Source organism: Malus domestica, chromosome 15 (genome assembly GCF_042453785.1).
Source record: "Malus domestica chromosome 15, GDT2T_hap1".
Classification (NCBI taxonomy): domain Eukaryota; kingdom Viridiplantae; phylum Streptophyta; class Magnoliopsida; order Rosales; family Rosaceae; genus Malus; species Malus domestica.
In genome coordinates, this window is record NC_091675.1 from 30,741,324 (window position 1) to 30,813,412 (window position 72,089).

The 72,089-nt window shown below is 38.2% G+C and overlaps 4 protein-coding genes and 2 long non-coding RNA genes across 7 annotated transcripts; 3 read left to right on the top strand and 3 right to left on the bottom strand.

Annotated features, from left to right (window-relative positions):
- Positions 1-14,264: 14,264 nt before the first annotated feature.
- LOC103416082 (probable glycosyltransferase At5g03795) lies at positions 14,265-17,407 on the bottom strand. Its single transcript, XM_029094588.2, has 5 exons — positions 16,813-17,407; positions 15,941-16,227; positions 15,468-15,700; positions 14,744-14,901; positions 14,265-14,609 (listed from the first exon to the last, which is right to left on the bottom strand). The coding sequence occupies exons 1-5, from the start codon at positions 17,296-17,298 to the stop codon at positions 14,508-14,510; spliced, it is 1,266 nt and encodes a 421-aa protein (XP_028950421.2). The 5' UTR covers positions 17,299-17,407; the 3' UTR covers positions 14,265-14,507.
- A 2,313-nt stretch (positions 17,408-19,720) lies between these two features.
- LOC139192513 (uncharacterized) lies at positions 19,721-21,120 on the bottom strand. 2 transcript variants are annotated; one of them, XR_011576716.1, is made up of 3 exons: positions 20,872-21,118; positions 20,145-20,373; positions 19,721-19,956 (listed from the first exon to the last, which is right to left on the bottom strand). It is a non-coding gene; the product is annotated as an uncharacterized lncRNA (long non-coding RNA). The 2 variants fall into 2 exon arrangements; XR_011576715.1 differs by lacking the exon at positions 19,721-19,956 and having other exon boundaries at positions 19,999-20,373; positions 20,872-21,120.
- Positions 21,121-29,653: 8,533 nt separating this feature from the next.
- Positions 29,654-30,172, top strand: LOC103431630 (V-type proton ATPase subunit c4-like). The gene has a single exon (XM_008369800.4). The coding sequence runs from the start codon at positions 29,708-29,710 to the stop codon at positions 30,170-30,172; it is 465 nt and encodes a 154-aa protein (XP_008368022.2). The 5' UTR covers positions 29,654-29,707.
- Positions 30,173-39,173: 9,001 nt separating this feature from the next.
- Positions 39,174-40,385, top strand: LOC139192058 (uncharacterized). Its single transcript, XR_011575843.1, has 4 exons — positions 39,174-39,313; positions 39,426-39,509; positions 39,754-39,899; positions 40,072-40,385. It is a non-coding gene; the product is annotated as an uncharacterized lncRNA (long non-coding RNA).
- Positions 40,386-43,662: 3,277 nt separating this feature from the next.
- On the top strand, positions 43,663-45,320 carry LOC103401534 (putative UDP-rhamnose:rhamnosyltransferase 1). Its single transcript, XM_008340247.4, has one exon. It carries the CDS (start codon positions 43,775-43,777, stop codon positions 45,197-45,199), a length of 1,425 nt encoding a protein of 474 aa, XP_008338469.3. The 5' UTR covers positions 43,663-43,774; the 3' UTR covers positions 45,200-45,320.
- Positions 45,321-45,422: 102 nt separating this feature from the next.
- Positions 45,423-49,119, bottom strand: LOC103401535 (uncharacterized). Its single transcript, XM_008340249.4, has 6 exons — positions 48,743-49,119; positions 48,565-48,662; positions 47,197-48,014; positions 46,407-46,536; positions 45,788-46,146; positions 45,423-45,705 (listed from the first exon to the last, which is right to left on the bottom strand). The coding sequence occupies exons 1-6, from the start codon at positions 49,041-49,043 to the stop codon at positions 45,582-45,584; spliced, it is 1,830 nt and encodes a 609-aa protein (XP_008338471.3). The 5' UTR covers positions 49,044-49,119; the 3' UTR covers positions 45,423-45,581.
- Positions 49,120-72,089: the final 22,970 nt, after the last annotated feature.

Here is a 72,089-nt window from a genome sequence, read left to right on the forward strand (position 1 = left end):
ATCGGAGGTTGATCAGTTGGAGCTTCACTACGCGGTGCCGCCCCAGAAGACGAAGGAAGATGCGGTTGGAACAAACCCACAAACCTCCGATGATCAAGTAAAATTTGACCATCAGTGTCTTGCAGCTGGTCAATTTTCCTCTTCATGTTTGTGGCATAATTGTGTGCAAGCTTGTGCAATTGTTTATTTTCATGCTTGAGTCCTCTAATCTCCTCTTTGAGACTCTGTATTTCAGCCACCAACGATTCAACGTGACGGGTTCGAGCAAATAGGCGTTGGGCCATGTTGGACACAGAACCCGCACACTGCACGCTAAGAGCTAGAGACTCCTTAACCGCCAATTCATCAGACCGTCTAGCGAGCAGTCTGTTATCTCTTGGGGTGACAAGGTTCCGGGCCACCACCGCAGCTGTCATATCATTTTTCATCACCGAATCCCCCACGGTAAGGGGCCCAGTAGGGGATATGAAAGATGGGCGCCATATGTTGTCTGGTGAAGGCGGAGCTGCCTCTTCACCAATGTTCAAGTCAAAACGACGATCGGAAGGGCCAGACATTTTCTGAAGGTGTTGAGAAAGAAGAGATCGGACAGATTAAGATTTTGGAAATTGCAAGAAGGGAGTGTTTACAAGAGGGAACTCAAGTGTGTTGTGGAACAAAATTAACACCTCTATAAAAAGAAGAAATCAAAGAGGCACTTCTCAGAAATTGAAGAGGCGTCCTCTCGCAAATCGAAGAGTCGGGGCTCCGTTCTCAAGCGCCTGATTCTTTTCTCAAAAGAGGAGTTTCCTTTCTCAAAAGCCGGATTCTTTTCTCAAAAGAGGCGTTTCATTTCTTAAAGGCTGGGCTTGCTCAGAAACCACGAGCCGAACCCCGGATTTCAAAAGATCAATTTGTCCTGACGTGTCGTCACTTGTCACACGCAAATTGCTTTGCGAAATTCTCGGGCAGTTTGTCGAAGCACCAATTCAGAAATCGAAGAGGGAAATTCAACAGTCAAAGACACGCTAGCTTTCTCAAAAGCTGGGCTTCAACCCACGGGCAAATCTTCTTTTCCAGATTTATCCGCACGTGTCACATGCTACCTCTACAATCGACGATGCTCAGAGCTCGAAGCGCCGATTCCAGATATCAATGAGGAATCTGCTTTGCGGAAATTACGGGCAGCTTTGTCAGAAAGCGCGTAATTTGTACTATTCATCCATCCACCGGCTGCCGACAATGAGTGAGAGAATAGTTCCGGTTGTGAAGAAAAGTCCTATAAGTATTTACCTTCGCCTTCCACAGCAAAGGCACACCCTCTCAGCACTTCTTCATCTCCGAGAATGCATTCCCAAAGAACCCTCTCGAGTCACACTGTATTCCTCATTCCCTGGGATACCCCTGCAAACAACCTATCCAGAGCAAAAGTATTTCATATCATAAAGGTTGAAAGCAAGAGTATCTCATATCATGCATTCTCCATGTCCTTTTCCTTGTCTTTGTTCTAACCTGCAGGACATGGAGAAATTGCTCTCGAGTACTCGTCTTCCACTGCTGATGTACTTCTAAAGAAGCTGCCACATCTACCTGAAGAACAGATAAGGCGAGCGAAAATGATACCAACAGCATGTGGAGACAACGTACAGAAGAAACAAGCAGAGAAGAATGCAGCTTGCACAATCATCCCAGCGGAAGGAGTCCGAGCTGAGGAACTAGAGAAGCTGCCACATCTGCTTGGAGAACAAATAGGGAACTGCAACATTCCCAAAGAGCAAAGCTTCGCCGTACAATATCATCAAATCATCACTTGCAAGTAAAAAGCTAAGTGTCACCCAGTTCAAGAGGAAAGCTGTGGAAAGTCAACAAGCACGACCAATGATCACTTATTAGTTCTATTCATTGTCTTTTATCGTGATTTTCAATTTTTCGTTTGCAATTCTTGCGTTACTTAACTGAATTATTTCTTTTCTTTGCAGGAACTTTTGGTTATTTCCACCCTTGAAGTTGATTACAGAATTTTAGCTTGGGGGGTCATCGCTTGGTTTTACTACAACTAGGGAAGTTTTCAGTCCAATTGCTTTATTTTGTTTCTTATTATTTATTTATTTTATTTTTATTATAGTGTTTTCTGACATTGGGGTATAGATTTCATGGGTCATTTCCCTCCATCTTTTGGTTTCACTTATATCTTGCTAGCTGTTGATTATGTTTCCAAATGGGTGGAAGCCAAAGCCACCCGGACTAACGATTCAAAGGTTGTTGCAGATTTTGTGAAAACTAATATCTTTGCTAGGTTTGGCATGCCTAGAGTTCTCATTAGTGATGGAGGCAACCCATGGAAATAAAGAAGACCTAGGAATTTCCGACTCCAAAACCAGGTGTTTGCGTTCTTTAACCCTCCTTTCTGTTGCTTTTACTTTGCCATGTTTATCATGTTTCCTCGTTGTTTGTTTGTTTGCTTTTGTGTGAGTTTATGTTTGAAACATTGAGGACAATGTTAGATTTAAGTGTGGGGGGGTAAACAAGTTGCTGTTGCATGATTTTCGTGGGATTTTATTCACCTATCACTTACAATGTTGTTTCTTGCTGTTTTAAGTGTTTTTAGTGTGTTTTTAAGCATGTTAGTATGTTTTGACATAAAAATCCGAAAATTTGACAAAAATTTGAAAAAATTGTTTTGAAAAAGCCAAAAAGAGTTGTTTTTGTGTGTTTGTTTGTGTCTTAGGGTACCTTCCAACACAAATAATGAGGATTTGGTTTTTAATTGCATGACTGTTAAAGAAAGTTATAAACATGGATGGAAGTTTGATATGCTCTTGATTTATGCTTGGTTATAGTTATAGTTTACGAATTCACATGTAATCACAAAGAAAAAAATCAGTTTTTGTAACATGCTTGAAGGAAGGAACTCAAACTAACACTACAACCTTGAGAGACTTGAGCCTAATACGTTCTTTGGAGAGTTATTAATCTGTGCATTTTTGTTTTCTAAAGTCGTTGCATGATCTCATCATTCTTTGCTTGGTTGCTACTTAGAAGGCGTTTCATCATTTAGTTCCAAATACTAGAACTTATGCCCGTTCCATTCAAAGCATGACATTGATTTGCATAACACATATTCAAGATGAAGTTGTGTAGTGAACTAGAGCCAAAAAGCTTATCCCGTGCATATTTGTTTAAGTTTAACCCCGTTGAGCCTTGTTTAGCCTGTTTTCTTTGTTAAACCACATTTCCCTTACCTAGCCTAGATTAGGACTATCCATACCCTTGTTTTTAAAGTATAATGAAGCATGACTTAAAATGAATTCCTTTTGATTGTTTTTATGCAGAAAACAAGTATGGGGGAATGAGATTTTTGTGTTTTGTGTGCCAAAAGAAAGTAATAAGGCACGGGTTAGAAAAGAAAAAGAAAAAAAAAAGAAAAAGAGTTTGAAATAAGTGAGGAAAGACTCACAAGTGTTGTTTATAGTTGAAATCGGCCCTAAAAAGTTGAATGAATAACCCCTTTGTGTTTAAAGTTAGTTGCTGCATTCAAAGGGAATTCTAAGCATCAATTTCATTACTTTGCTTATTATGCTTTAAAAACGTTTGTTTCCTTACCTTTCATTGTTAGCCAATCACCCCTAACCCCGTTACAACCCTTAACTTCAATCTTGAGTGTTATGCGTTTCAATATGTGGAGTTTGGGATTGGTACGAGCATATGGTGTCCCTGGTTCTCGCATCTAAGTAGTAGCATTCCAGTCATGAGATCATATCTATACATGCTTAATAACTCCAGAAATTGCTTTCTTTGCTATAAACATATGTGAGTGTTCGTTTTCATGTTTACATCAATCTTCTCACATACACCTAGTGTAGGGTGTGTAGTCAGAAAATCGGAGTGAAAATAAGAGTGTATCTTGTAAGGAATTGAGCAGATTCTCTAAGGCATGTTACTACATTCAAAACATAGTTTTAATTGGTTATATGTGAACTAGTATGTGGTGACTATGATTAAGTATGTGCTCAAGGGTAGGGAAGGCCAAAATATGTGGTTATGATGATCTTTTGCATGTCATGTTGCATTGAAAATCCCTAAGGTAAATATTGGAAGGTTTAGGTTTTGTTTTGTTCTTATGTTTTGTTTCTTTGTTTTGCTCGAGGACTAGCAAAAGCTAAGTGTGGGGGAATTTGATAGGAGCATATTTATGCGACTTAGTATGTTTGTTTTCGTGCATTTATGTTCTTAGTTCTTAGTTATGTTAGTAGTTTAAGCCATTTTTGTGTGTTTGTAGGTTCTATGGGCCAAGGATGCAAGAAGATGCATTTTGGAGCATTGTGGAGCATTTTTGGGCTAAGATTGGATGGTGCAAACATGGAGACATGAGGATGGACGTTTTGGGCTTTTGTGTGTGCAAATGTGTGTGTGTAATTGCAAGGATAAACACATGCAAAGAAGCCCACATGCAAACTCAAGGCAAGAGAGGGAGAAAACACATGCAAAGAAGCCCACATGCAAAGTGAAGACAAAACTCATGGCAAAGGTGAAGGAATTGTGTGTGTTTTGTGATTGAAATGATGAAGCATGTGTGTGTAAATGCAAAGGGGATCTAAACATGGACAGCACATGTCATGTGCAAAGGAGAAACAAAGATGACAACACACACATGCAAAGAAGAAAACAGCAAGAAAGGCATGTGCAAAAGAGAAACATGGACAACCAACAAATTCGTCAAAACTGCCTGTGCAGATTAGCTGACTTTGAAAGCATGTTACAAACAGCTCAGAATGAATTAGAAAATGAGCCTTATATTCATGGAAAGCTACGGATGTCTACTTTCTGGAGCAATTTACGGATTGTTAATATCATTTTTCTAGAAGAAGTTATGGGCATTGTAACACTGAAAGGTTCAGAAACGTGGACAGCACATACACAAAGAGAAAGGCAAGGCATGGATAGTTTGACATGGGCAGAAAATGGGTGGATTGTTGGCTGAAATAATGAAGAACATGTGTGTACAAATGCAAAGGAAAAACACACACACATGGGCAAAGGAAACACACACACATGGGCATAAAATGGGTTGATTTGTGGTTGAAATGATGGAGGTCATGTGTGTGTAAATGTAAAGGGAAAAACATGGCAGAAAATGTGTGTGTTTTGTGGTTGAAATGATGAAGCATGTGTGTGTAAATGTAAAGAGGAAACATGCCAACACACACCCACACAAGCTCACATGCAAAGGAAATGGAGTGGTCCTCTCCCTAGCCTATAAATACATCCACCCTTCACCATAACAAGGAGGAAGAAAACCAAAGAGAACACAATCCACCCATCCACCCTTCACCATAACCCACCTATATCCATCCACCACCATAATTTACCACTCATCCATCAAACCACACCTTGTGCCGCTACAAAGAGAAGAAGAAGGATCTTGGACGTGCTTGCCATTCAAATTGGATTGTTGGAGCGTTTTTAGGTGTTTTCTTTCTTTTGTTTTCAATGTTTAAATTTGTTTATCTTTGCTTTGTAAGTATGAGTGGCTAAACCCCTATTTAGTTAGGGGGAAGTTTGAAGCCATGAACATGCTTGAGATTTAAATTGATTTCTTCCAATTGTGATTTGATAAGTTGTGATTGCAATTCAATTATCTATTTTATTCATAACTAATTATTGTATGTTTATTAAGGATGCATACTTAGTTTTCATGCATGAATTAGATGCTAGAATATAAATGAGTTTCACCTAATCGTTACAAATTTATATTCATAAGTAGTGAAGGTTGTTTATCACAATCGCGTTAATTGAATTCTTGGCATAAGTTTCATGCAATTCATAGTTACAAGTGTTTCGTCAATGCTTATGATTTTTATAGAACTTAATGATTCTTGCTTGTATCTCTATTATGCAATTCATGTAGGGAACTTGTGGGGAATGCTTTGGGTTGTTGTATGCAATCATCCAATTCAATGAAATTAGGAAAATCTGAGGATTAATTTAAGCGTACCTAATTAATCTGGGGTGTTGAGCATCATAGTTTATTGAAAAGCAATTGGAAATCAATTCATATACAAGTGTGTCATGTGTGAAGAACGGACCTCTAACTAATCCATCCATCATCTTATTTCTTAAATTTGTTTTACAATCTTCCTAGTTTTATAACTTGTTTGTTTGTTTCAAATTCATCAAAACTAAAATCCCCCTTTTACTTTCTTGTTTCAAAGTGTTTAAAATTTGTTTGTTTGTGTTTTAGAGTGTTTTGAGTCAAGTCAAAACCCAAATTTCGTCCAAAGTTGTGCTAGAGTCAGAAACTGCCTAGTTTGTGTTTTTAGGCAGTTTTGAGTGTCTTTAAGTTATTTTGAGTCTTGTGAACCTGTTTTGAGTTCTTTAAGTCTATTCAAACGTTTTTAACTTTGTTTTTATGTTTTTGAGTTAGTTTAGAGGTTTTAGCAAGCCCTCCTAATCCCCGGTTTAGAACGATCCCTACTTATACATATACTACAATTGTCAACAAGAGGGTTTAATTTGTGTGTTAACTTATTTTTCACATCAGTGGGCACATACCTCTTCTCCTCTTTGGGCTTGCCAACCAAATAAAAAATTAACAAAGGCACTGGATCCCCTCTTTTCGTGGGCTTGAAAACAAATGAGCAGTTTTGGGCTACACAAAAATTTTGGGCCCTTGCAAAGCTAAAACCAGCTTGAAATATTTTTGGATAAGGCATATATGAAGGTGTGACATCAAAACAAGGCTTCGTTACTTTGACAAATTAGTAGCAAGCAAGACACCTCATTCGGCAACTCTCCTCGCCTGAAGACTTGGGGGACTCCCACCATATGCTACTGCACCTTGATACTCGGAAGTCTCACAACCACTCAGTGACTTGGATTTTTCAAGTCTCCAACCGAGAATTTTTCCTCACTCGGGAAATTAAGGGAACACTACCTCAAACTACATTCTTCACTCACAAAGCTTCAACAATACAAGTTTCAACAAAAGAAAAAATTCAGAGAACTTTCTGAAGAAGGCTTTGGTGTATTTAACACAATACGTTGAAATGAAGCAAAGCTTATTTATTAATATTTCCGATAAGCTACAAATATGTACATATACATGAGTCAAAATAAACAAACAAGAGGGAGCCTTCACAAAGGTTGCTTAGGGGAAGTCTCCGCAGTCGGTAGAGGCCCAGAAGGAGAAAGCACCGGAGGGTGGTTATCTGGAGCCTCAGTACTGGACAGAACCCCAGAAGGAGGAGGCATTGGAGGTTGATCATTTGGAGCTTCATTATGCGGTACAGCCCCAGAAGACAAAGGCAATAAATGCCATTGGAACAAACCCACAAACCTTTGATGATCAAGTAAAGCCTGACCATCAGATTCCTGCATCTGGTCAAGCTTCCTCTTCATGTTTGTAGCATAGTCATGCGCGAGCCTGTGCAACTGTTTATTCTCATGCTTAAGCCCTCTAATCTCCTGTTTGAGACTTATCACTTCAGCCGCCAATGATTCAACTTGGCGGGTTCTAGCAAATAGGCGTTGGGCCATATTAGACACAGAACCTGCACACTGAATACTGAGAGCTAGAGAATCCTTAGCAGCCAACTCATCAGACCGTTGGGAAAGTAGTCTGTTATCTTTGGGAGTGAGAAGGTTCCTTGCCACCACCGCAGCGGTCATATCATTCTTCATCATGGAGTCCCCAACGGTAAGAGAACCAGTAGGGGATAAGAAAGAGGGGCGCCATATGTTGTCTTGAGAAGGCATCCATGCCTCATCACCAAAGTTCAAGTCAAAACGACGGTCGGATGGGCTAGACATTCTCAGAAATGATGAAGGAGAATGAGGTGCAATAAATCTCTAAAGTAAGGGGAAAATTCCTATAAGCAATAACTCTCTGAATGTACTTCTTACACACAATTGGTGCCCTTATAAAACGAAGGGCAACAGGGTAGTTGGTTCAAAAATCGAAGAAGCACTACTCTCCGGATTCCGAAGAGGCACCACTCTCTACACGCAACATCAACTCCTCGGGTACCACATATAACTTTGCTAAATATCTCTGACAAAGTTTAGACACGAGAATTTTGAAGTTCCAGCTACCCTACTATTACCCACACGGGTAAAGGAACAGCACCACTGCTTGACAACTGGAAAGTCCCTATGTGTGTCGACCTCCGTGTTCCGTGGCAAGACAGACTGGCAAGAACGTCCAACCTTTACTCACATTCGAGAAAAGACTCCCAACATAATTACTTTCTCAAAAAGGGAAACGGCGCCGCTCTCCGAATCTCGAGAGCCAGACTCACAACAGGATTACTTTCTTAAAAACTGAAGTGGCACCGCTTTCCGAATCTTGAGAGCCAGATCCCCGACGGGATTGCTTGTTCGAAAACCGAAGAGGCACAGCTCTCAGAGCTTCGAGAGCCAGATTTCCTTAGATAAAGCTTGTCTGTAATCTTCACACGCAACATCAGCTTTCCAGATACCACATACCACTTTTTCAAAGTGCTCTGACAAAGTTAAAACACGTGAAGCTGGCAGCTCCCACTACATTGATGTGACCAAGAAGGGTAAAGGAATAGCATTACTACTTGCTATTGGGAAATCCCTATATATGTCGACCTCCCTCCTCCACGGACAGGCAAACCTACAAAAATGCTCAACCCTTTCTCGCATTCGAGAAGGCACCATCAACATAACCTCTCGAAATACTCAGCTTTATTTCCCCCCAATAATACCTCAGCAAATAAGCCACACCAAGAACAAGAGTATCTCATATCATCAGGGTCGAAAGCAAGAGTATCCCATATCATGCTTTTTCCCTGTCTTTTCCTTTGGCCTTGTTCTTACCTACAAGACAAGGAGAAAGAGAGTAATCAGTCAGCACTTGGATTCAAGTTTCTAGTCAGGAACTGACTGCCTGGAACCCCTTGCCTGATTACTTACCTGGCATTGTTCTCGAGTACTCATCTTCAACATTTTATGCTTCCAGAGAAGATACCACATCTGCCTGAGGAACAAATAGGACAAGTGAGAAGGATACAAGGAAGCATGTGGAGACAAACGTAACAGAACACGTGCCGATACATCCACTACTTTGTCAACAGCAAAAGTATCCCATATCATCAAGGTCGAACGTACACTAGATTTGATGGACTTGTTTTGACCCTCAAATTCTTGAGTCGGCCTTATACTCTGGAGGGAACCAGAAAACCCTCCAACCTAGTTCAAGAATAAGCCTGTGGAAAGTTACTTTTTCAAAAGCAAAAGTATTTCATATCATCTCTTCTCCATTTGCTTCTCCTTATCCTTTGTGCTATTTACGACACAAGAAGAAGGAGAACAATCAACAGGAAGCCGAAGTCGAACCTCTGATCCAAGTTGCTTGCTTGGAAGTCTGATTGCTTACCTTGTCTGTTACCTCCTTCGACAAATCTCCTAGCTCAGCGACTTGGGGGACTCCTACTATAAGGTTTGTATCGCACTTGACCAAGCCCGAAACTACAAGTAAGCTTCAAGTGAAATTGATACATTACCTTGTGCATCTTCATCGGTTAAAGATATCACCCCTGGATGGAGGAAAAGTACTTCCAGAGAAGATGCCACATCTACATATGAGACAGATAAGGCAAGTGAAAATGATACCACACTTCGGTACTTAGAAGTTTCGTGATTACTAAATGGCTTGGATCTTGCAAGTCCCCAACCGAGGAGCTTCCCTCACTCGGAAACTTAGGGGAGCACTGTTTGTACCATACTTGACCAATCCCGAAACTACTGAGCACCGGTCAACGTTATACCGTCAAGGACCCATAAGAGCTTCCCTTCAACCAGGAGGCCAATCACAATGCGACACGTGTCGACATCAGAAGCCAATCACAGCGCGACACGTGTCAACATCAGAAGCCAATCACAACAGGACACGTGTCAATGTCAGAACAAAACTAGAAACTCTCTTCTATAAATAGGGATCATTCTCCCACAATAATCTCTAATGCCATTTTGTACTAAATTATTCACTAGAACTCACAAAAGGAGAGCTTGAACCTATGTATTTGTGTAAACCCTTCACAATTAATGAGAACTCCTCTACTCCGTGGACGTAGCCAATCTGGGTGAACCACGTATATCTTGTGTTTGCTTTTCTGTCTCTATTCATTTACATACTTATCCTCACTAGTGACCGAAGCAACCAAGCGAAGGTCACAAAACCTGACACTTTCTGTTGTACCAAAGTCCTCACTGATTTTGTGCATCAACAACTTGAATTAGAGTCTCCTTACTTAGGAGACAAGTAATATCTTCAATGCGCATTAAGCCTAGCTTGTCGAATGGTGCTTTATGGGTTATGGGCATTATGGTCCTTTTGCCACGTGTCATGAGCCTGAAAATCATGGTCCCACACATGTGAAGTTGGTCTTGGCCCTAGATAGTACTATAGACATCGTACAAACATACATGATAAGCAGATAAAGTATATGTACAATCATGCCATAGTTGGATTCACAAAACTCATAAATCACAACACCAAAAGTATGTACCACATTTTGTATTTTTAATTAAAAGTCATGGCATGATATATGAGTATTCATAAAACAATTATGGAAATCATGCAACATAAATATAGTTTGAAACAAAAACCCAATCATTGACGTCGTAAGGTCGTAGCTGTTTTACCTTGTCTACCTTCTGAAATTCTTGGGATAAGTCTCTTTTATATGAGAAACCACTATATTAATCATTAAAATTGTTAACTAAAAAAACTAAGGAAAAATACTCGAATATTTCTTTTTTTTCATTTCCAGTGTTAAAAGTATTTAAAAAGGGACACATCACGTGTCGCCACACACTGACACGCGCCAGTGGTGGAATATTTCGTCGAAGTTGGCCAAAACCTTCTAGATTTCGTTCACTAAACATAATATTCTATCGACATCAAAGAATATTCAAGGGAAGGATTATACCTTCAGTTAATAAAATATGTTGAGTCTGTTACATAATATTTCGTCACACGTAACATTCCATCATCTTTTTCCTTTCGCTAGACACCGGAGCCATCCGTCGGCAGAGTTTCGTAGGTATCTGGGTCTTTCACCAGATTTTTTCACATAATTAGAGAAATTTTAAACTCAACCATGTTTTGGGTACACTAGGTCAAAATGAAGCTTGGAAAGAGGGGAACTCGATTTTACCTATTGGAAGTTTAAAACGTTGACGGAAATGGCCTGAAAGTCGCGGCTCATAATAGAGGTTTCTGGGTTTCTTCAAATCTGACGCAGATTCGAGCATGCAAAGTAGAATCTTGCTCTAGGGATGATGATGAATAAATAGATTGGTGGTGGTAACCTCACCCAACTTGACGAGATTAGGCCGATAACCTCTCCCAACTGTTAAGGTTTTGTTCGAATTCCACAAATATGAATCAGATATTCACATGCAAAGAGTCTAAGATGTACTTGAGATGACAAGAAGTCAATTAACGACCACCACTAGGTTGGCCGTTGTCAAAATTGTAGGAAAATTTGAATTCGCATCGAAGCTCCTTGGTTTGACTGTTTAAGGTCGAATTCGAGGATTTTGTTGGTGGCTTTAGATTCAAGGCGAGTTGAGGATGACAAAGGTGGCGTTTGAAGGTTCCAACTCCAATAGAATCTCGCCGGACGAAGTTGCAGATAGAAGAGAGTGTGGACGTGAGAGCGAGAGGTCAGGGAGATGAGAGAGAAGGGAGAAAAATAAAGATAGAGGAATTAGGTTTTTGATATGGGGTAAGTTCCCTTCCAAGGAACACCAAGTTAAACAGGGCATTAACCCTAATTAGAAAACACTAATTAAATGTCTACTTGCAGTCTGGAACATTCCAACAACCCATTATCCGTGGTACCAAATTTTTAAAATGCCATATGCCTTGAAATGTGCATAACTTGTGAAATTGATACTAGGCAGAATATCCTGTAATTTAAAATTCAATATTTGCTTGACTAACTAGTCAACGTCTCTGGTCAACTAAGATCAGAATCGAAAGCAAGAATAAACAATTATACTTGGTTTACTAACGTGGTCCTAGTTAACTAAGGTCCAATTCAGTACACATTTATACTCTGATAAACTTAGTTGAAAACACATATCGATTTGCAAACCCTATAGACCATATATCACAAGCAAGTGAACGAGATATATGTACAAGAGAAGCTATAAACAACACAAAGAGTTTTGGCTGGAAAACCCACCTCAGGGTTAATAAATCAGGGACCCTTCACTGAGTCTAATCCATTAATGCAAATAAGGTTCTTACAAAGTACCACACAAAGCTCAATTCTTAGGGTATCTACAGAGCAGCTTTACTTTTGTGTAACCTTACTTTGCACAAGATGAGGATCTTTTCGGTCTTCACAAGGAGGCAACTCCTACCTTAAACTCTTCTCTAGCACAAAAAACCAACTCAACCAATGCACGTGATATGATAATGATGGTTAAGTGAAATTTGGATTCAATGGCCAGTCAGTTACTTCAAACAAATGGTTGAAAGAAGAAACTAGTGTGAATCCGAAAAAACTTGGTCTTAAATGAAGATTTGAAACTTAATGCTAAACCATGAAAACAATGAAACGTACTTCTCACTGATTGGGTGTTTAAAGCATGAAGAAGGTTTGGCATCTAGGGTTTCATAAATGATGAGGAGGCAAACTCTAAAGATTTTAAGCTCTCTCTCTCTCTCTCTCTCTCTCTCTCTCTCTCTCTCTCTCTCTCAAATGTAATTTGGAAAACCCAAGGAAAATCAAAACCTAACTGAAGTCTTATGCAAAAGGGATGTTTCTTTTTCAGCTAGTAAGGAGAAGGACCCTTGTCAAGCCAAAAAACAATATGGACATATTGATGGCTAAAAGCTGTCATTTAGCAAAAAGGTGTCAATCAACCCATATAAACAGTCTTAATTTACATGCCCAGCTCACATGGAATCAGCAGGCAAAAGTGACGAGACAGCTAAGCTAGTCAGAATGTAACAGAAATTTAGACGTGAAGTGCATATGCATGAACAAACCCTTGAGATGATGTGCCATAGCCTTGAACACTTATTCCATCTACGGAAGCCCATAATCAGAGTAGCTTAAAACTGGTTTGAGCATGTGTGGTACAATTACAATATTGACAAAGAAAGCCAAAACACTTAAGTCTAGACTTCACAACCAGTTCGTTATATGTTCAATATAAGTCTCGTTTGTGCTCACACGTTCATGTTGATAGGTATTATTCAACAACACAAGAAAAGAGATAAATATGAAATGATCTTAGATGTCCACATAGAATTCTCACTTAGCCCGCGAGAGCATCTTCATAATTTCACAACTTCAGGGAATAAAATATAATAAAATTAGAGAGGTCTTGGCATTTTTTCCCTCTCATATTTCATGTGTTGATAAATCAGTATTCATGTAGTCAAGTTTTTTGTTTGTTTTTTTATTGATTATTATAATCAAGTTGATTAGTCAGTGTGCTCCCCTTCTTTGCTTAGTTTGAATCTTTCTTTCTTTATTTTATAATTTTTATATTATAATATACTCGAATGAAAAGAGAAAAAAATAAAATCAGGATTCGGCAATCTAATTTCATATGAGAATGGGCTTTTAAAATTTGAGAAAGGCCTCACCCAATAAGACGATGAGACACATTTGAAACTAAAAAACTAATAGTGGCCTCAAATTAGACAAAAAGTTTATCACCCGTATCCCTTTTTCTTCATAGAGTCGGAACTCGGAAGTCTAAAAAAGGTACGGAACGTGAGATAGAAGAAAGGGGAGCGGAAAAATCATTTTCTATTTCGAATCACAAACACAAACAGCTAACGCTTGATCGCAGGTTGAGCAGACGTCTCGAGAGGCCAAGCATGAAGTGCTTGAGACAGAGGCAATGAACACCATTGTAGACGAGCTGCAAGCTATGCATCTCACTTCATGGACCTTTTTATTTAGGAGTTGTATGATTAACGTACAGCGATAAGAAGGTTCCAATATCGGGTTTTTGGTTCGAGAAATATGCATCGGCTCAAACGTGACCAAACATAAATAAATGGAAACGAAAGAAGACCGGGATCTCAATAAACGTGTTTTAATTCACCTTGCAGGCCATCTTTCCAGTTCTAGTAGTCAAATTTCTTGTTCGGTAACACTATCATGTCAAAGATGATGCATTTGTCGTTGCAAATCACACGCACATTTTGGTCAAGTCATGAAAAATGTAACAAGAAATGCAACTTGTCCGACCCAAATTACGACTGCAATTCATGCGGCAAATAGCGGTAAATACTAAATACTAGTCCAATAGCAAAGAATAATACTCCTACAGAACGTAACAACGATGATGGGTACAAAAGTGGGAATACTCCCCATATAAAGAACGAACAAATAGTAAGATCTTTCGGTTACCTGTACCTTTAATTCCTTCCTCAAAGATCATGGAGGAAGAATGAGACTACTGTATCTGATGATTTACAGGCCTTTGATTTGCTGGCCAGAAAGTGTACAAAAAGTTAACCGGCAAAATCAGTATTTGATCACATGGTGGCGCAACCAGAGATCGTACATGACCATGTGAAATGCATCATATTTCACAGGCGGTGCATTCCACTGGAAGTGCTGCTGGACCTGATAGAAAAATCACGACATGAAAAGAAATTCTTAGTTACCTACGATTAAAAACAAGTGTTCCCAACACACACGTACAAGACATCAATGGAAATACAGTTATCACATAAAATGAAGTGTGTGAAAGCATATACCTTAACCAAGTTTTTGTGAAGCGTAAGAAACTCTGAATAGGGTATGTCCTTAAGAATTTGTTTGAGTTGATACACATCCTTCTCCCTAAGGATAACAGCAAATTTTCGCCAATCGAGAATGTCATTGAATGGCAGGTCATAGTAATTTGATAATATCACTGCAAGAAATCAAACCAAACAGTTGACAAACGATTAAGAGGACTTTTAATAGTATACCTTACATTCAAGCTAAAAGAAAAAGGATACATTAAGATAGGGAATTGCAATTTAATATTTTAAAAAGCCAATCACTATTGCCTCAAGCTTCTGTCCATATGTACAGCATCAGTCATTTAAAGTGGCACGGTGAACATAGACTTGAGGAACGCATCCATTGAATAAAAATGAAAACAATTAGAACTTTATAGGCACAAAAAGAAGGAGAAGATGTAGAGAGAGACTGATTTAGCCTGAATTCTTTGTTCATAATTAAAAAGATTTTGAAGAAGAAACGCTGCAAAAAGATAAACAAACTCCTTACGTGAAGGCAATCTTTCTGATCCCCTTAGCATGGATAAAGGTGTCTGTTTGCTTATATTACAGCTCTAAATTTCTCTTTTTTCTTAAATATTATGGTTATATGGTTTGACCATTGGCATTGCCATTTGAAGCCAAGAGTAGATGATAATACCATTGAATAACTCTCACTGCAATTTTGAAGAAACAAGAAGATTTGAATTATTACCAGGAATACAACCGTAATGGATTGAGTCAGTTGGACGAGCGCTGTTGACCTGGGAGCCACCTGGGCATATGCAGAATTTGGTTTCATAAAACTTCTTTTGATATAACAAATTCCCCTCTGCCCTATTTATTCTGTTGTTCAATATGTAAAGCTCTGTGTCGTTCTCCCATACACGTGCCAGTATAACTCTAATTTTGGAATTTCGATGACCAGCCCAAAAACCGAGGGTTGTCCTGCAAAGCATGCCTCTTATTAATTAATGAACTTGTGTATTAGGCTCAATCTAGTGGCAATAAAGTTATAACACCCTCCCATCTGGACATGAGTTAACTTATGAAACATATCATACGATAGGTCTACAGCCATGAGTATGGAAATTAATCCAAAAAGAAGTAATAACATAGTGCTTGTGTAAGTCAATAAGCGCATAACAGGCCATATATATATAATAAATGCATGTCCTTCTATATTACCTGTTCTCCACATCGTTTCCTCCGGCTGGAAGAGCAAATGGCTGGAGTACTTGAGGAAGGGCTACATCTTTGTGCGGAATGAAACCAACATCATAGCTAGGGGAGCACACAACTCGAATCGAGTTTTTCACAAGAAGTGGAAGTCCTTCAGTTGCCCTCACCCCAACATCGTGGCACGTAACAAAGAAGTGGTCCGCGCCCAAGGTTCTGTTCCAGTAAGGATACTTGGATATCAAGCTCTCCACATAGTCCCGAACGATTATGGTCATGTTGTCATAAGATGTACCCTGCATAATCATTATAAACAGACAAAGGAAAAATCTTCAGTAACCATTTGTTAGTATCTATCTCCTGAATGCTGCAATTAGGAATTACCATGCCTATTCGAGATGAAACGAAAAGATTCAGAAATAACGCAACTCTTCAAATAATTTCACATTTGCAGATACATCTTGTATGTCTTAGTACATAACCCGAAACAACCAAATACTTGAATGCATTAAAGATAGATACTACCCAAACCAATAAAACCAGATGAAACAAATGCAAATCAGCTACAAATAAAGGCATGTTCACTACAAAGCACAATCTAAAGTCTCACTTCCCCTGCCAAACACGAATCACAACTAGAACGGAAAGCCAAATCACAACATCCTGAGTTGCAATGGCTATAGTAATATGCCCCTTTTAGTACTGTAAAACTTATAACTTATCCAAAAGCATGCCAAACAATGAAACTATCAGATTCTCAGATCCACAGCTATAAGGAAAATCACAATCTATAGTAGCTCTACTTTCCCCCCAATTTTCTCAGCAACCAAACAGTCCCAAACAAAAACAAAGTGAATCCGGATCATAGAGTGAAGCAATACCTTGCCTCGCATCTTGTGGCAGGAGATAGGGATGAAGAAGAGGTGAGCCTGATCCGGGTCGTCGGTTCGGAAGTGACTCTCTCTGATATTCTGAAAGAAATAGCCCTCGCTGGCGTACTTGCCAGTGAGCTTCCTCGGCGTCTGGTAAAACGTGTTCGGATCGCCGTCCGGGTATATGTACACCTTGAATTTGGCTTCCATCTCGGCGAAATTCAACCGGAACACCTCCGGCGAGTGGTAGATGTCGGAGAACTGCTCATCGTCGGCCGCGGATGAGGAGGAGGAAATGTAAGTGGTGGCGGTGGCGGGCGAGGGGGAGGAGGGATGGAGAGAATGGAGGGAGAAGTAGGTGAAGGAGAGCAAGGTGAGGATGGCGAGAGTTAGGAGAGATCCTTGTAAAGAGCTCAACATCGGAGGAGACGACGACGGCGACTGTGATTGCGACTGCGATTGGAATTGGAACTGCTTTTGCTTACCCACACTCATCTGCTCTTGCTAGGCTACGCACGCTTCGCTCTCTCGCTGCTTGCTTTGATTTGGAATTTTGGAGCTGTAAAAGACAGGATGTGATTCTGAATAAAATATTAAAGTATATAGAAAAGTAAAGAACGAAAGGAGAAGCAAAGAAGTTAAACTTTAGTTTTTTTTTTTTTTTTTTTGGAAACAAGTTAAACCTTAGTTTCTACCAAGGAAGAAAATATCGGTAATATCGGAAATATCGGTAGTCCGAAAACACGGAAATATCGATGGAAATATCGGTAAAATATCGATATCGATAAAAATTACATGGAAACCACGGAAATTGTAAGAAAAACTTGGAAATTTTTATTGAAACTTTGTAGGATGTTTATTTAGTCAATTATCTATTAGTTTATCACAAAAAATTGGAAAGAAATGCATTGCATGATGGATTTAACATTATCAAGTTGATTATATAGCGAGCTGACAAACATTGTGAGTGTAGAAAATATGTAGTAATTAATGAAAAAAGTCTAAACACACCATAATCATTTATATATAATGAATTAGTACAATATTTGGAGGTTTTATTTAGGATATTAAAAAAAAAAAAAGGGAAGTGAATAAAATGATGAAGAATAATGTGCCGAATTTGACACTTTAAATTTCTTACAGATAAGCATGCGTCTAGGCGTTGAAGTTCCAAATTATAGTATATCAATTAACGATTGAAAATCAATACATTGAATAAGACTAAACTTTAATTTGGATGCCGATTATGTTTTTTCAAGTTTATATAAAGTAAAAGAATTGAATTTTGGAAGTCAGGAGTGTGTCAATTGTTTTATAATTCGTCCGAATACATATATCAGGTTGCTACTCAACGTAATTTGAAAGTATATCTAGTGCAAGGACTTGTCTTTTTTTGTTGATAAGCAAAGGGTTTGTAGCTTTTTTTGCTAAGCAGTAGAACATATTATGTTTGTTTAATCTTTAGCATTTGATGGTTGTCCACAAATATAGGATAGAAGGCCCCAAATTAGATATGGCTCTTACCTAGTTGGAGTCACAAGTTCACATGTACCAGCCCTTGAGACAAAACGTTTTGGTTTTCCGGCCAAACCATGGCGAGTTGGCCGGCATGCAAGGTATCAATCTCTTCGTCTCGTCGAGTAGTACAACTTTCCTTTTTGTTTCACTCAATTTCATTGAGTATTGAAAAAGTTATACTCATTTGAATCTTACCCAGTTTCTGGCGACCTCAGTGGCTTTCGAGGCAATTTCCGGCCAAACCACAATGAGTCAGACGTCGTGTGAGGTACCATTCTCTTCATCTCTTCAAGGGCTACAACTTTCCTTTTTGTTTCACTCAATTTCATTGCGTATTGAAAAAGTTATACTCATTTGAATCTTACCCAGTTTCCGGCGACCTCAGTGGATTTCGAGGCAATTTCCGGCCAAACCACGGCGAGTCGGCGTGCAAGGTATCAATCTCTTCGTCTCGTCAAGTAGTACAACTTTCCTTTTTGTTTCACTCAATTTCGTTGAGTATTGAAAAAGTTATACTCATTTGAATCTTACCTAGTTTCCGGCGACCTCAGTGACTTTCGAGGCATTTTACGGCCAAACCACGACGATTCAGACGTCGTGTGAGGTACCATTCTCTTCGTCTCTCCGAGGGCTACAACTTTCGTTTTTGTCTTGCTTGATTTTGTTGAGTGTTGACAAAGTTATGGCCGTTTAAAGTGGGTGTAGATTTTCGGCCGAAATTCCTATTTTCTTCCTTGGTCGAGTCCCACATCGCCCAGCGAGGGCAGTGAGCAAGCCAAGAACGCCTATAAAAGGCACATTCACATGCTGAGAAAAGCATGTCTTGGTTGGCCTTTGGGCTTTGATCAAGTGTAGGATGTGTTTAGATTTCTCAACATTTTAAAGTATTTTTTAATATTATATTGGGATATTATCGATAATTTTAAAAATATCGCGATATTATCGATAATATCGTGATATTTTGACGAAAATCATATGGATAGTTAAAAAAATTTCGGATCTTCAAAAAAACGATAATATCTGCGAAATATCGCCGATATTATCGATTTTTTCTTCCTTGGTTTCTACTAGCGAAAAAGTGTCCCGGACCGATGCTGCGGGTTTTAAAATCATATAAAACATATAGAAAGTTATATAAATGTATATACGATAGGCAATACTATTTACATACATTTGAAAATCTTAAAACCCTATTTAGAAAAAGGAACAAAATAAGAAATAATTTAGACAATACCATTTATATACTGTGACTTCATATTATGCAAAATTTGTGCAGGCCCATTTTAAGAATAACATAAGTGATTCTTCATTGTATACATAATTAAATTGTTACCCCATTTTTCAGCACTATCAATCTGTTCTTGTCTGGCTTACCATCTCAATAACAAATCTTGCCCACTGAACACAAACACACAGCCAACTACAACTTTATTAAATTGGTTCTACAACGTTTGAATTGATGGTACACAATTCTGTGATTAGATGGGTCAAGCAAAACCGTATGCTTTTCATGCTTATCTAGGTTCAAGTGTATCTCTAATCTATACATTACCTATGAAATCCTTGTAATTCACAGTGAACATGTTATGCTCAGCATTAGTGGGTCAGGATCATTGGTGTTGGAGAATCATCCCACTGCACATATACAACCCCACGAAAATCGAAAAATACTTAGAATGAAGGCATGAAAAATTTAGATTTATTTCTAGCTTTTGAATTAAATAAAATCAAGCAAAAATCAAGCGACAAAATAAGCAAAAAAATGCATAAGAAAAAAAAAGTGTGTGGAAATCATTTTCCTTTGAGTAAAATGAAGAAATTACATGAATTGGGCCTGGGAATTCCATTCGAAAATGTCAAAAATCATGCAGAATTAAGGGCCTTCTTGATTGGGATGAGCAGAGTGGACGAAATAGGCACATTGGGATGTATTTGTAGATCAAGACCTGGTGTTCTAGCTCCATCCATTGAGATGGAGTGAAAGGTCCTTTGCCTCCTGCTATACTCCATTGCATGGCAGCAACTCCATTACTCAACTCCCACTATTATGCCCTGAAACACAACCAGAAATCAGAAAACCGAAAAAAATATATATATATTTGAAGTTGAAATTTTTTTAAAAGCCCAATTACATTAAATCACAAATTCAAAACATTATTTTAACATGCAATTATCGAAACATAAATAAATAACTGTACATAAATCTTCACAGTTTTGAAGGAGGAGCAGAGAGGAGGAGATGTGCGATCACCATGAAACTCCAGAAGGTTTTCTGGTCGACCAGGAAGGAAGATCACGGATCATATGACTTTTTGTTCAATTTTCATAGGCTATACAAATTGTTCGAACAGATAATTCGGGTCTTTTAACAAATATTTAACAGATAGAACTCAAAAATTTTAAGAGCGAAGACAAAAGGTTCGAAATTTACTCAAACTCAACAATAACAGACGAAATTAAAATTAATTAGAGCAAAGTCGGTACAAATTCGAAATTCCAAAAACCAAAATTATAGGCAAAATATCAAAATTTATAACAAAAAGAACTCACTGAAATCGAATCGAATGGAGAGAATGAACCATCAGGATATGATATGAGGAATGAGGCAAGGCAGGGGCTACTATGAGTGAGTTTTGGGTTGTGGATTTCAGATTTCTCATTTGGGGAAAGGATGAGGATTCTAGGTTGGGGAAAGCAAGGAGCAAGGAGAAAAAGGAGGCTGCCCAAAAAAGCAAAATGATTTCTAGGGTTTGATGGAGTCTGCAGCCAGTTGGACTTGCTAGAGTGTTTTATCACTGTGTTGTCGAAGAGAAAGAACGACACCTAAGAACTCAGCAGAAAGAATGGCAACCTTGTAATAACACAAACTAAGCAAGGGTAAAATCGGAACGACACTGTGCTTATGAACAATGTTTCAGTTGATTTTCAGTAGTAGTATATATTGAATTTTATGATGTGTTACTCATGGTTTTTTTTTCTTTTTTATTTTTTTTTTGTCAACCAATGTATTTGTTAAATTAATATTAAATTAGAAAACTAACGGAATTTAAAGCCACTCCGTATTACTTATATTCTCACTCTTATCATTTGTAACAGAGTTTAATTACATTATCATTTTAAGCCAAATTAAACCTTAAATTTGCTTGTTTAAAAAAAGTTAGTTTGGTACATGAGAGTGAAAAACATTTGTTTACGTCATCATTTTAATATAATGACCTAACATGTCTAATTTTTAAATTTTAGGTATGGTTAGCAAAATACGAAATAGTTATAGTATCCAAAAAAATACATACATGTATTCTTCAGCAACTGTGCTAAAGTAATACTTCAAAAAATTCAGCCATTTTTCAAAATTTAATATTTTTTTTCTTTCAAATATATGTTTAATATTCAAGTACAATGCGTGAATATTATTGGTATTATTGGAAAAATATTTGAAAATACGTGTTTTTAATGTAAAAAGTATGTAGGTATGTGTATAATACGTATCATATGTAGGAATTTTAAAAAACATGCCATTTAACGAATTATAAATGTGTATGAAAAAACTAAATTTAAAAAAATATGTATGTATGCATACATTAAGAATATTATGAGCAAATATTGTGACAGCCTGTCCCTGAAAATTATGGTTTTTGTAATTTTAAAAGTGTGAATTTACGAAAATGCCCTAGAGGTGAAGGTGTTGACTTTCATTGACCAATGTGTAGTGAGACGTACTAAATATTCTTTTAGCGTATTCCTGAAGTACTCGACGATATGAACGAGTAAGCGCAAGCAGAAGTGAATTTGGAATTACGAACCGAAAGTATTTTGAAGAAATAACTATTCTATTTATATTATATTAATGTATGCTAAATTAGGAGGATGTGTGTGTGTGTGTGTGTGTGTGTATGTGACAGAAAGGGGGAAGAAAAAGAAAAGGAATGGGGGAGAAGAAGAAATGAGGAGAAGGGAAGGGCTGCTGCCCAATCAGGAAAAGAAGAGAAGTGAGGGACCAACCAGAGAAGAGAGCAAGGAGGAGAAAGGAGGGAGAAAAGAAAAAGGGGAAACCGGGTTTCCCTCAACCCGTGACCCGACCCGATGGATTCTCCCATCTCCGGCCACCTTGGACGATAAGGTTAGTGTCAAAATGAACCTTACCATGAGGCCAACCGATCCCTCTTCCATTTAGATGTAAAATTTTAGTATGTTATTTTAGAAGCATAATGTGGATCTTTGGAGGTTGCGGATTGGAAATCTGAGAAGCGGATCTTCCAGATTGAGTTTTGCAGGGTTGTGGACCCAACCGTCGATTGACGATTGACTTGTGGTCAATGGGTCTCAAACTATTTTAGAATGTCCTTGAGGATGTGCTTTATGTGAATTACGTATTCTATTGATAAGAGTTCTGAGATGTGATTCTATAATTGGTCACAAGCACTAATCGTTCGGGACGCCTTGATGTGCGTGCTAGAGAATCATAGCGTAGACTCTAGGTGAGTGGGTCTTTTTCTTTTTGTCATATGTATATAATTGATAGTTCCACAAGCGCTTCTAAATTGATTTATGCATGCTACATACAAATAATTATTGTGAACTACGATTGGCTTGATCCCTATTTAGGGTACGTAGGCAATCTAACGAGACGTTAGATGCTGCCATAAATAAAGGAGACTAAATAATTGAGACAATAGCCTTGTTTGGGGAATTGAGCAATGTGAAGGAGATTGGTGGAAAATGTGAGATTTAACCTTATGTTTTAGTGGTCAAATGTTGATTATAAATCAATGTGTGAAGAATCGTAACATTGAAGTGAAACATAGTTAGTAATGATAGTTAATTAAGCTAGTGTTTAGTTGAGCTTATCACCGATAATTATTTCCGAAGGTAATTAGTTCGGGAGTGGGGCAATACAACTTATGCATTTTATGCCATTTGTATATATGTTTATATGTTTGGAAATATTATGATATGGTTGAATTTCAGATTTACATCTTGGTATATTCACATGTATGTTACTTGCATATAATTAAAGGTGAACGCTCTGAAGTGCAAAGGTGAACGCAAGACACGCAGGTAGGATCAGGGGAGTTTATGGTATTAATTGAAATGATGGAGTTATGGCATGACTACATTTATGTTTTAGGCAACTTCGACCTTGTTGTACAGGTTGCCTATAAGTCGTACATGTTATATTAGATGTAGTTAGAGCTCATAAACCTACACCCCGGTGTTAGTGCTCCCGCATGTGGCCAGGGCATAGTCTTTCAGGTGATGTTCACCTTCCACACCTTACGCTCACCTTAGATCCAAGGTAGGTGCATAGTCATGTCGTACATACCACTATAGGTAGTTTCGACTTGTAGGTAACCTGCGATTATTCGCACAGTTTTCACGTGATCGTAGCACTTGAGCGTATTTATTTACACCCAGTCATGTCGTACGAACCACTTTAGGTGGTTCCAACTTATGTGCAGGTATACTTATTAAGTTATGGATAAGTCGTACAGGTCATTGAAAGTGACTCCGACTTATGAGCTAGCATATATGATGAGATATGTTATGAGCTAGCATATATGATGAGATATGTTATGAGTTAGCATATATGATGAGATATGTTATGAGCTAGCATATATGATGAGATATGCTATGAGCTAGCATATATGATGAGATATGTGATGAGCTAGCATATATGATGAGATATGTTATGAGCTAGCATATATGATGAGATATGTTATAAGCTAGCATATGTGATGAGATATGGATAAGTCGTACAAGTCACTAGAGGTGACCCCGACTTATGAGCTAGCCTTGATTGATGAGATATGGATAACTCGTACAGGTCACGTGAGGTGACTGGCTAGCATGTGATGAGATATTGATTCAACCGTACATGATAGGTGGATCCGGCTAACATGCCATTTCATATTGGTTTATTTCACCGGGTTACTTATTCCTGTTGAGATATTTGACGTGGCATAATTGTAAGACTATTATTTTGGTTATGGTTTTGATTTATAGTCACGCCTGTTATGTTTTGGGAAATTATATTGGTATTACGGCAAGGGGCTACTACATTTGGTAGTTGGAATTGCTTTGAAAAGTTTTGTTTCACTCACTCACATTTTCTATTTTTGTACACCTCCAGGTTCTAGCAGCAGAGTTTCGTATCGATGAGGATTCGTGGCACTTTTCAGCACATATGTCTTTTTATGATGGTATAATCATTATCTCACCTTAATGTACTATACCTATGCTCTGTATCACGCGTGAAATGGGTCCTGATCCGCTCACCGCGCACTCGTGTACTTAGGCACTTTTAGATTTTAATTTATTCACATTTTATACATTATCACACTTTATGGCTTCGTCACCTTCTAAGTGTCGGCCAGCAAGGCCCAATTAGAGGTTCTAGTGGACATTCCAGGTCGGGGTGTGTCAAATATAGTATTTATAATATTTGAAATTACACCAATTTAAAATCACCTTCTAAAAATTGGTAATTATCTACACTTAATCGTTGCATATATCTCAACTGTAGATGGCATAATATTTTGTTTAAGGTTATTTTTGTGATAATATGTTTTATGTGTCTTATGATCTTTTCCACATATATAAAGCAAAGTGGTCTTTTATTTAAATTTTTACAAGCCCGACAAACGTCGTTACTTCACTAAAATGTTTGTTGCATAGGTCAAATTGACTAGAATTGGACGTCGTTACAACCCTAATAATTTGTTTTATGTCCCTTATATATATATATATATTTTTTTTTTTTTTAAATTTTAACTGGCCAAAACGACGTCGTTATGGACCAGGTTACTTTATAAAAAGAAAAATGGTAGGCAAGTAACAGCTAAAAATAAAAAAAAATTGACTCGCTGGCTGTAGCAAATTCCAAACTCAATTTCAATTCCAATTCTCGAATCCCAATCCTACTAAACTTAATCTGTAACGCTCAACTCCTACCCACCCCACTCCGGCGATCATTTCAACGACCACCTAAATTTCATCTTCAAATTCCAAAGTAAGTTCTTCATAACTTATTCAAATTAAATTTCTAATTGTTTTAATGAATTAGTTGAAAAATTGTTTTTTTTTGTGAATAATTAGATTTGATTATTGATTTGGATCATGTATGATTTTTATTTAGATTAATTGATATTTGTGTAATATCCCACATCGTCCAAGGAATGGATCATGTAAGCCTTATATGTATATTCTCATCTTTGCCTAGCACGAGGCCTTTTGGGAACTCACTGGCTTCGAGTTCCTTTGGAATTCCGAAGTTAAGCGAGTTTGCGCAAGAGCAATCCCAGGATGGGTGACCCACTAGGAAGTTCTCGTGTGAGTTCATAGGAACAAAATCGTAAGGGCATGGTCGGGGCCCAAAGCAGACAATATCATGTTACGGTGGAGTCGAGCCTGGAATGTGGTGGGGGCCCGGGCTGGGATGTGACAATTTGTGTAAGGGCAAAATTGCCCTCAATTTCTTCTTTGCTCCGTATACTATTTCCACTTTTATACAGCAAAAAGTCAGTTATGCCCTTCCTGGCCACGCGTCTTTCATCATTTGTTTCTCTGCTTCAACCACATCTTTTTTGCTTTACCTTTCCTCTTTCGTTTTTCACTTTCATGAGTATGTGATTTTCTCCCACTTCGTCAGCCCGTCTTTTGCTCTCAAATCCTTTGTTTTTCTTTCACAATATTGTCTTAGAAGAGATCCATCATTTGATTTTTTTTTTTGGGATTTAGTTTCCAGTCTCTCCCAGTATTGAATCCTTTGTTCATTAATAGTGTCCTGACTGATCTGCCCCTGGTTTGTTTGGGTTTTGACATTGGTTTCTTCCTTTTCTACAGTAAAATTCCTCATTTGCCAATGCTGGGTGGGTGGTTTTCCAGTGGCCGAGTTGCCCTTGGGCTTTTTCATGCCTTCTGATTGTTTTTGGTGGTTCCTGCAAGGACAAGCTGGGAATTGTGTGTGACACGTGTTAGTACCATATTAAATTGGGCCTCGTTGCTTGGGCTTCCAGATATTGAGCCCATGATATATGTAAAAGGGGAGGAGCCCTTAGTCTATAAAAGGGACTCCCCACCTTCACAATCCTTAAGCCTCACATCCCCAAACAGAGGCTCTCATATTCAGAACAACCCTTTCACAAACTCTTTCTTTCTCTGAGGGACTCCCCTCACACTTGTAATCCATACATTCATATAGAGAAATACAATCAACATTAGTGTGGACGTAGCCCAAACATTGGGGTGAATCACGATACATCTTGTGTTCTTTACTTTCTTGCAGATTCACAGTCGGATTTACGTTGTTCCAAGACCCCTCTGATTTTGTGCATCAACATTTGGCGCCGTCTGTGGGAAACGACACGAAAAGCTATGTCGGTTCTCTTTCATTTTTTCACTTCCACCGTGAATATGCAAAAACCTAAGAAACCAACTTTTCTCTCTCTCTCTCCCTCATTCTCTCTTTCTCCTGCCTCAGTGCCCAGTCCTAAATTCATTGCCCGTACTCATCCATCTAAGCGTTCTCAGTGGACTAGATCGCTGATTAGAGAAAGAGGGCCCTTCATGACCAGTCGACTCGAGGCAGACTCAGCTCAGGCGGTCTCCAACTCGCTCTCGAGCTCACTCTAGCTCTAGCTAATCATCAACGACACTGTTTCACCATGACCCAGCCTTTTGGTTGTGATGGGTGGAGGAGACGTCTGATGCAATGAACCTTGACCTGAATATGGGTCATGGTCCCAATGTTGGCTCGATGTCAAATGAACCTGTAACTTTGGATGCTTGGATTGAAACGCATATCCGCAGAATTGCGGAAGCTATAAGGAAGGCTCGGCAGAGGAGATGGCCACTACTTAAAATGAAGGATGATTTTGTGAAAACATGTTCATTTGAATAACATCTATAGCATGCATTTAACAATTAAAAGGCGGAATCATGCTTGCATGCATTCAAAAACAAAACATTACCCATGAAATTCAAAGCCTAGTAGATTGGTGAACCAAGACTCAACTCAAATCAAAGTGAGTTGAGAAATTTATACCTTTGTAGATTCCTCTTTGCATAAGCAAAGGCTAATCACCCAAAGAGAGGGCCTTCATTCCTTGCTTCTTAGATCCATGGATTTGGATGGAAGAATATGGTTCTCCAAGTTCCCAAAATTGAGAACCTCTAAGTGTCTACACCAAGGTTAGATTGGAGAAGAAATTAGTGACTTTGGAGGAGTAGGATTGCTAGATACACCCTCCAAGGGGGCCGGCCTCCTAGAGAGAAAATGAGAGACATGTTCTCTCCAATTTTCTAAAAGAAACCCTTAATGAATTTTAGGCTATAAAGTTCTTTATATAGTCACTTCTTTAAATGACCTAAAGAACCAAAAACCCTAATTCAACACACATGCCCGGCCACATAAGGGATTTGGGCTTTTGGGCCTTTGTGAATCTTTATTCATTAAATTGTCATACAACTTAACTCAATGAGCTTGACGTTCAAAGCCCATTGGGCCTTAAGGTCCAAAACTATCCCGAGGTCTTTAACAAACTTATTCGTTTGATTAATTAACATATTAATTAATCATTGCCATTAATAATTAAACCATTTAATTATTCTTACTCATCTCCATTGTTTCTTCAATCTCCACCTTACACGGTGTACGATCCATTAGGTTCCTTTTAGCGAGGCAGTGGGCGATTAAAACTCTTTCAAATCGATTGTGAATTGAAACTTACTTTCAATTCTCCCTTTAGTGTTTATACACGTTTAGGGCTTCCACAAACCAAGAGTGACACCTAGCAGCATATCATGGTTACCCAAGCTAATCAGAAGAGGTAGAGAACCTATTCAGTTTAGGATTACAAATGCAATACGGTCTTTCTCCAATACAATACTCTTGACCACATTGTTTGGATTGATAGTTTATTCATGTCTACTATCCAATGTGATTCGTGTGCTTATATGATTACCTTGAATGTGATTTGGAACGACTTTCCTAAATCTCATTCATACTCTGGCCAGAGATTCTAAATCATATCATAGAGTATTCTCCCCCAAACGGTTTGAAGGTTAGAGATCCCTTGTTACGCATTCACTTGCCTCTATAGCTAAGTGGCTTAACCCCAACGATGCCGTGGACACCCGCGGATGGGGTGACTTTGACATAATCAAAGATCAAGGACTTAACCACAAGACAACTATGATGCCTCAGGTCAAATGACTACTTTGCATTATCCCAACCATGAGTTCTCATGTGACATGAATATGAGAACTCTTCATTGATCGTGTTCAGTGAACTCATTCTCTATTGAGCACCTACGTACTTGTCTTGATGTCACACACACCAATGACTCGAGACTAGTCACTCTCCCTGAGAGAATACACAGCACGTACTGATCTTAACGGACTGTCAATGCCCAATTGGCAATCCTATGATTAGGAACGTTTAGGATGTGTCTACGAAAGAATGGTCTCATGAATCTAACTTCTTTAGATCGCATTCTCCCAATCAGATATTCCTTGGACTTATCGTTTAAGCATATAACATTTATATGAAACGGCTTAAACAATAATCTTTGCCCTTGATATTAAACTAGATTAGTTTAACATGTGAAATGTCCGTAAAGTATCATCATATGATTGGTTTTAGGGCACATTTCCAACATAAAAGGCAAAAGACTCCGACCTGACCCAACTTCTCCATCTCCGACGATGCCAGCGAGATCCAACAAAACTTGACCCGATGGCTCGTTAAAAAATTAGAGAGTATGACTCCAAAAGGCTGCTCAAACAGCACCTGAAATGACTCGCTGGAATCAATCGCAGCCAAGTTTAATTTTCCTAACAACCCGCCAAAGATTTCAGAGGGAAAGCTGCAGAGCACGGGCGAGATCCAAGTTGAGGCGGAGTGGTTCGCGAAGATTCCGAGGTGCCACCAGTCAGAGTCACATGCGAAGATGCCACAACAAAGACGATTTCTTGTACTACCAGACTCAGCAGCAGCAGCATTTTCAGAAGCCCAAACTTCATCACTCTTTTGCTTACGACGACGGCGTTTCCGAGGAAGGCTCCGATCACGAAGTTGAGTTACCGTCGCATCCGACACATAGTCCTTACTCATCTCATAATGAGTGGGAACGGAAATTTACCATGCTGTTACATGACAAGAAGAAGCAAGCATTGGTTACGAGGGAGAAAAAAGATAGATGCGACTTTGAGAAAATAGCTGCTTTGGCAAGCAGAATGGGGCTTTATAGCCATCTATATTTGAAAGTTGCTGTTTTTAGTAAGGTCCCATTGCCAAACTACAGATTTGATTTGGATGATAGGCGCCCTCAGAGGTAAGTAATTCTAGATGCTTTACTCTCATGGAAATGCTGCTGATTTGGGGTAGATGTTCGAGCTTCTTCGTCTTCATCCAAATCCCCAGATTCGCTCACGCCACCCAATCCCCGCAACCATACACACCCACTCACACAAACAGCGATACATGGCTTCTTCTACCTTCAGCGGCAATGAAACCGCTACTTTCTTCGGCTTCCTCAATGCCGCCATAACTCTCGTCTTCTCCTGTATGGGCGTCGCCTATGGGATGGCCAAGAGTGGTATGGGCGTGGTCTCCATGGGAGTGATGCGGTCGGAGCTCGTGATGAAATCGATCATTCCGGTGGTTATGGTGGGAGTGCTCGGGATCTATGGGCTTATTATAGTTGTTATTATTAGCACCGGGATTAACTCGAATGCCAAATCTTATTATCTGTTTGATGGGTATACTCACTTGTCATCCGGCCTTGCTTGCGGTCTGGCCGGACTCTTCGCTGGAATGGCGACTGGGATTGTCGGTGGCGCTGGTGTCTGAGCTAATGCACAGCAGCCCAAGCTCTTTGTTGATTAAGGGAGTCCACTTGGCACGATGACAGCGCAAAAGATGCCCATCAAAGAAAAGAAAAAGAAACAGATCATGATGTTACTAAAGAAAAGAAAAAGAAAAAGCTGATGAAGTTTATGGGCCATAGTATTAAAAAAAAAATGAAAAGCATCAAAGTGACGAGACAACCGTCATCCACCATCTACTGAAAAAACACCTACATGAAAAAGTAGGGAATAAAGGGAGGCTTTCCTCTGCAAGAGCACATGAGGGACACTGCAAAAACAACTGCCAACTGCACATGTTATCCCATTATCCAACCATCTGCCATCCCCACCTTCTGCAACAACTTTTTTGAATGATATGATTTACTTTTCTTATATTTCGAAGACATCTGTATAACCCCACCGGAGGGTAATCATAAATAAAGAAAAAAAGTATGTCCAGTACTCCAAAATTATTCGGCAGCCTGCCGTTATTATCACCCACTAGGTGATCAAAAGTACGTCCAGTACTCCAAAATTATTCGGTAGCCTGCCACTATTATCATCCACTAGGTGATTAAAAGTACATCCAGTAATCCAAAATTATTCGGCAGCATGCCGCTATTATCACCAACCAAGTGATCAAAAGTACATCCAGTACTCCAAAATTATTCAGCAACCTGCTGCTATTATCACCAACTAGGTGATCAAAAGTACGTCTAGTACTCCAAAATTATACATGAGCATCACTCAGTCAATCATACATAAACATTCATGAGCATCATTGATGCGAAAATTAACTTAACACACAAATTTAACCCTCTTTTGACAACTGTAGTATAAGTATAAGTAGGGATCGTTCTGGATCGGGGATTAGGAGTGCTTGCTAATAACCTATAAACTGACTAAAAAACATAAAAATAAACTTAAAAATACTTAACAAGACTCACAAGACTCAAAGCAAACTTAAAATACTCAAAACAGCTTAAAACAACTAAATAAACTTAAACTAGACACTAGGAATGACTTTGGACGAAAGTTGACTTTTACTTGAATCAAAACATTTAAAAACACAAATTAAAACAGATTCTAACTAATTAGACACACTAAAGTAAAGGAGGATTGAGTTTTGGACGAAGTTGAAACAAACAAACAAGTATGAAAAACTAGACAGATTGTAAAACAAATTTGAGAAATAAGATGATGGATGGGATAGCTAGAGGCTTTTTCTCCACACATGATATGTATGCAAACAACTCGATTTCCAGTTACTACTTCATTGAATTATGAATGACAATGCCCCAAATTAACTGTGACGTCACTAGTTAACCCTCAGATTTTCCTTGTTTTATTGGATTGGATGACATCATTCGACAACCCAAAACATTATTTAAAAGTTCCCTACATGACATCATAATAGAGATACAATCAAAGATCATTACGTTTAATGAAAATCTTAAGCATTGACAAAACACTTGCAACTATGACATCATGTCACTCATGCTAGGAATTAAACTTAACGCGATCGTTTATAAGCGACCTCCACTACATGTGAATATAAGTTTGTAACGATTATGTGAAACTTCCTTATATTCTAGCAACGGATTTATGCATGCCAATTAAGTGTCGACCCTTAATTAACAAATACAAATAAGTTATCAATCAAATAGTTAAGTCAATTGCATTCACGATTCAAGAGTTCATAACTGGAATTTATCAAATTATATTGCACACATAATCATGGCTTTGAAATCACCCCTAGCCAAGAGGGGTTTAGCCACTCATATTTACATCAAAAGAAAAGGAAATGAATTTAAACATTAGAAACAAAAGAAAGAAAACACCTAAACGCTCCAACGATCCAAGTTGGACAGCAAGCACGTCCAAGCACTTTCCTTCCCTTCCTTTGCTACGGCACAAGGTGTTGGTGAGTGTTTAAATGTTTGTTTGTATGGAGGAATGGATGTGAAGATAAATGGATGTGTTTGGATGAAGGTTGTGTTGAAATGGGAGTGAATGATCTAACCAAGTATGAACTCAATTTAAGTTACACACACTTCCTTTTATAGAGAAAGTGCATGGCAATGGAGGGAACATGGAGTGGTGTAGCAATTGAGTGCAATGATTCAATGTAATGATGCATGAAATCTGAAATGATGGAGGGAACAAGGAATGGTGTAACAAATGAGTGCAATGATTCAATGTAATGATGCATGAATCTGAAATGATAGAGGGAACAAGGAATGGTGTAGCAATTGAGTGCAATGATTCAATGTAATGATTTATGAAATCTGAAATGATGGAAGGAACAAGGAATGGTGTAGCAATTGAGTGCAATGAGTGGTGTTTGAAATGATTCAAAGGTGAAAGTGAAGTGATGATGCAAAGCATGGGGGTAAAATGGAGTGGTGTTACAGCTAGGGAACATGAATGATTGTGCACATGGTAGAGAAAGGAAAGGGAGGTGGAATGATGCAACAAATGAGTCAATGGAGGGAACATGGATGATGATGCACGGCATAGGAATCCAAAGGGAGTGCAATGGTGGTGCACGGCAATGATGGAAAGGTGAATGGTGGAGCGACACCCCTTCGTGGCTGAGCTCTTTGTCCTTTTTACATTAATTCTTCTTTCTCTTTAACACATTCCTAGCCTCTTTAGTCTTCAATTTCGTCCATCCACCTTGCTCCATGTATGTGCTATTCATTCCAAGCCCAAAACTGCTCCAAAATGCTCCAAAATGCATCTTATTGCTTCATAAGGCCTATGGACCTATAAACACAGGAAAATAGCTTAAAATACATAATTAACTAAGAAATAACAACATAAATACATGAGAACAAGCTAACTCAGTCGCATAAATATGCTCCTATCAATCACTCATGTTAATCATACATAAACATTCATGAGCATCACTCATGTCAACATTCATGTCAACATCCATGAGCATCACTCATGTTAATCAACATAAACATTCATGAGCATCACTCATGCCAATCAGCTTCGAAAGCTTCATTTACAAAGATTCACTTTCAAAGCTTCACCTACAAAGCTTTAGTGCATGGTATACAAAGACCGCCTCCGAACAACTGCCACTTCGGCCCGTACATGTATTGAATTTGAAGTCTCTAGCCAACAGACTCTATTGACTGAGGACTTGGGGGACTACACTATGTACCATATATTGGGCTTCCGGAACTGGGCCTCATGAAAAATACTTGGGGGACTTAGCCCATTATTTATATACTGAGGAACGAACCCTTATGTTATAAAAGGAACTCCCTCACTTTCATTAGAGAGCACTCATTATTTATGTATTGAGGAGTGAGCCCTTATTATATAAAATGGACTTCCTCACCATCATTAGAGAGCATCGCCGCTAGCTGAGAAAACCGTCTCGCCGCGAGCATCACTCCCAACCCATTACTTATGTATTGAGGAGCGAGCCCTTATTCTGTAAAAGGGACTCCCTCACCTTCAATGCCATAAGCCAAGTCAACCAAGGCAATATAAGCCATAAGCCGAGCAGCCTCGCAACATGTGCTACTTCTAGTTGAGCATCATTTCACATTGAACACCGCCTTATATCGAGTATCAGTTCTAGACGACATCTAGTTACTTCGGTCCACACATGGACTGAATTTCAAGTCTTCAGCCAAAAGACTCTCTTGACTGAAGACTGTTAGTACCATGTTATATTGGGTCTCGTTACTTGGGCTTCCAAATATTGAGCCCATGATCTATGTAAATGGGGAGGAGCCTTTAGTCTATAAAAGGGACTTCTCACCCTCACAATCCTCAAGCCTCACATCCCCAAACAGAGGCTCTCATATGCAGAACAACCCTCTCACAAACTCTCTCTTTCTCTGGGGGACTCCCCCTCACACTTGTAATCCATACATTCATACAGAGAAATACAATCAACATCAGTGTGGATGTAGCCTAAACATTGGGGTGAACCACGATACATCTTGTGTTCTTTACTTTCTTGCAGATTCACGGTCGGATTTACATTGTTCCAAGACCCCTCCGGTTTTGTGCATCAACAACACGTGTCGGTCATCCTCCTATTCTCTTTTGGGGTTTATTTTGCTTGCTTTTTGTTTCCATTTCTCACTTGCATTGGTATTTTTCTATCACTCTCAGCTTCTCTTTTCTTTTGGTTCCCACTGTGTGCTTCTCTTTGGCTGTGGTTTTCAGAACGTCGCATGCGCTTCCTTTGTCTGATAACTCTGTGGTGCATGATTTTTTTTTTAAGATTTTTGTTTTCCTTTGCAGATTTTTATGTTGGTTTGCAGAACGGGTTTTCTTCTGTTGCATTTAAAGAGATCTGGACTTCGTTGGCTTTTTTCAGTACATTGTTTAATTTTTGTGATGTTCTTTGTTTGGGTGATGGGTTCAAATGGATTTTAGGTTTTTAAACTGTGAAAGGGTTTTTTCTGTTGTGTTTAAAGAGATGTGGACTTCGTTGGTTTTTTTTTTTTTTTTTTTTTTTTTGCAATTCATCGTTTTATTTTTGTGATGTTCCTTGTTTAGGTAATGGGTTCGAACGGATATTAGAGTTTTAAACTGTGAGAGGAATCAACGCCTGTGGGGAGAGAGGTCTAGGTGCATCATGGGAAGCAGAGGTTGGGGAAAGAGATAGAGGGTGTAAGAAGTGTTGTTGCAAGTGAGCATTTGAGGTTAGTCACTTGATGAAACTGTTATGGGTCTGTAGTTTTTGAGACTTTGGGTTTTTTCGCATGAGGGAGTTGGTATTGGTTCATGAATTAGTTGTCTATTTTTCTGTTTTGATTTTTCTTTGTTCTTCGTCCCCTCTACAACACCACCGCCAACATCACTTTCGCTAAATGAAGGTGGAGATATTTAGATACATATTAAGATGCAAGAATTGTATTAATAATTTGGTTAATAAATATAACATTTTGATACAGATGTCGAGGATCTCTACCATTTGATTTTTTTTTCCTTTTTTTAACATCTTTTGTTTGAAAAATTTCCCCTTTTTTTGACCTCATGATAGCCGTTTTGGTTATGTGATCAACTCTTTGTCACTTTGTTTCACAACATGGATGAGTGGATTGCACATCATTTATAATTTTTATTGCTTTTTCTTTCTGTGGGTTTGTGGGAATTTCTAATGTGTCGCTGCAATTTCCTCTTCATAGGATAAATGGAAAACATTCACCCAACTCCTGTTAATCAGTTACGACTATACATGAAGGCAGATAAAATCAAAGTTCGGATATGTAGAATTTGGAAATCCATGATCCCAGGAACTGTTCAGAGGTACATTGCCCTGCACTGTGTGTTCGTCGATAAAGCGGTGAGGAATCATTGTTTGATTAGTTTAATCAAAAGTAGAGGCAATGGCAATTAATTGAGTAAATAATGTTCATGTCGGGATGGTTTTTTACATGTCACATGGTTAAAATTAGTTGTCTTATGGTTAGCGAAATGTGTGTGTTGACCATCTGTTTCATGTCTTCATTTTTTTTTCTCAATTTTTCGGCTTCTTTGGTTATGTTTGACTCGTGGTGTTTTCTAACTCAAATTTTTGTGCCCCCATAGATTTTTTTTTTTTTTTTTTTTTTTACATCTTGCCTCAGATTATTTAACTGTTTTGATTTGTTATGTTTATTTTATGGTAACAATTTGATTAATGCAATGTGAAGCAACATGCGGTGGAGGGTTGTACATCAAATGGTGATCACGATGTTAAGGCCTCCAAAATTGAAGCCAGTGGATGTTATGAAATCATGGATTTTTGGACCGTTAAAATTAGGGCACAATACAAGGTAGTACTGCATGAAACCCTGATTTTGTTCAGCTCGAAAACAGTGTTTCGAAAATTAGCAAGCGTCTTACCGCCTATCCCTTGCCATCGATTTTTTCTACAATATTATAACACACTGTACCCTCGCTTGAACAATGTTGACATCCTCACAAGTACTGTTAATCTATATGTGGATATGCATGGGTTCAAGTGTGTTTGCATTTGTTTTCCAAATTGCTCTTTAACTTTCTTTATGTTTTAAATAATAAGATGTCATTGGACATATAAGCACTGTACAGCCTCTTGAATCCAAACAAATTAATCAGAGGATTGCATACAAGTGTGATGTCCGTATCGAGAATATAAGGTTATATTTTGTTTCATATGGATGTTCGTCACATTTGTTTTCATTATTTGTTAATTTGTTGCATTAAAAAAAAGTGATAAGTTTATTCGTTGTTCCCTTTGTCAACAGGAAAGAGGAAGTGATGGTTACGTTGTGGGGGGACATTGGAGAAGCCTTTTCTTCTTTGTCAATGGATGCGTTTTCTTTGCCCGTTGTTGTTTTCACAAGTCTGAAAGTGAAGCTTTACTTTGTTTTCTTAAAAACTTATTTTTGGCTTATTTATTTTGGTGTCTACAAATGTTGTTTCGTTTAAATTCTCTAGATGTTATATTGTTTTGCAATTTTATTATCTGTCTTTGCTCCGATTTGTCATTATATGTTTTTCTTCTTTGTCATCAATTAGTTTAGAAGCATCTTAATATATCAGTCATTACTGATTGCTACTGATCTCTTTCTTACTTCTTTTTCTTTTTTATTCAACCATGTCTGTTAAGTAGATTTGATCATCAAATTTTCATTAACAGTTAGAAAATGATAAATATTGTTTTATGAATGACTTAGTTGGTTTGAAATGCACGACATCATACAACTGATTGTCCCACGATTTTATGAAAACTTTTTAACCAGTTGGGTATCTACGTATTGTAGATTATCTCTATTGTGTAGTTTTTGTCAAAAAAATGTGATGAGCCACCTTTATTAATATTTTCTTTATATTTTATGTGCTGTGATTCCAACGTGTAGATAAGATCGCTTTAAACAACACTGGTTCGTCCCTTTTTTTTATTGATCCAGACATCCCCGAAGTCAATGCATATAAGTCAGTGTGAGTGTGTTTCTCATTGTCAAAACAAAATAAGACTGTTAATTCTTTTTGGTGGAGTATGGTTTGTGTTTTTTTTATGTAATTGTTAAACTCATAAAATGTTTTGATGCTTGCAGGTTTTCTGATTATACAGAATCTTCGAAACAAGCAAAACGAAGATGAAATTTTGCAGACTGCTAAATGGTTACGATTGATGAATTAGCGTTTTTAGATCCGGACTTGCACAAGGTATTAAAACTTGACGATTCAATTTTAAAATTTTCAACAAGACTAATTGTGTTGTCATTCTACAAATAAGTGACAAAATGTGTTACAGGACGACACATTTATGTGCAAAGCATCTGTTAAGCGTTTTGACATGCGCTTCGATTGGTGGTATAGCGCTTGCTTGCACTGTGTAAAATAAATGCACAAGGATCTAACTAGTGGCCAGCTCATTTTCCAAAAACATCCCAACCAGATTCCAACGCCTTAGTAATGTTAAATCGAATGTTTAAAGCAAACCTAATTAAAAAAATTGGCTCTTTCTGGTGTCCTGTGGTTTGTTGTTGTTTGCCAATCGGAACAAATAGATACAGAGAAGGCTAATGACATTCAGTACAGAATATACAAATTTAGTTTCATTCTTTATGCAGTCACACTTTAAAAAATTTAAAATTTTGGATTGTGAAGTGTTTTTGCAATGGATGTCCAGAATGGTTCCTAAACATGATGTTCTTTGAAAAATTATTTTTGCTACCATTGTTTTCTCTTTGCTTTGTGTTTTTGTCTCATTAACATCATATAAACCTAAATCGTATAAATTTTTTTTTCCTGCTGTGGCAAAACTTTCTTTTTCCCCTTTCTTTCATTTTCCTTTTTCTTTTTTGTTATATTTGGTTGCATAAGATCATTGTATAATTCAATAAAGTTACTGCCTATGTGTGATCTGTTTTAGTTCTCCTTATTTAGATATTTAGTTTGCGGCAATTTGTGATTCTCAAAAAATCTCATAAGGTTGAGTTTCTAAATGTAGGTACAAAGTTAATCTCATTCTCGAAGATGAAACAAATGAAATGAGTGCTTTGATAATTGGTAAATGAAGCGAGAAACTTTTTGGCATGCCATGCAAAGACTTGGTAATGAATCAGAGACTGGTGGACCAACAACTATTACCAAACGAGTTTCTTAGGCTTATCGGACAAAGGAAGATTTTTCACTTACGATTTGGCAACAGGAGGTATACTTTTAATACGAACGATGTGCTCATTTACAATGTGACTGAGGATACGACTATGCAGCCGGTAACTCTGCATCCTTTGTCAAAAGAAATCACAATGTCCTCCACCACTGTTTCATCTTCTACTTCAACAGCTGAAATCACTGAGCAATCATATAAACGGAAAGGGAATCAATTAGGAGAGCTCTTTTTACTGCCGACGAACATAGGTTTGTGCCGTAACAGCTTTTGCAACTATAAATTTCAAATTTCCATATATTCATACTATTTAACATTGGGAATCCATTTAAAATAGTGGAGCCGAGGAAATTTCAGACATAGATCCAAGAGAATTAGATGAAGTGCCAATCAAATTGCTTAAGAAGAAGTCATCCCCGATTGGTGAAAAGATGAACTCCACTCATCCAAAAAGAAGCTAGGTCATTATATTTTAACGTTGCCTTTCTTTTCTTTTTTTAGACAAGATTTATTCCAACGTATATTTAATAACGATCTTACCCTTATAATTTCTTTCGTTTCTCTAGGTTGGTTTTTCAAAATTGGACAGTGCAATAGCAGAAGTTGGCCGCAATGCCCAAAAATTCTAATGGTCTTTTGTTAACCTGTATCAAACAATATTTATCTTATTTGATTGTGATGTAAATATCTCTCTAATCTGAACTTCGTAATATTTTTTGCCTATACATAGACCAGCACTTGCCAATTTTTTGTATCCGAATGCTGGTTGCGTTTGAAAGGTGGTTCCAAGTGCTAAAATTGAACACATGTCTGTAATATTTTTTGTTTGCATGTAAATAAACAACTTTTAACCTTTTGTATCTGCATTGTACAAATTAAACATTTTCTTTATAACCCTTTTGTGAGCTCTCTATTTTTTATGCTGTCGATGTTTTGTCATGCCATTTCTACATCTTCTCAGCATGATGTTAAGTATAGTTTCCCACCTGTAGTCGTTTTGAAGTAATGTTCGTCCAAACTATGGTAAGTCCTCTTTTTCTTGATCTTTCTTGTTTTGTTTTTATTGTTTTTCTTTTTTAGATGTTTCATTTACACATACATTTTACGTTTAAATTCTCTTTTTGTTATCCTACAGATTTTCTCTCTGTAATCAGATGCTTCATATCTCTGTCTGGTTTTGTTCTTCTTCACTTTCAAGAACGATCAGTGTTTATTGAAGGTATATAATCCGTTCAGCCATTTAGTTTTCAATGTATCAAATATTTTGCATTGTTAATTTTCTGTTACTTTTGTTAATGCCTCCCTTTCTTTTGTCTAGGACATTAAGTGCATTTTTTGGTTTTTAAGTTTCACTGCCAAACATCAAATCTTTCATTGTGATCCATCTGTGAGATTGGATATATGATTTAAAAATTCTGTTAATGAATGTTGATTGTGATTCATTTGTTTTTTCAATCATGTAGGTACATGCAATCTAAGCAACTCTAAAAATGCCGACTATACTTCAGTTGATCAAACAATAGAAACTGCATGTGTGTATTATGAGAGGAAGCGGAAAGCAATTTGTCTCAGTTTTGGAATGTATTGGAATTAAGAAAGCTAACTCAAGGTCCTATTTGAATTTTCCTAAATTATTTTTTTTAATTTTTTTTGGATGAATTCTTTTAGACATGAATTCTCCATGTTTCATCTGGTAGTTGAAAATTTAAATTTGGCACTTCTTCCATTTAGTTATTTAAGAGTTTGAATTTATGAATGCCAATTTATGTTTCTTGGCCCAGCTGCTATTTCAAAGCTGGAAGAAGCATTGTGGACTAATCATAGCAAATATGATGCTTTGTGGTGCTGGAAAATGCTTAAGCTGCTTAAACATTATGCGCTGCGGACTAGAATCACACAAGCGTTCCAAAAGGTGTTGCAGTGCTTCCAAAAGGTTTTCAATGAGGTACTTCCACTTACAAATCCCAAAGAAACTATATTGTTTTTTTAACTTTTGATATGTATTAAGGAGGGTAGTGAGATTGACTGCATAATTTCTAATTTGGGTTCAATGACTTGCAAAATTGCAATTTCAAAGATCTTAAATTACAGCTTAGTTATCCATTTTTTTAAATTCTTGTGCATAGTAATTGATAAATGCAATACTATTACAAGGTTGTTATTACTAGGATGAAGCTATTCTTACTATGTATTTGCTTAGCTTGATTATAAATTAATTAGGGGTGGTTGAAAATTAGAATTTTATTCATGCAGTTTGTGTGAACTCCAAACTCAAGTCAATCCTTGACTTTCATCTACTTTGTACAAGAAAACTATCTTATTTCATGTTTAATAAAACTCATAATTAGGACAACTGTTTGAACAGAATGATACATAATTATTCATCCAATTTGTAATCCTGCAGCAACGCGCTGGCATTACTAGCTAGTATCATCTATTGGTGGGTTGGTTTATGGGTGTTGATCAAGTAAATTGAAAGTCTCAAGCAGCTCTCTGTATACAAACTCCTTCAAAAAGTCTAAAAAAGAGGCACGCACAAATATTGACCATCATAAAGTTTATGGAATCACGAACACATGGTTTAGAAAAATTTATTTCAACTCATATAAATTTATTCTGCACTCAACTTACTTTATACATCCAAATTATTTTTTAGTTAAACTGTCATGTTCCGATTTTGAAGATACGTTTAGGATCGGCACGTGACGTCACCACATACCCATTCAATCTTCATGTCTCGCCTTCGAGACATGACCAAAACACAGTTAAAGATTCAACCACGCTGAAACTTTTCTTTTATTTCATGGTTGCATCAAGCCATTCGTAGTTCTCCATTCATTAGATTCCTCCATGAACGTCTGGAACTTTGAAGGTCGTTGGTATGTTGAGTTGCCCCTTGGTTTTCACCTCCCAAGACCTAGGGCCAAAGTGACTGTCTTAGAGACCTAATTAGAATATTTAAAGGTCTATCCTAGAAACCTAACTAGAATATTTGAACTATGAAAAAACTTGTGTTTCTTTGTTCCCCTTTCTCTCTTTCCAAAACCTCTTTATATAGTGGTTACGAAAATGATACAATGACTAAAATGCTCAAAAAAATTCCCGAGCATATTTCAATTTAAATATCTCTTGATTTTCATCTAATTATCACATAAATAATTAAGAGGTTTAATACCCATGTGGTGGAATATCTTTGATTTATCCTATAAGATGAATCCTACACCATTCAACAAGGTTCTTGCGAAAAATAGTGTATCCAACACTATCACAATGAATATGAACTTACCAATCGAACAAAAATTGTACAAAAACAGTTTTTTTTTTTTTTTTTTCATCTGTGTTCAGGATCCATAGTTGTCACTATGTTCTTCCATTCTGCTATTTGAGTAGAGTTTCAAAGAAGCTTGAGTAAAGTTTCAGACAAAGTGAAGTTCTTCATTTTGCTATTTGAGTAGAGTTTTAGGGGGGTGTATTCAATTGGGATTTTGAGGGATTTTAATTCTTTTAATGAATCTAGGGGTATTTAATCAGGAATTTAAATGATTCTCTGAAATTCAATGTGTATTCAATCAGGATTTTAAGATAGTTTATGAAAATCCTTAGAAATCCGGGTGTATTCAATTAGGATTTTAAAGAAATCACATTGCAGGTGTATTCAATTAGAATTTGATTTTAAAGGATTTGATAAAGTTGAGGAATTAGAGGGAATTGGAGAGATTTCGTAGTATATTTTGAGCATCCACAAATCTCACCTCTCCCCAAGAGATTTCAAGGGAATTGAATCAAAATTTTACATGGAATCTCTACAAATCAATTAAACTCCATAAAAATTCATGGATTTATAAATCCATTAAAATCTCTCAAATTCTCAATTGAATACACCCTCCTTAAAGAAGTTTGAGAGGAGTTTTAGAGAAGCAGGACAAAGTGAAGTTTAGATAAGCACGATAAAGTGACAAAAATAGCAAAGTTTATCAGTCATTTGGTTATCACATTTTTTGTTTCAAAAACTTATTAGTGTAATTACATTTTTAAGAAATCGCTAATGGCGTGTTTACCAATCGATATTGGAATAGAGAGAAACAAAATTGCACTCTTTCCAATGCATTCTAACGTTTACTAGCAAATGGGGAATCAGAATTTCTGTGGAGACCACCCAATATTAGGAAATTGGGTTCCCTCTATAGAGGTGGTATTTGAATTCCAAGTAGAATGCTCCATCAGGAATCAAAATTTTCTACCCAAAATACCCATGTATATTCCTGCCCCTCCGTATTTGTTTCCCTCACAGCACAAACCACCCAACCTTCGTGATTTGGAATGATGCCGCAACGACGAACGTGTTCCGAAGTGTGGGTATTGTGTACTGGGGCAACATCCGTTGGACGGGTGTTTGTTGTTAAAATTTTGTTGAGTGTTTTGGTAAAGCGGCTGCATAAAAAATGGGGGAGTGAGGGGGAGAGAGAGAATGAAGTAAAATTTTATCTAATGGGGTTTAGGGTGATTAAGAGTTTTTTTTTAGGAAAACTAATGAAAAGTGCTTGAAAACTTTGAGTTTTAATGATAAGGACAAAATAAAGGGTAAAGTGAATAGTACCAGGATTGACTTTTTAGTGTAAAAATGTGGTTTTTCGTTAAAGTGAACAGTACCGGGTGCTTTTCGTTAAAGTTCCCTTTTTTTTTTTGTCAAACGATTGATTTTGTTAGATTAGATGTTAGATTTTTGAATCCAAGCCATCATGCAAGTATTCAAAACCTTTTCACCACTATGGTAAAATGCCACTTGTAGGATGATTAAGAGTTAGAAGCAAATAAAATTTGATTCTTTTATGTCAAATTTGAACAAATCTACGTGTAAAGGGGCTTCTACATACGTCTAGAGTCTTCTCTAACAGCAAGAATAAACATTTTATACAAAAATTAAAAGAAATTCTCTCAAATAATAAAAATAAAAATAAAAGAATACAAAATCTACGTAGATTAATTGACATATAAAAAAATTTTAGTTAAAATAGGGGTACTTTAGTAATCACATTAGTTTTCATTTCGATTCATGTGAATCAGTAGACAGTTTATATAGATCAATGTCTTTTCTACTTCGATTCCAGACAGTTTACTTCAACGGAAATCTGATTCTGATTCCTCCTCAATTTAATTCCTCTCAATCTAATTACCGATTAGTAGACAAGCCACAAGCCCTTTGTGGTATATATATGGGTATAACAGTCGTTTACACATTTAAAAACCAATATGATGACTTGTTCCACGGTCTCAAGGGCTATCGGACAAAAAAAAAGAGTAAGACCAAGAACCTAGCAACTCTCCTGCCGAACGCCGCCGGAGAATGACTAGTTTCTGAAAAGTAAATGACAACAACAACGTATTGACGATCGAGTATTATAATAGCATGCGTGTACAATTAGCTTATTTATAAGAGGCAAATGTGAACCTCCGGATGAGCTCAAACCCTCAAGCCCTACTACAATGAGCTCCTTAACAGAACCTATTACTAACAAGAAGCTTCTTCACATAGCCTTGTTTCCATGGCTTGCTTTTGGTCACATAATACCCGCTCTCGAGGTCGCCAAGCACATAGCTCAAAGAGGCCACAAAGTCTCCTTCATATCCACTCCAAGAAACATCCAACGCCTCCCGAAAATCCCACCAAACTTGACCCCTTTGATCGACTTGGTCCAAATCCCGCTTCCCCGTGTCGAAAACCTCCCGGAGAATGCCGAGGCCACCATGGACGTGCCATATGACTTAATTCCGTACCTCAAATTGGCACACGATGGACTCGAGCAAGGTATTACTAGTTTCCTACAAACTCACACTCCGGATTGGATTATTTACGATTTTGCTCCTTACTGGTTACCACCAATAGCTTCCAACCTAGGAATTTCGCGAGCTATGTTTGGGGGCTTCAACACGTACACCGCATGTGCTTTCGGACCAACACTACCGGATGTACTAAGTCGCTATAGTCCTAGAACACTACCCGAACATTTTACTGTCCCACCCGAATGGGTCCCCTTCCCTTCAAAACTATTTTTTAGGCTTTTCGAAGCCAAGAAATTGTTTGACGCTTTGGAACATAACGCTTCCGGCATTAGCGATTGGTTTCGTATGAAGTCAGCGGTCGAAGGTTCCCAAGTATGCCTCTTTCGGAGTTGTAGAGAAATCGAGGGGGACTGGCTCGATTTGGTTCCAGAGCTTTACCACAAGCCCGCGATTCCAGTGGGCTTGTTGCCACCCTCGGTGCAAGATACTGAAGACAAAGAAGATAGCAGTTGGTCCATAGTTTGTGAGTGGCTGGACAAGCAAGAGAGAGCTACTGTGGTGTACGTTGCACTTGGGAGCGAGATTAATCCAACTCAAGAAGAGTTCACCGAATTGGCTCTTGGGTTGGAGCTATCTGGGTTGCCATTCTTTTGGGCTCTTAGGACGCCGAATGGATCAGCAGCCGGTAATTCGGTGAAGTTGCCGGACGAGTTCGAGGATCGAAACAAGGGTCGCGGGCTGGTCTGGAGAACTTGGGCTCCTCAGCGCCAAATCTTGGCTCACAAGGCAGTTGGGGGATTTTGGACTCACTGCGGTTGGAGTTCGCTCATAGAGGGCATACACCGTGGAATTCCTCTTATTATGTTCCCCTTTCTATATGACCAAGGGCTGAATGCTAGGTTGTGGGACAGGAAGGTCGGAATTGAGGTACCAAGAAACGACGAAGATGGATCGTTTACGAAGAAAGAGGTGGCCGAGTCACTGAATTTGGTTATGGTGGATGAGGAAGGGAAGGCTTACAGGGATGGAGCCAAAGAATATAGTGCTGTAATTGCAGACAAGGACCTCCATGATAGATACATGGACAAATGCGTTGAGTATTTTGAAAAGAATGTACATAAGGTTTGAATGCTTTTGTATTATCCTTTTGTATCTTCTGATGTTTATTTAAGTAATTGTGTTTTTATCATAAATTTTGGTCATTTATGTTTTGAATCAATCAATTTCATCCTGCATGTTTTGCCTTGCATATCAATGTTTTCCCTGCCGTTAAGTTCCGTTAGAAATTTCGTTAGTGTGTTGATGTGGCACGTGGGGGACCAATACAAGTAAGCACATTGTGCCGTGTGGATGAAACTAAAAAATCAGTAGTGTCATCAAACTATATATGCATCAAGCAACGGTCAGCATACAAAATGAGGTTTTACAACAGATGTAAGAGGCACAAGATCAGAACAGGTAGCAAGCACAGAAGGGAGGAGTTTATACTGACTGTTAAGATGCAGGCAAGTTATTTACTTGAGGGAGAGGTCAGCCTATTTTCGTCCGAGTCGTGCTTTGATGAAGAATCTCCACCCATCAATTCCTGGAATCCTTCAACCTTCACGGGTGGAGCCCTCAGAACACTCATGTTCCTGCACACGTGAGAGAGTTCCATAACGTCAGTGAAGCATTACTCGTATGGGTAAGTACTAATTGTATTCAGATTTTCCTTACTGCGCTTGGATTTGAGGAATTTGGGAAGCCATCTGTCTAAATTGATTTCCCGACTGAGCATGGACATTTGACATTGTAAGATTCGACGTTGGAGGAACTTGCTGCTGCCTAAACTGCATCTGTGGATGTCTGCTATTGAAACTGTTGAAGGCATTACCATCCATGGGTAACTCTGATGGGGCTTCAATCTTGACCTGTACCATTGGTCTTTCCTTATCCGTATCCATACCTGCTCGAGGAGTGGATGGTTGACATCTTCGCATTCTTTCTAACTGCTGCCGTTGCTGAAAAGGCACATTTTTTGAATGGGCAATTTGTTGCATCTGCGGATGCATTTGTCGAGACATCTGTTGGTTCACCTAACAATGTAATAAAATATACCATTGTTAATGATGTCATACTATGTAGAGATCAACTTTTTTTTTTTCCTGAAAATAGATCAGCTTTTGGAAACTAAAATGCCCCTACAACTCCATAAATTTAAGAAGCTAAATGGGAAACTGAGGGGGTATGTACAGCACCCCCACAAATAACCCATTAACCATCCATAAATAAATTATATACAAGTATCAGGATCAAAATGTAAATTTATTAAGGAAACAATTGAAATTATCAATACTTGTTGGGGTAGTCGAATGAGATTCTGGTGCTGTGGCTGCAACTGAGACTGGATTCCGTGAATTTGCTGCTGAGTTTGCTGAAAATTCCTGGAGCCGTCTTTGACTTGCTCCACTAGAGAGCCAAAATTACTTGTGGAAGAAACAAAAAAAGTAAGTAATGGATACACTAGAAAATTGAATTACTAGATGTGACTAACTTGCACAAACACAACAATGTTGATAATGGAAGTGGAGTTTAAACTGAAAGTCCAAACCTAACGTCCTTAGATTTTGCTATGCCAGTCTCAAAGTCACAGACAAGCCCGTTCTTAAAATTATGTTAACGGTCATAATATGCCCTTCTATTGCTCATTCCCTTGTGCTTAAAAGATACTATCACATTAACGTTTACGGGGCATCTTCCATTATGAGATTATTTGTTAAGATGAGTGTCTGCAGCAAATTTTTCAAAGAGAATACTCTTACAACGGTAATAAACACCCTGGAAGCAGTTCATTTATTCATTAATCCAGAGCCTACAATGTAGAAGTATATTCATGAAAATTACAACTAGTAGGTCTCTACCCAACATCACGAGTGCATAAAATACCATAGAAACATAACATCAAACTATTTTGATCAATCATTTTCCTCTTTTTTCTAACCCATGAAAATTCATACCCGCTTAAGTAAAAGATCATAATTAAAATATTAACAAATGAACCAACAATGCGACAGTAATTTATAAGAAACTACAATTAGATACTCAACAATAAAGAGAAAAGTATAACCTTAGATCCGTAAACTCACCCATATCCCACAGTTTGAAGGAACATCTTTAGTAGTTCAAGCGCTGAGCACTGCTTTCTGTAACTATCAGCAAGAAGTTTCAAGCTGCCACCCAATTTCTGGATATGGCAGCTTAGTAACTTGGAGAAAACATCAATTGGAACTTCTGTAGTACCTTCAAACCCGATACTTATCATCATCCTAGCTACTACCTTTTGAGATAACTGTGTTGCTTGCTCTTGACTAAGACATTTTTTGTTCCCTCCAAAAGCATTTTTTCTGCGGTGTATGATTCCTCCTTGTTCCATGCTGAGGTATTCAGGCCTGATGCCAAGCCTCTCAAGCATAACGGGACTCCTAGTCATTATCTGAGGCAATGTATCAAGAACTCCAAAACATTCCATTTTTTGGTTGTCATCCACTCTATTCAAAGGTGGAAGTGCACTATCGGGAACACAGTTGAACGTAAACATTGTTTCTGGGAAAAAAGATGTTTCACTATCAACTGAATTACTACCATCTAAAAGGGAATTTGGATTCATGTGTGATGCATCTTGGATCGGATTTCCAAATCCCATATACGGATCTTCTTTGAAAGCTACGCATCTTTTCTTATGCCTCTCAAGAAGTTTTAGGTAAGCAGACATCTCCTCTGGAGTACGTTTCTCTGATTCTCGCTCCCCTGATGACAACCTAGACGGTTTGCTCATTCTATATCTCTCAAGAAACTGATTATACCATGTCTCAGACAGCTCGTCATTTTTGAATCTCAATGGTATGTTATCAATTTCAGATTCTCCATATCTTGATCCAGCACCAAAAGTGGCTTTAGATTGAGTCTGCAAACACAGTAATAAACTATAGTTATATAAGAACTCTCCACGGTTCAACTTCTAACTTTTTTTGCTCATTTTCCTCCAAAATCTCTTTTGACACAAATGCATCAGTGCAGCTCAATTTATAAATGACATCACTAGGTTGGACTAGAATGTTAGATTCTAGAGTTCATATTGTTTTGGGTCCAGCACTAAATAAACTTTGCCAACTGAATTGGCGCATTTTGCTAAACAAAGAGGAGATAACCAGCAATGCAGCCATAGGAATTCTGCGAGATGAAATCTGACGACTTTTTTGGTTTATACACCCATTTCCATTGAAATCTTAGTAGCCAAGTATTTGAAACATATGAAAAAAACGTGGAATTTGTAAGTATAACAATGAGAGTTAATTCCGCATTTTCATTAAAGGATTCCATACATATACTTCACATAATGTAGAATTATAACGAAACTACAAAAAAGGCATAAACATACCTAATCCATTTACTAATTCCAATTTACCAAACATATCACATTCATGGCACAATCGACGAAAGCTCGAAAATCATACCTTGGACGGCACCAAAGCGTCACGTTGTTGAACTTGAACCCCATCCTGAGACGAATTCTCCAGAGTGAAGTAGACGTCGTCAGGGTGGAGTTGCAAATCTGCAACCAAAAACAGTGGCATCGATCAGAAGCAATGAAATTAAGCCGAAACGAAAGCAATGAGCAACTCAGAAACTCACAAATGGGATTGAGCTTAGAAACGGCGATTGAAGAAGAAGAGGAGGAGGAAGAGGAGTTGGAATTGGGGCGGAGGAAGAGGGAAACGCAGGCCTTGTCGAAAAGAAGAGCTCGAGCGCGGAGTTGGAGATGGAGGGGAGCCTTAGATTTGGAGTCCATGAAAGCTTCCCAGGTTGAAGGGGATTTGAGGAAGGGGGCGAAGTGGGCGTAGGTGGAATCGCCGAGCCATGTGCGCCAGACGTTGCAGGATTCGAGTTTGCAGGCTAGCTCATAACCACGACCGTCGTCCCCGAGTAGAGCCATTTGGGGGAAAGGAGGGAGAGGGAGGGACAACTTGGATGCGGTGGTGGTGATTCGGAGAATTTTTTATTTTTTATTTTTATTTTTTGATAAGGTAAATGCATTAAGAGTAAATTGTAACAATGATCACTCAACTTTAATCAAATTGGAGCAATGTCCCTTAACTAAACATCCATTACCATTGGTCAATCAACTTATCAAAATGTATAGCAATAGTCATTTTCATCAATTTCGTCAAAATTTTGTCAAAATAAGTTATGTTGGAATAACCATTTATATAATTAGGGTCCCTCAACTCATTAAAGTGTGTAATTATGGTCATTTTTGTCAACTACGTAAATTTTTTTGTCAAAACGAGTTATGTTGGAAGGACCATTGCTACAATTGAGTTAAAGTTAAGGGATCATTTCTCCAGTTGAATTAAAGTTGAGAGATCAATGGTAATGTATTTTTAGTTGAGAGACCACAACTGCACGTTTTGATAAGTTGAGGGACCAATAGTAATGAATTTTTAGTTGAGGAACCATTGCCCTAATTGAGTTAAAGTTAAAGGACCATAGCTACAATTTACTTATGCATTAAAGAACAAAACTTATAGAGCAACTTGTTCCAGCATGTCAAGATGAAAAGCAGGAAGAGCAACTTTAGGAAACAGTGGTCCTAAAAGTGAGGGTTAAAGATAGAGAATGAGGATCCTCTCCAGATTCTCTTTGTGAGGATTTCGGAGATTCTCTAATTACGTATATTCATCGTGTATCGTGCAATCATTTTTCATCGGATACTATTTATATTCAATTTTAAATAATAAAAAATTTACAATGATTTATGATCGCACAATATACGATGAACGAACGTAATTGGAGAATCTTCGGGATTCTCACAAAGAGGATCTGGAGATGATCCTTATTCAAAGATAGATAGGCTGAAATGAGCTAACGCATCCGCCACAAAGTTAGTTTCCCTGAAAATATGCTTCCACTCCACAGAAAGGAACTCACAAGCCAGAATCTGAATGTCGCGCATGATGGAGTGGATATGCCAGGGAATATTAAGGGCTCGTTCGAGATATGCGAGTCGACTATGATGAATCATACTATTCAGTTATGTAATAAGTACGAATAAAAAAAATTTAAAATCCAAAACTTATGTTAAACTAATAATCAAAGTTACTAATGACCACTTGCTCATCACAGAAATCAGCTACGTACTAAGTCCTAGAGGGGCGTAAAATAGAACGTGTGAGTGGGCAAATATAAGGATTTACTAAAACACCTTTGTTTTTTCACAACATAAAAACTCATTGCTGTAAAATCTGTATAGTTTCCAAAATCATACTATGTATAAGTATGAAAACCAAGTATCAGTATAAAATAATTATTCTAAGAATACGAGTAAACCACACATATCTCAATAACAATATAACATGCTCATCAAAATTATGCTTACTTACGAGTCCTTGCAGAAAGTAGCTACATGAACATGCTATGTGTAATAATCTACTTGAGTACTACATCATGAAGATGGCGCTAAGCACGCCAAATATGAGTCATAGATGCAAAAGCAATTAGTTTAGGCAGGTACCTGCAATGGATCCAATGTGAGCATTACGGTACGTTTCGAACATACACGTGAAACTGGTCCTGCCCTAAACGAGTAATATAGTAACCGGTGTAGACATGCATGATGAGGAAATAAAATATGCATGATCATGTTGTCACTGTGGAGCCAAAAATAATCACAAGGCGGCACGTGGATTATTGGACAAAAAGGAACAAAATACCCCTGAAGTACACCAGGATCTTTACGCGCAAGCAGTCGACAATCTTTTTTCAACAAAGTCAAAGATGCTCCAAAAGAGGTAAACAATTCAAAGTATATCTCATCAAATTCCCTTTTGCAAGGTAACCTCCAAATTATTATGTTAATTGGTTAATTAATGGATTAATTACCCAATTAATCCATTAAATATCAATCAAGTCACCCTTTATATCAAATAAACCACCTAAAACCACATCAATGGCCGGCCATCCCCATCTAAAAAGGGATCCATCCTATTTCCTACCTTTCCTTACCCTTTTCTCCACTTTTTAGCAAATTTATTCTAAATAAATATGTAACCACCAATTTATTCCTTAAGGTTTAATTAGCCAATAAATTGGCTAATTAAACCAAAATCTCAACCACAAAAACTCCTTCAAGGGTCGGCCATTCCTTGGAAAAAATGGCCAAGCCTAGCCCTATAAATAGGCTCCTATTTTCACCAAAAACTCATTCGAACACTTTGGCAAAAATCCAAAAATTCTCTAAATACTCTTTCTCTCTAAATTCTAACTTTGGCATCGGAGGTTCTTCGGCCAAAACCCCCCACCCCATTCATCGTGGGCGCGTGAGGCTCTTGGCCTTAACCTAAGGTGTTAATTGTTTTGTAGGTGCAAAATTGTCCAAGATCAAGGAGGAAGAAATTTGCATCCACAAATTGGTGCTTTCATTGAGAGTTGAGATCCATACTCGTAGAAGACTCTCGCATAAAAGGTTTTTTCTCTATTTTCTAGTCCATTTGAATATTTTTCATATGTTCTTATTGTTGGAAGTATGCCCACAAAGCCACTCATTTGATGTAATAGCTTTTGGAATACTTATTGTATTAAACTATTATATGTTTAATGAAGGGCAAAGCTTATTGTTAATCACTATTTATTGTACCATGTGTTTAAGCAATAAGAGAATCCAAGGAATGTATTTGATCTAAGAGAGAAGTGATATAAGTAAGTTAGATTAACGAGACCTTTCTCTTATGTTCATTCTTAAAACGTTCCTAGCCATAGGATTGTCAATTGGGCATTGACAATCCGCTAAGGTTAGTATGTGTTATGTCAACTCAAGCAAGAGTATGACTAGTCTCAAGTCATTTAGTGTTGGATACTAAGACAAACACATAGGTGCTTGAAAGAGTAATCGAGTACACTGAACAACGATCAAAAGAGAGTTCAAACATACATGTCATGTAAGAACTCGTAAGTTGCAATATGCAAAGTAGTCCTTTGACCTGAGGCATCATAGATGTCTAATGGTTAGGTCATTGATCTTTGATCATGTCAAAGGCATTCCATTGAGAGTGTCCACGACATTGTTGGGGTCAAGCTATCTAGTCATGTAGGCATATGAATGCACAACAAGGGATCTCTAACCTTCCATGGTAGAAAGAGAATACTCTAAGATATGATTCGAGAGTCTTTGGCCAAAGCATATGCATATGACTTAGGAAGTTTGTTCCAAATCATATTCAATTGAATCGTATAGAGAAGTATCACATTGGATAGTAGACATGAAACAAACTATCACTCAAACAATGTGATTAAGAGTATTGTATTAGAGAAGGACCGTATTGCGTTGTAGTTGTAACTGGATAGGTTCTCCAACCACTTCTACTTAGCTTGGGTAACCATGACATGCTGCTAGGTGTCACTCATGGTTTGTGGAAGCCCTGAAGATTAGCAAAAACTAATCTTAATCAAAGGGAGAATTGAAATGTAGTTTCAATTCATAATCGATCGTTAAGAGTAAAAATCGCCCACTGCCTCGCTAATTGGAACCTAATGGATTGTACACCGAGTAAGGATGAAAGTGAAGAAATATAAATGAGATGGATAAGCAATTAAATGGTTTAATTGAGAATGGTCAAGATTAATTAATTAGTTAATTAATTTTACGAAAGGTTCGTATTGGGCTTTTAAGTTAGTTTTGGGCTTCGGGGTCCAAAAGGGTTTGGTCCACTAGGCCCATTATGTTTAAGTTGTATGACAACTAAAACAAATATGGGCAAATAGCCCAATCACTTAAGATGGCCGGCCATAGCAAGGGTAGTGGGAAGTTTTGCTTAATTGCAAGTTTGCCACTCACCTAAGAAAAGAGATATAAAAGCATCATTATAGCTTTTACCTCATTAGGGTTTTTCTTGAGGCAAAGAGGTGAAACACTTTCTCTCTTTTTCTCAACAAGGAGGCCGACCACTTAGAGAGGAGATAGCTAGCAATCTTTTCTTCTCTAAGTCATCCATTTCATCTTCACACCTCATCCTTGGTGTGGAGACTTAGAGACACCAAACCTTTGGTGTTTTTGGAGATCCTTTCCTCACATCCTCAAGGAGCAAAGGAGCATCAAAAAGGAAGGAAATCACAAGGAAGATCCAAAGAGCTAGGAGGTGACTTGAAGGCCCTTCACTTGGGTGAATCCCTTGTGTAAACAAGGATGAGCTTCAAGGATAATGAATCTTTAAAACCTTCTTTCTCTTTAATGTTGTTAAAGAGTCTCTTGGTTCACCATTCACTAGGCTTTGAAAGTCATGGGTTTTAGAATTGTTTTTTAATGCATGCCTACTTTAATGTGTTAATAGTTTGCATATGTGTTCAAATATTCTCACATGTTCTTAGCTAGGACAAAATGTTTTCTTCACTTATTGTTAGAATTTTTTATTTGCAAAGGTTCTTTGATAAAACGTATAAGAAAAATATAATGGCTAGAAATTTAGAAAATTCTACAAGTGAAAATTCTAATACTCAAGAAATAGGACCGCGGCGATCCACGGGGCTAAATGTGGTCATAGGCGGAGTGGTACCACCACTACTAGGTTCCACCATGGCCCAAGCCGTGCCATCCAAGCTTGCACGGGTCCGAGGCCAACTCCCGACTAGCAGCCTACTCCCGTGGTCCAGCCTGCTCCCGACGAGCAGCCCACTCCCGTGGTCCAGCCTACTCCCGCCAAGCAGCCCACTTTCGCAGCCCAGCCTATTCCTACCGAGCAGCCTGCTCTTGTGGCCCAGCCTGCTCCCTACGAGCAGCCCACTCCCGTGGTCCAGCCTGCTCCAACTAAGCAGCTCACTCTCGCGGCCCAGCCTACTCTCATGGCCCAGCCTGCTCCTGCGACCCAGTTTGCTCCTGTGGCTTTCCAAGCAGCCCAAGTCGCCCCAAGACTATCTCAACTATCCAGGCCTACCATCGAGCCGGCGGCATTCTCACCACATTTTTTCATGGATTTGACATTTTTCAACTCAAATCTCGCGCTCGAAGTCTACCGTCTTTCCACTGCCAAATGAGGCACATACCTTCCAAGCTCTTCCAATCCAAATGGCAAACAACACTTGTCTCGACAAGTCATAGAGTTGACGAGCGCCCTTGCACAACAGACAACCTTGGTGAATGATGTGAAAAATAAGTTAACACACAAAATTAAACCCTATTTTTATCAATTGTAGCAAAGTATGTAAATAGGGATCGTTCTAGACCGGGGATTAGGAAGGATTGCTAAACACTTGAAAACTGACTTAGAAATGTAAAAACAAAGTTTAAAGCACTAGATTAGACTCAAAGAATGCAAAACTCACGTTAAAATACTAAAACGAACCAAAAGAATCAAAACAGCAACCAAACACTCAAAACTGCCTAAAAACCACTTTCTGGGCAGTTTTGGGACTCTAACTCAACTTGGATGAATTTTGGTTTCCTAGTGACCTAAAACACCTAAAAACATAAACCAACACACTTTCCAATTAATCTAGGAATTCAAAATAATTGGGGATTTGATTTGGACGAAAATAAACTTAAATGGCAGATTGTAAGAGAAACAAATTGTAATACAAAGTTATGAAGAATCAATGGATGATGGAATGACTAAGGGGTTCTTCTCCACACATGAAATATATGCAACGTAAATCAATTTCCAGTTATCAATTCAATAAGTTATGAACCTCAACACTCCAAGTTAATTAGGTCCGCTTAAATTAACCTTCAGATTTTCCTAGGATCATTGAATTGGATGAATATGCATTGCAAACAAATTATTCCTAACAAGTTCTTTATATGAACAGCATGATAAAGACACAAGTTAGAATCATTACGTTCTTTGGAAATCATAAGCATCGACAAGGCATTTGTAACTATGAAAAGCATGATACTCTTGCCAGGAATCTACTTAACACGATCGTGACTAGCGACCTTCACTACTTACGAATATAAATTCATAACGATTAGGTGAAACAAATTTATATCCTAGCATCAAATTCAAGCATGCAAATTAAGCGTGCACTCTCAATCAACATACAAGAATAAGTTCTAAATCAAATGGTTAAGCAAATTGTATTCACGACTTATGTAACAATAACTGGAAGTAATCAACTCATGTCACATATATAATCATGGTTTTGAATACACCCTTAGCCAAAAACGAAATTAGCCAATCATACTTAAAGCAAAACAAAGATTACATGAATTAGACATTAAAATCCAAAGAAAGAAAACACCTAGAATGCTCCAACTTGGCAGCAAGTGCATCCAAGATTCCTCCTTTCCCTTGCTTGCGGCAGATTGGGTTATGGACAGGTTTTGGGTAGTTTTATGGTGTAGAATGGATGGGGAATGGTATGGAAAGGTTTAGGGTGAGTGTGGAGGAGTGTTTGATGGTTGGAGGGTGGTAGAGAACTCGGCAAAGATGGTGGAATAAGGTGGAGTGGCTATTATGTTTTCTGGGCACTAGAATGGTGTTTTTGGGGTGTTTTGCTGCCTAGGGTGAGTATGGACGAATTTTCTGCATGAATGATGAATATGGGAGGTTCAACCCTTTGCCAAGGGTTGTAAACATGTATATATAGGTCCCAAAAACCTTAGAGAATCAGATTAGGCAGTGGGGAAATGCACAGCAAGGAGGGTGAATTTGTGGTGTGCAATGGTCCAAGGATGAAAATGGAGCAATGATGCAAAGTATGGAGGGTAAAATGGAGTGGTATTTCAGCTAGGGAGCATGAATGATTGTGTTCATTGCATGGAAATGAAAAGGGGAGGTGAAATGTTTCAGAAATTAGTTAAAGGTGCAGCAACATGTGTTGCACAAGGCATTGGATCCCAAATGTGGATGATGGAGCATCAATTGGTGCATGGAATGGTTGTGAAATCTGATGGGTGAAGGGAACAAGAGGTATGCAACAATTGAGTGTGATAATTGAGTGTATTGAGGCATGAAATCAGAAATATTTTAGGGGACAAGGATGATTAAGCATGCATGGGAATCCAAAGGGAATGCAATGTGGATTGCATGGCAAGGATGTGTGTCCTTTTGTGGCTAAATTCATGATCCTTTGTACACTAATTCTTCACATTCTTAGCCTCTTTAAGTCTTCAATTTCGTCCAAACCTTGGTTCCAAATATGTGACATGCATTCCAAGCTCCATTTTGTTCCAAAATGCTCCAAAATGCATCTTCTTGCCTACTTTGTCCTTAAAATCTGAAAACACATGAAAATGACTTTAAACATTAAAATAACTAAGGAAACACGACATAAATGCACAAGAACAAGCCAACTAAGTCGCATAAATATGCTCCTATCGGTGAATCAACTTTTGCAAACCATTCGACCAGCCACGAGCCGAGCGTTCGGGCAGTGTACATTCCCAAAAGGGCCCCCAAGATAGCGAATACTCCCGTCTTAATGTGCGGAGGAGTGTGCACTCTCGACTAGGCCCACGGATGAGCATACATTCATGATTAGGGTCACACTCTGATAGTCAACATAAGCAACCTTCTGGGCAAAGTGTTCATTTGTGGCTAAGCCCGCAAGAAGCATCATCCACCTCACATCAGAGTAGGCAGCACGAAGGACGGAGAGAAACAGTCACTCAATCTAGCTTAAGTTCAACCAGCAGCCTGCGAAGAACTCGCTCGCCTACTAGGAATGCACCACATGCACTGCATCTGCGGCATAGACGAGCCTAACACATGGAAGGCAAGTCATGGCTGAGGGCAGCCGAGAGCTCCGCTACCCCAACAAAGGTAAATTTAGGAAGAAGTAGAAAGACTCTTGACCAAGTGATTGCACGATTTCCAATGCAACGAGGTCACCGACGAGGCACTATGACGGAACATGACCAATATAAGCAAGTCACCATTCACGGACTAGATCGAGCAGACAGTGCCTCCACGCGAGTTCAGTATGCCACATTTCACATCTTTCAAAGGGGATGAAGACCCGGAGAGACACTTAAAGCACTACCGAAGCGCAATGATCCTTTATCGAAACAACGATGACCTCATGTACAAGATATTCGCCACCACTCTTTTACACCCTGCCGCCACAATCCATCTGGAATTTCTACGAACTTTCTTTGGTTTTCACCAAAGAATATTCATCCTATCGCTTGATCAAAAAGAAGTCCGACCATTTGTTTGAGATCAACAAGAACCCAAAGAAGTTACTTCATGACTATGTGAGGAGATTCAAAGCAGAGAAGGCAAGGATAGTCGAAGGCAACTACTCTATAGCTAGAGCAGCCTTCCAAAAAGGCATTCCAGCAGACCACCAGCTATTCGAAAAATTAATCATGAAAGAAGATCTAACTCTGGCAGACTTTTTTGCTTTGGCAGAGAAGTATGCACTTTGGGACGTGGCTCGCCAATACACATTCAAGGACTTGAAGAAGTACCTGACATCACCTCCCTAGAAGCAGCGGAGGACTTATTCGCATGTTTGACGGTATCTAAAGTAGCAATAAGCTCTACCATCATGTGAGAAGAGCTGGGGGCCCGACAACCTGTATTCTACAGTTCAAAAGCTTTCCTCAATGCTATTAAAAATTCAAAAGATAACTTTGGCGATAGTTGTTGTAACCTAAAAGCTTAAGTTTTACCTTCAAATGCACACAATCATCATCATGATACACTATTCCGTCGAATCCAAACCCGCGACGATAAAGGTGTAGACCCTGGCAGACGCAAAGTTTTCTGACAAACGCAATAACTCGGCTCAAAAGACACGCCAAGGGTAGACGAACATACTCATAAGCAAGTTTTGTCCTTGTTGCCCTATAAGATTCTACGTAAGAGCAACATGTACTGGCGGTCAAGCACTACTTTCTGCTGCACGTTACACGGCTCTAGCTGACCCTTGCTCCATTATTCAGCTCTAGAGTGGTTTAATACCGGAAGTTGAGCATCTCCTGCTACATGTAACATGGCCCTAGCTCCATGGCTTCCTACCGTGCCTTCAAGCCCAGCCTTGACAATGCAACAGAGCGGCTCAACGATGCCCCGAAGGTAGCCGAACACACTTTAGGCACACCTACTCCCTCAATGGAGATTTCAGGCATTTTCATGTCGACGGCGCATCCAATTACAAAGGTTCGTGAGCAGCCGTGTTTCTTGCCACCCTAGACGATTCAATGTTCAAGCATGCGATCACTCTAAGCTTCAAGGTATCTAACAATAAAGCAGAGTACGAAGTCCCACTAGCAGCTCCTTCGAATGAAAAAAGACTTGGTGGTGAAAAAGCTTTTAATTCATTCCGATTCCCAGCTAATCACCAGCCAGACTACTAGGGGCAAAGGCATGATGATCGTAGCAACCGACTACTTCACCAAATAGATAGAAGCAGAGCCCATGATGATCACTATTCAAACGGACATAGAGCGCTTCAAATGAAAGAGCATCATTTGCCGATTTGGCATCCCTTAATCCATCGTCACCAACAACGGTCCGCAATTCGTGGGCAAAGATTTGGCGAAGTTTTTCCAAAAATATGGCATCAAGCAGCACATGTCTATGCCAAGATATCCTTAAAGTAATACGCAGGCTAAAGCATCCACTAAGATGATCCTCCACTGCCACAAGAAATCCCCCACCAATAAGAAAAGAAAATGGCCAGACGAACTCCCTGGATGTCTATGGGCACATCACACCACCAAAAGACGAGCAATCGAAAGGAGATGGCCACAAGCTTAAATTTGGCAGAAGAGAAGTGTGAGCAGACTATCACCCGCATCGCAGTTTACCAGCAGTAGTTCTTTTCCAGCCACAACAAAAGGGCCAAGATCCGGTAGTTCCAGCCTAGAGATCTAGTCCTAAGAAAAGCCTTCATCACTGCCAGCAGAGAATGCTCCAAAAAGATGAATCTTATCCAGGAAGGTCTGTATAAGATTAGCATAGTAAGCAGCAAGAGTAATTACACAACAAAAAAAATATCGAAAAGCAGTGGAACGCCTACAATCTGAAGAGGTTTCATGTGTGACTACAATCTGAAGAGGTTCCATGTGTGACCTCCCACTACATCAAAGCCCGAATACTCAAGAAGCTCGATGGGCACCACCACACAGGTTGAGGACTATCCGGTTGTTATGCAGTTCTTACCTTACAACTAAGTTCTTATTCATTTCACTCTTTTTTCAATGAGGAATTTAAAAGTAATCACAACTTGACTCGGCTGCATGCTTACAACAACTAATTACTCCTGCATTTCAAAAGAAGACTGCACCCTTAATAGGGACTCATCGCAGGAATTGCGCCCCCCGAAGGACCAACCATGCTCTCCAGTGCGAGAGGATAAACTAATTGCTCTCCAGTATGAGAAGGTAAACCAATTCCCCAACACCCATATGGTTTAGCTCTCCAAGACTGGAGGATAAACTTTACACTCTGAATATCCAGACGTGGATGAGCCTGACTGCCCTAGTATAACTAGAGATGGCTTGCACCGGGATTCCTAGAAGTAGCCACAATGGTCTTTTTCAAGGCTTAGCTAACTGAAGGATTTTAGGTCTCTTGGCCTAATCCGTGGGGAACCGGGCCCTAAAGGCGAATGGGGCACATTACGTAGTACACCCTACAGATGGCTGCCCTGGAACCCTAAAGCTGCTACCGAGTGCACTAAGGTAGCCTACGTGTTGGAAATGTGCCCTAAAACCAATCATATGATGATACTTTACGGACATTTCACATGTTAAACTAATCTAGTTTAATATCAAGGGCATAGATTAATGTTTTAAGCCATCTCATATAAATGTTATATCGTTAAACAATAAGTCCAAGGAATATGTGATTGGGAGAATACGATCTAAAGAAGTTAGATTCATGAGACAATTCTTTCGTAGACACATCCTAAATGTTCCTGATCATAGGATTGCCAATTGGGCATTGACAGTCCGTTAAGATCAGTACGTACTGTGTCTTCTTTCAGGGAGAGTGACTAGTCTCGAGTCATTGGTGTGTGTGACATCAAGACAAGTACGTAGGTGCTCAATAGAGAATGAGTTCACTGAACACGATCAACGAAGAGTTCTCATATTCATGTCACATGAGAACTCATGGTTGGGATAATGCAAAGTAGTCCTTTGACCTGAGGCATCACAGTTGTCTTGTGGTTAAGTCCTTAATCTTTGATTATGTCAAAGTCACCCCATCGGGGTGTCCACGGCATCATTGGGGTTAAGCCACTTAGTCATGGAGACAAGTGAATGCGCAACAAGGGATCTCTAACCTTCAAACCGTTTGAGGGCGAATACTCTATGATATGATTAAGAATCTTTGGACAAAGTATGAATGAGATTTAGGAAAGCGTTCCAAATCACATTCAAGGTAATCATATAAGCACACGAATCACATTGGATAGTAGACATGAATAAATAAACTATCAAACCAAACAATGTGGTCAAGAGTATTGTATTAGAGAAAGACCGTATTGCATTTGTAATCCTAAACTGAATAGGTTCTCCACCTCTTCTGATTAGCTTGGGTAACCATGATATGCTGCTAGGTGTCACTCATGGTTTGTGGAAGCCCTAAACGTGTGTAATCACTAAAGGGAGAATTGAAAGTAAGTTTCAATTCACAATCGATGCGAAATGGTTTTAATCGCCCACTGCCTCGCTAAAAGGAACCTAATGGATCGCACACCGTGTAAGGTGAAGATTGAAGAAACAATGGAGATGAGTAAGAATGATTAAATGGTTTAATTATTTATTTATGGCAAGGATTAATTAATATGTTAATTAATCAAACGAATAAGTTCGTTAAAGACCTCGGGATAGTTTTTGGACCTTAAGGCCCAATGGGCTTCGAACGTCAAGCCCATTGACTTAAGTTGTATGACAACTTAATGACTAAATATTCACAAAGGCCCAAACAACCCAAATACACTCTAAGGCCGGCCATATTGTTAAGGGTAGTGAACTTGGACTTATTTACAAGTTTGCCACTCAAATGAATAAAGGTATAAATATGACTTTATAGCCAAAATTCATTTAAGGGTTTGTTTTGGAGAAAATTGGAGAGAACATGTCTCTCCATTTCTCTCTAAAGAGGCCGGCCCCTTGGAGGGTGCATCTAGCAATCCCACTACTCCAAGGTCACTCATTTCTTCTCCAATCTAACCTTGGTGAAGAGACTTAGAGGTTCTCAATTTTGGGAACTTGGAGAAACCTTTTCATCCATCCAAATCCATAGATTTAAGATGCAAGGAATGAAGGCCCTCTCTTTGGGTGATTAGCCTTTGCTTATGCAAAGAGGAATCTACAAAGGTATAAATCTCAACTCACTTTGTTTTGAGTTGATTAATGGTTCACCAATCTACTAGGCTTTGAATTTCATGGTTAATGTTTTGTTTTTGAATGCATGCAAGCATGTTTCCGCCTTTTAATTGTTAAATGCATGCTATATATGTTATTCAAATGAACATGTTTTCACAAAATAATCCTTCAAGTGGTATCAGAGCCTAGGTCTAGCAGTTGGTGAATCCTTTTGGGTTTTGTAGTTCATAGTTTGTGATTTAAAAGTTGTAATTGTTACAAGCTTTATTCTTGTTTCTTTGAATGTAAATTTTGTCAGAAAATTTGCCATCTCAAATGTTGTAGATGTAGTTCATGTGAGCATGAATATTGGAGCTAAAATTTGGTGCCATGCTTTTGGGAAAATTCGGCCAAATCCAAAGGGTGGATTTTTGGGTTCTTGTTTGATTTGTTAAAAGTGTTTTAAGGTGACTTTTGGAACCCCTATGTACCCTAGTTTGGTTAGATGTTATTTCCCTAAAGTTTGAATGGTTTTGGAATGTTTTTTGGGTGAAAAATGTTCATGTTAAAATTTTGGGTTTTTCATGAGTGTTCTTCATTGTTCTTGACATTTTTGCCAAGAACATAAGGTTTGATGTTTTGATTCAAAGTTTTGGTTAATTTCATAAAGTCTTTGTTTTGTGTTGGTTGATGTGAATTTTCTATCACCAAAACATTTATTTTGAAAGGTGATAGAAATTGTGATGGGTGTGTAAGACTTACACACCTTACACACCTTACACACCACATGCATGGTTTTATGATTCACAACAACCAAATTCCACTTGCAAGGCTTTATGACATTATTGAAAAAATTTCCAAATTTTTGTGGACTTATCTCCACTCCCTTTTTCTCTTCTCCAAAACCGGCCCTCCCTCAAGTGGGAGTACTTTTGAGGCTTTTATGCAATTACATAAAGTTTTGATACTTTTGTGTATTTGCACTTTGGCCCAAAAGTTTACGTTTTTACGTTTAGGTCCAAAAACGCTAAAGGACAAATTGTTTTGCTCCTTTAATGAAGTTTTTGCATTGTTAAAATTTTGGGTTCTAGTTGTAATTACATGAAGTAGTGGACTTTTGTGTTTTTACAAAGTGACCCCAAAAGTTTTGCAATATAACCCAAAAGTTGAGGTTAATTGCTTTATGGCCCAAAAGTTGTGGTTATTGCATATTGGCCCAAATTAGGTAGAGAACAAAATTGTTTTGTCTCTTTAAATGAGAATTGGATTTTCATTTTGTTTAGCTCCATTTAAATCAATTTTATGGATACAAAAACCAAATAAAAATGTTGCATTCAATTTAATTAGTTAAAGTGTTAATTAATTAAAGGGTGATTATGAACCTAAGCCTAATATAATTGAGCTATGTGATAGGCCGTTTCAAATTTTTTTGAACCATGGGAATGTGTAGATTAGATTTTGGTTGTAATTTGATTTGATCAAATGTTGTAAAAGGGCTTAAGCTCTTCTTTACTTTAAAGTAATTTGTTTTATGCAAATGTTGTAATGAGCATAAGCTCACTTTTACTTTGAAGTACTTCTTTCTTGCTTTATATGATATGCATGAAAATGAAGTAGTTGGGTCCAACGCCCCTAAGACAACACGCCTTAATGTGATTAAACGCGTAACTAAAATCAATCACCATTCCTAGACCGAGATTCAACACAAGGCTCGTGTTGAATCTAAACAAAGGTTCATAATCATCCTAAGGCCCTAAGGCAACTATATAGTCCTTCAAATGAATGCAAAGGTTATGTTAGTAGTATCATATACTCTTGCTTTAAAAACCGTTTTATAAGCATAGTGGGAGTATTATATACAACTAAAAACAATCATATGGACCAATAGTTGTAATAGGACCAAAATTGTTTTAATAGAGATTAAAATGTATGTTTATATGTGATGAGACCTAAAACCCTCAACCAAACCATTATTAAGTTGATAAGCGTGAGAGTGCTGTGAACACTCTTTCGTGGCCTTCCACCGTGGTGGGCTTCAATCGTTTGTGACTCATACACCGTATTCGTCCAGTTCTGGGGTTGCAAAGTATGTGCTTACATTCAGGAGAAGCCTATACACATATGATGAAGTAAAGGTAGGCAACGAGTGTGGTCAATATGATATTCTTCTGAGGCCATTCTTAAACCCCTACTTTAACTAGCATGGTGGGAATGACTTAACTAAGTGCAATGTGCCAATATGATTTTCTTCTGAGGCATCATTCTCTAGAAGCCAAACTAGATAGGTACTTGCAAGAGATGCAAATGAGTAAGCGTACTCTCTCATTATTATTAACGCTAGCCAATATGATTTTCTTCTGAGGTGGGCTTGGTAGTAGTGAGTCTCCCATACCTTACTAAGAGTTTTCTCCAAAACTCTCGAATTCCAATGAGGGATATGGAATTTGCCAAAAATAGTGGGTGGTGCTATTTGATTTAAAGACCCGGATCAAATGGCTTAAAATCAATCAATTTATATTCGTTATGTATTTGTTTACCAATATATTTGCAAACGCTATCCAACACTTGACAAATAAAAGCCGAAAGCTTTAGTTTCCGGACTTGGTACTACAAAACCATAGATTGTCTTTAATGGCTTGTAAATGTACCTAAGTAGTCTCTTCCTCACAATCTTCCTATTGATAATGTATCATTAGAAGAATATGTTAGAAAAAGTCTATCATAAAGAGGACAACACTTTTAATGTCATAATACTTCAAATACAATTTTTTGTATGAAGAAATAGGAGTTGCTTTGAACAACTCTTAGTCAATGCAAACACTTAGTGCTTGTTTCTTTGTTATATGAACAAAGAACTTGAGAAGAAAGCACAAAGGCATGGACACTTAATGTGCCATGATTCTTCACTTACAAATTGTTGTATGAAGAAATGAGAGTTGCCTTGAACAACTCTTGAAAGTTTGTAATTATGTTTAGAACATAATGGTTGGTTGAAAAAAAAAAAATAGTCCATCAACATGGACTTATGATGATTTTGAATCATTGAGTGTTGAAGTGATAAATCACTTAACGAGACGGAAACTAGGCAAGGACTTCACCTTTGTGTGCCTATCCTTATGGTTCACTAAGTTTATTGTAAACTATATGGTGAACAATAACCACACGCTCTCCAAATTGTTTGATGTGTATAACACAATTGAAATAAGTTTCAAGAGAGATAGTGGGAGTTTAGGGACCATGACTATTGTAGTCAAAGGAGAAGTCAAATGAAGAAGATTAAATTAACTCCAAGGGAACAAACTTTCTTTATGAAAGGATGGACATTGGAAGGGGTATTTGCAAGAAATGTCTTGCAAGTGTCAAGAACACACCTTTCAAAGGTGTTGTAAATTGTTCTTGAATAGTTCAAAACAGTTGGTTCTTCTACTTGAATGCTTGATTCCGTATTAGTAACTATGTTTTACAATTGTTGTAAAAGTGTGACTAATAAGAAGTAGAAGATGTATGAGAGAAGAGAAAGTACTTCACATTCGGAAAGTGAATCAAATATAGATCTCTGCGAAGGCAGATAGTACTTACTTCCTCATATGAACTACCAAAGAAATTGGAAAAACCAAAGATTGTCTTTACATTCCAATTTTAAGGAATTTAATTTCGTCACTATAGTAGAGATGGATGAATGTTTTGTTTGACAAAACATTGTTCTTTATTAATCAATGATTGGATTATAGTAATCTAATTGATTGTCTCTATAGTAGAGATGATATGGTAGTGTTAACTGTTTAGAATATAATGATGCTTAAAACCCAAAAGGTTGCAAGGTAGTGACTAATCCCAACTGAGTTGTGATACCTCTAAAACATAAGTTATGAGTTGGTGAAAGATGGATGCTTTGGATTGTTAGATCCGGATCCAATACCTTCTTATTAAAATTGTATAGAGGCGAAATGTTCGAATCTTTATTCTTTTGGAAGAAGAAAGAATCACAAAGTTGTTGAGGTTAATTCACTTAGATGTTAGTGTCACTTGTCCACAACATAATACTACTCATGTTATATGACATTCACCGAAGATCACTCTCGGTTGGACTATAGTTTATTTTGAATAAACACAAGTTCGAATACTTTGCAAAAGGTTTCAAAGAATTCAAGAAATGTAAGTTGATGAGTAAGACGTCTAAAGTATTTACATCCTTAGATTTGATCCAAGGAATGGTAACACTTTAGAATAGTTTTCTTGAAAGATATCAAGGAAAATAGCATCATAAGATAATGAATTTCTCCTTTAGGAGAAGAACGAACTCGAATAAAATTTAGTTCGTTAGATGTTATCTATTACCCATATATAGGATATATACTTCTAAAACAATATGATTGTAAATTAGAAGATCTTCCAATATTTTCATGACTCCATAAGATGTAGTTGGAAAGAAAGACAAGTCTCAAGCATGTTAAGATTTGGGGTTGTGTGCTAATAAGCAATATTTGTTTGATAACAATCTTGTGGGATATCCTTAAATTAACTTTTGGATATCGCTTCTATAAACCAACTAACAAATGTTGTTTTGTTGGGTAGTTCATTGTATTCTTACAATGTGATTTGCCTAAGGGCAAATGAACGAGAGATAGAACTCAAAGAATGGGTTCTTTGAGAGACAAGAAAGTAATCAATAAATATAACAACCTAGTTCCTATACCAAAAGTTCCAAGGTAGTCGAGAAGGATTTATAAACCGTCTAAGTTGAATGGTTTGAACTTTATGACTATGTCATAGAGTTGCACCTCTTAATTCGAAAGACATAAGAATGAAAATCCTTATGACTACATTGAGTGTATATATGATATATACTCAAGGAAATGGTAAAGTACCATTTGACCCGAAATAATGAATCCTTCATAAGCTAATTGGTAGCTTAAGGTAACTACAATCAAAAGGATGGTTGACTTTGAAGAAACCATTTTTGACGTAGTCTTGGTTTCAATTAATTCGAAGATAGCTAGCTACAACTAAATGGTGATTCAATGTTTGGACATAATATGGGTTTTTCGAAACCATTATTAAGATAGTCTTGATAATATATGTCTAAAAACTATGAATCACAAGACATGTAAGTTGTAGAGATCCATCCATCATGAATCTTAGCAAGCTAGTGGGAGCTATAAGCGTCTTATGAGAGAAAGGTCAAATCGTTTGATTTCTCATAAAGATGTAAATGAATCTTTTGTTTACTAGGTTTACAAAAGATTAGTGGGAGTTAATCATATTCCTAAATTTGTATATATATATAAATATATATATGATATATATGAATATATATATAATATATTAATTTTGGAAATGAAAAGAATACTTCTTCGTTAAAGTTATGACTTTAAACATTCTATAACGATAGAATGTATATGGGAGACATAGTCTATATACATGGGATAGAAATCTATAATGATAGATTTTTTAGGATATAATTGGATTATATCAATTCCTAATAATAGACAAAAGATGCTAGGAAGTTTCTCATATGATGATAAACTTCAATTAGAAGGATGACTCTAGTGTGACTAGCAAGTTGCCCTTCTCAAAGGGAACATGCCCTTTTGACTCCTAAAGAAATAATGCGTAAATAGAATCCTTTATGCATACGCATAAAGGTGATTTATGTATTTCATATTGTATGAAAAAAACATTGATATGAGTTGTACCTAGAACGGTACAAGACGATATTAGTGCAAGCCCAGGATCAGAACCATGGCAACTGTCAAGTGAGTCCTTAAGTATTTAAGAAATACTAAAGGATAAATTCCTCAAAGATCGAGGAAGAATTAGAGTAACGTAATGGAAGCGTAAATGTATTAGATTATGAATCTAATCCATCATTGGATGTTTCTTCATTATGAATGAAGAGATAATAAAATATCTCTTTATTATGACTAAAGAGATATTTGGATGGAAACATTAAAGTAATGACTTTAGTGTGTTCCATTATGAATGCAAAATATATTGCCATATAGAAGTTTACAACAATGTTGTTTGGATGGGAAAGTTCATTTATGAACTCTCTATTCGGTTCCAACCAGAAAGTGTTTGACACTAATGGGGCGATAGCTCAAGCCAGGGAATCAAGGTCTCATCAAGGTCCGAACTCAAATGAGAAACTGAACCACATGATTAAGAATCATGTATAATGGTGACGTCGTTATTCTCAAGGTTGCTTCTATGGATAACATATAGATATCCATTGTCTAGGCCTACTACTCAGCCATTTATGAAATGACTACATAAGAGGTATCATCACTGATGAACAAGCTGATTGGCTCTAGTGCAAGTGGGAGATTGTTGGAAATGTGCCCTAAAACCAATCATATGATGATACTTTACGGACATTTCACATGTTAAACTAATCTAGTTTAATATCAAGGGCATAGATTAATGTTTTAAGCCGTCTCATATAAATGTTATATCGTTAAACAATAAGTCCAAGGAATATGTGATTGGGAGAATACGATCTAAAGAAGTTAGATTCATGAGACAATTCTTTCGTAGACACATCCTAAATGTTCCTGATCATAGGATTGCCAATTGGGCATTGACAGTCCATTAAGATCAGTACGTACTGTGTCTTCTCTCAGGGAGAGTGACTAGTCTCGAGTCATTGGTGTGTGTGACATCAAGACAAGTACGTAGGTGCTCAATAGAGAATGAGTTCACTGAACACGATCAACGAAGAGTTCTCATATTCATGTCACATGAGAACTCATGGTTGGGATAATGCAAAGTAGTCATTTGACCTGAGGCATCACAGTTGTCTTGTGGTTAAGTCCTTAATCTTTGATTATGTCAAAGTCACCCCATCAGGGTGTCCACAGCATCATTGGGGTTAAGCCACTTAGTCATGGAGACAAGTGAATGCGCAACAAGGGATCTCTAACCTTCAAACCGTTTGAGGGAGAATACTCTATGATATGATTAAGAATCTTTGGCCAAAGTATGAATGAGATTTAGGAAAGCGTTCCAAATCACATTCAAGGTAATCATATAAGCACACGAATCACATTGGATAGTAGACATGAATAAATAAACTATCAAACCAAACAATGTGGTCAAGAGTATTGTATTAGAGAAAGACCGTATTGCATTTGTAATCCTAAACTGAATAGGTTCTCCACCTCTTCTGATTAGCTTGGGTAACCATGATATGCTGCTAGGTGTCACTCATGGTTTGTGGAAGCCCTAAACGTGTGTAATCACTAAAGGGAGAATTGAAAGTAAGTTTCAATTCACAATTGATGTGAAATGGTTTTAATCGCCCACTGCCTTGCTAAAAGGAACCTAATGGATCGCACACCGTGTAAGGTGAAGATTGAAGAAACAATGGAGATGAGTAAGAATGATTAAATGGTTTAATTATTTATTTATGGCAAGGATTAATTAATATGTTAATTAATCAAACGAATAAGTTCGTTAAAGACCTCGGGATAGTTTTTGGACCTTAAGGCCCAATGGGCTTCGAACGTCAAGCCCATTGACTTAAGTTGTATGACAACTTAATGACTAAATATTAACAAAGGCCCAAACAACCCAAATACACCCTAAGGCCAGCCATATTGTTAAGGGTAGTGAACTTGGACTTATTTACAAGTTTGCCACTCAAATGAATAAAGGTATAAATATGACTTTATAGCCAAAATTCATTTAAGGGTTTGTTTTGGAGAAAATTGGAGAGAACATGTCTCTCCATTTCTCTCTAAAGAGGCCGGCCCCTTAGAGGGTGCATCTAGCAATCCCACTACTCCAAGGTCACTCATTTCTTCTCCAATCTAACCTTGGTGAAAAGACTTAGAGGTTCTCAATTTTGGGAACTTGGAGAAACCTTTTCATCCATCCAAATCCATAGATTTAAGATGCAAGGAATGAAGGCCCTCTCTTTGGGTGATTAGCCTTTGCTTATGCAAAGAGGAATCTACAAAGGTATAAATCTCAACTCACTTTGTTTTGAGTTGATTAATGGTTCACCAATCTACTAGGCTTTGAATTTCATGGTTAATGTTTTGTTTTTGAATGCATGCAAGCATGTTTCCGCCTTTTAATTGTTAAATGCATGCTATAGATGTTATTCAAATGAACATGTTTTCACAAAATAATCCTTCACTACGGATTCCGGAAGATTGCCTACGGCTTGCCCTTTGAGCAGTAAAGTCGCGCTAGACTTATACAACCGCACATTCTTGTGAAAGGTTAAACAAGCTAGTGCGCATATACGAAGTTTTATCCACTGCCGACATGGCCTATCCTTTTCACCCTTCAGCTGCTCATTTTTCTCAAGCAGACTAACATGGACGCGTTGTAGCTCATCCACTCCATTCAAAGCAATAAGCTCATAATCCAACCTCTTGATCTCTTCGCCCGAGGAATAAGCTTCAGCTACCATAGTCTTCGTCACCCTCTTGGCAGCCTTGCTGTATATACATCATAGCAAGCAAAACAGTCATTCTATATTGGGTCGTATGCTTTACGAAGAAACTTGGGCAAACAACCTTTCTACCACCATCAACAAACTTAGCACAAGTGTCCATGTCTTCAAGCAAATCTAGCTTTAAAACCACACAGATATCAGTAGCCTTCCCAGAAGCAGGCTTAGTAAATCCTCATAGTTGCCCACGCGATCAGTCTCTACCTTCCTAGCAGGATCAGTCTCATCAGCAAAGGAAGTGGGCATTAGCGCCACTTTAGTAGTAGAGTCCACCTTATCGCTATTCATAGTAGCAAGCCTCTCTAAAGGTGAACCGGACTTAGCTCCCAATAGACATCTTGGTACAGACTTCGGCACTGAGGGCATAACAGGACCTTTACGCTGAGCAACCCTATCAGCAATCGTACTAGCCATTCTTGACATGGCAGGCGCCACAGGCTTAGATTTAGCAGCCTCATTTTTTCTTCCCATTGGAAGAAGTTATGTCAATCACAAGCATCTCGGCAGTAGGCAGGCCCTCATAAACAGCAGAGGAAGTCTTAAGTCGTTATCAACCGGTATTTCTTGAGCAGGTGAGGAATATCTCTTTTTTCCACCATCATTCATAGTAAGATCCACGACAGCGATCAGATGAGCCAATGCATCCGCCTTGATCTTCTTTACCTCATCTTTTGGGAGCAGTCCACTTTACTTCTGGCGAAAAGAACTAAGCAGCCAACGCCATTCATGGTACTCAGCAGAGGAGATCAACCCAGCATTCTAGTAGGCAGAAGGCCTGTATGCCCAGCATTCCAGCAACCCATGAGGCCCGCGACCTCCTCATTTCTTTTAGTTGCCAGCCTGGCCCGAGTAAGGTCCAAGAGCCTAAAGGACATGAGTCATGTGGCTCGCCTAGCACTACGCCCCAATGCCACAATCCGCGGCCCCGGCCGCACAAGTTGCCCTTGGCTCTAGCCAAGCCAAACAGCCCAAGCAGTGGCCATTGCCACGATGCCTCATCTGCCCATGCTGAGCTGACTCCTACCCCTGCCAACCGACGTGCCGCACCACCTCGACGGCTGCCCCACAATAGCACTATCCAAGAAGAAGACAAGAAAAAATTAAATTTTTCTTACATCGGTGTGGCATGGAGAAGACGAAGAAATCAACGAAAGAAGGTCCTTTGCACGGGCAAGATGTAGAAGATTGCTAGAAGAGGGGGAACAAATATCCTCTAAGCTCTCTCTCTCTCTCTCTCTCTCTCTCTCTCTCTCTCTCTCTCTCCTTGTAGGGTAGAATAAATCGCCCTATAAATAGGCTCTTATTTTCACCAAAAACTCATTTGAACACTTTGGCAAAAATCCCAAAATTCTCTAAACACTCTTTCTCTCTAAATTCTAACTTTGGCATCGGAGGTTCTTTGGCCAAAACCCCTCCATTCATCGTGGGCGCATGAGGCTCTTGGCCTTAACCTAAGGTGTTAATTGTTTTGTAGGTGCAAAATTGTCCAAGATCAAGGAGGAAGAAATTTGCATCCATAGTCACAATTTCATAAATCTCAACAATGTAATATTTCTTAGGAAAAACGGGGCATGATGGAATACATTTGTCAAAGCAATGATGGGAACCTAAAAATAAAGCCCACTCACTAATATGTAGTCGGGTTGTAGCCGCCTTATCTTGCTTGGCCTCTGAACTCCTGGAGATAAGTATCTCCTATATGCCCCATTTTGTTCGTTGGACATAAGGTAGTTTCGGTTCTTTGTTTTACCCGTTAAGGACAAGTTCTTTCCAGCATATCCTTTTATCCAGTAGAAATTAAGGATAACCATCACCTATTATACAATGGAAGCCTTGATCAAAGAGAAGGGAGAGACCAGTTCAATTACAAGCAAGAGAGACACACTATGCTCAACTGCAAGCAAATGGGAAGAACATCTTCCCCTAGTTGATGGAAAATCTCCCTTGCCTACTGCAAGCTTCCTACACCAGCCACAAGCCTAACCCTAAGTTTTCCATTCTCCCTTGCCTAATGTCTCTCGTCATTTACTACAAAGATACCCAATCTACAAACCAAACCCTTTCCAACACATCCCTTCAACCTAATGCCTAGGGAAAAAAGATTCATCCTACAGGAAACCCTCATTCTTGCTGCAAAAACCCTTGCTTAACTACTGCAAGCTTTCCAGTAAGCTATAGACTCTAGCTTTAAGCTTTTACCTTTCACTACTCATCTTCTACCTTAGAAGCCTCAACCAACCACCATGACTAAAAGCTCAACCACT

Excerpts from the sequence above, each read along its gene's own strand:
- LOC103401534 (XM_008340247.4), top strand. The coding sequence starts at position 43,775 with ATGAGCTCCTTAACAGAACCTATTACTAACAAGAAGCTTCTTCACATA.
- LOC103401535 (XM_008340249.4), bottom strand. The coding sequence starts at position 49,043 with ATGGCTCTACTCGGGGACGACGGTCGTGGTTATGAGCTAGCCTGCAAA. Across the intron at positions 48,015-48,564 it reads ACGCTTTGGTGCCGTCCAAG|ACTCAATCTAAAGCCACTTT; the intron begins GTATGATTTTCG and ends CTGTGTTTGCAG. Across the intron at positions 45,706-45,787 it reads ATTCCTCAAATCCAAGCGCA|GAACATGAGTGTTCTGAGGG; the intron begins GTAAGGAAAATC and ends TCACGTGTGCAG.
- LOC103416082 (XM_029094588.2), bottom strand. The coding sequence starts at position 17,298 with ATGAGTGTGGGTAAGCAAAAGCAGTTCCAATTCCAATCGCAGTCGCAA. Across the intron at positions 16,228-16,812 it reads GCCACAAGATGCGAGGCAAG|GGTACATCTTATGACAACAT; the intron begins GTATTGCTTCAC and ends ATGATTATGCAG. Across the intron at positions 14,902-15,467 it reads CCATTACGGTTGTATTCCTG|TGATATTATCAAATTACTAT; the intron begins GTAATAATTCAA and ends GATTTCTTGCAG.
- LOC103431630 (XM_008369800.4), top strand. The coding sequence starts at position 29,708 with ATGTTCGAGCTTCTTCGTCTTCATCCAAATCCCCAGATTCGCTCACGC.